The 66,244-nt window shown below is 39.3% G+C and overlaps 1 protein-coding gene and 1 long non-coding RNA gene across 2 annotated transcripts; both read right to left on the reverse strand.

The window, feature by feature from the left end:
• Positions 1-17,406: 17,406 nt before the first annotated feature.
• On the reverse strand, positions 17,407-55,380 carry CTSC (cathepsin C). Its single transcript, XM_087433565.1, has 7 exons — positions 55,121-55,380; positions 53,185-53,330; positions 33,036-33,202; positions 29,921-30,076; positions 25,598-25,713; positions 19,865-19,996; positions 17,407-18,545 (listed from the first exon to the last, which is right to left on the reverse strand). The coding sequence occupies exons 1-7, from the start codon at positions 55,290-55,292 to the stop codon at positions 18,043-18,045; spliced, it is 1,392 nt and encodes a 463-aa protein (XP_087289691.1). The 5' UTR covers positions 55,293-55,380; the 3' UTR covers positions 17,407-18,042.
• On the reverse strand, positions 42,904-47,686 carry LOC147916653 (uncharacterized). The gene is made up of 2 exons (XR_015552709.1): positions 47,504-47,686; positions 42,904-45,774 (listed from the first exon to the last, which is right to left on the reverse strand). It is a non-coding gene; the product is annotated as an uncharacterized LOC147916653 (long non-coding RNA).
• Positions 55,381-66,244: the final 10,864 nt, after the last annotated feature.

The raw sequence follows: 66,244 nt of genomic DNA on the forward strand, positions 1-66,244 counted from the left end.
TTGTTTACTCTTATCCAGCACAAAGGAAGAATTCTCTTTTTCCTTTCAACTACTTATCCAAGTATATGATATGATGGAGTGATTTTTAGAGTTTATTTCACTGGTTCTTTCCAAAACAATATCTGAATTTAAGCACAGATGAAATTAAACAATAATTTAAAGCTGTATAATTAGTAGATGGGGCTAGTAATATTATTCAACTAAAAAATGTTTTTTGAGCATCAATTGTGTGCCAGCAATTGTGTTAAGTATGGAAAATGCATCATCTGAGTTCTACATTTTCTTAGGATATAGAAAGTCAGAGGAGAATGCTGCTTCCACTCTAATCATGAAGACAAGCTGGATAATATACAAAACCATAAAATTTTTTTAGCCTATTAGAGAACTGATGACACAAGGTAACCTAATGAACTGAAATACAAAAGGTGACAAGCCTCTTTGATGAAAGAAAGGACTCACCTTTGGCAGAACAGTGAGAGGAAGAGGAAGCTGCTATAGATATGGGTAAGAAGAAAGTAGATGGAATTTCAATTAATTTGTAAATGTTGAGGCACAAAGATCTCCACATCTACCCACCAACTCTTTCCCCCAAGTCTTCGCCAAGAGCTCACAAGAAAGCTTGGGGACAGAGAAGAGGAAATAATAGACACTCTGTGGTGCAAGTGTGGACGGCTACCTAAGTCTGATGGTGAAGAAAGATAAGCCTTCTGCATCCCAGACATTGAGTTCTGGGAGATAGAATTCTATCACTGGAGGAGGGGCAGGAGTGCTGCTAAAAATCACTCCTCCCTGGAGATAGGTGCACAAGGCTACCTAAGTCTACAGGAGAACTGCAGGAAGACCTCCAGGATGCCAGCACTCACACTAATTATGAAGTGGCATCACTCCCACTGGCGAATTTGAAGACTGCAATGCACAGAATATAACTAAGGCAATAATAAGGCCTACATCATCCAAAGCAGGCAAGATAGACGGAACAGGGGGGGATTGGGCAGATGAGACAAATAGAAATTAAACACCAAGATGGTAGACTTAAATTCAACCATTTTAATAACTATATTAAGTGTAAATTGATTTAACACACTAACAAAATTCAAGGACTGTCAGGCTAGATTTAAAACGACCCAACTATATATTGTTTACAAGTAACACATAAAAACACAAACAAGTTGCATGAAAAAGATATAAAATAATATACCTTTCAAACACTAAACATAAGAAAGTCAATGTGACTTGTGATTCAAAAAGTTGCCCACTCGATAGCACCTTGCTGTAGGAATCAATCAATTTTTCCCTTTTTGGCATATCTATATCCTTGAATATAACATCTTATACCTCCATTTCTCTGCTCAGGCCATGCTTTATTTGTAGCACTTTGTATTTTTCACCGCTAAGCATCCATGTATATTTCTGATTGTTTATAATGAACCTAATGCTATTAAATTCAGCAAATTTGCCAAAGTTTACAATCTCATTAGGGAGGCATGATACAGAAACAGATAATAAGTGTTAAAATATTTGGTAAGGGTAGTCCATCCTACAGATATTTGGAAAAAGAAGTCTGACAAGGATGAAGGTGAGACAGACAATGTTTTGAAGATAGCAGCAGCCTCCTAATTGATCTCACTGTTTCTAGTCTTCCCTTCCTCACAAACTTTCCTTAACAACACTTAAAAATTTTATCAAAGTAAAGATTTGATTATACTATTTCCCTGCACAAAATCTTTCTCCCCACTGACTCCATCCTCATCGGCAGGTGGGTCTATTTAGCATTGTTAAAATCCAATATATGTTGGGGGAAACCCAGGCCCAAAGCTGCAGCCTTTCCTCCTCCCCAGAACCTTGAACACTCCCCTAGATTGTCCTCCAGTTCCCCCTCAGAGCCCCGGCCCATTTTCCTGGGTCCAGATACTATGCTTACCTGTTACTTTTGTTAGGTCCTGACACTATGCCTACCTATTTCATCCAGGCACTAACTGGGAATCTTTTCCCAAATTTTGAACCATGTTACTGCCCTCATTTGTGCCCAGGAGACTCCTGCAACCATGTTCCATCAACTGTAGATGTTCCCTTAAATATCAAAGCTGCCTAGATCACATCACCATGTTCCATTGGAATCTGTATATTAGACTGTTGCTTCACTTTATCCCACACCAACCCACCTGTGAGATCCTCAATTGCTTCACAAGCATAGGTTTGAACACTGTTTCATTTGACACTTCCCTCACCAATTTCTAATCTCCCTTCTCCAAGAAAAACAACAAAGAATTATAGGAAGCAATATGCACAGGATTGAAATAAGCCGGAATTGTTATCAAATTGAAAGACAGTAAGTTAATGCTATTGGCTTTTTTTTTTTTTTTCGGTGAGGAAGATCAGCCCTGAGCTAACATCCATGTCAATCCTCCTCTTTTTACTGAGGAAGACCAGCTCTGAGCTAACATCTATTGCCAATCCTCCTCCTTTTTTTTCCCTTTTTCTCCCCAAAGCCCCAGTAGATAGTTGTATCTCATAGTTGCACATCTTTCTAGTTGCTGTATGTGGGACGCCGCCTCAGCATGGCCGGACAAGTGGTGCGTCGGTGCACGCCTGGGATCCGAACCCGGGCCGCCCGCAGCGGAGCACGCACACCCAACCGCTAAGCCACAGGGCCATCTCCTATTGGCTTTTAATACAGAGGAGATAAGCTATGTCCTTGTCTCATAACAAAGATCCCATTTAGAGGTCTCAAAGCACTAAGTAATATGAGGCTATGGGTTAGAGGATGGTGAATTCACAGAGGCAGGGGATTCTAGTTAAAACAAATTTTCTAGGGAAAAAAAGAAGGTGGGTGATCCTAATTTATGGCACCAGAACATATTTACTTATGGGCATATTTGTAGACAGCCAAGCCCACACCTGTTTTATAACAGATCAGTCATGAGTGAAATAATTACCTTCAAAAATAGTGTAAAATTACTAATGCTGAGGAAGGCATAAATAATTCTCCAAGTCTTTACTGGCTAAGAGTGGTGTATAATTTTCTGTCAGGTATAGTTAAAGGAAGAATTACTAACTCAATGCCTACTACATTGCATTTCAGATAATAAACATTGAAAATAATGTGGTAAAATAGAACAAAAACAGGCTTAAGTATAAAGCTGTGGGTTCAAGTACTGGTTCCTCCAAATACCCTGAGTCAGGCTTTTGGTCTCACTAAACCTGTTTTTATATCTGTAAAATCAGCTGTTAAAACCAATCTATCTTATTTAGATATCTATCTCACAGGTTGTTTTTTTTTTTTTTTTTTGTGAGGAGATCAGCCCTGTGCTAACATCTGCCAATCCGCCTCTTTTTTTGCTGAGGAAGACGGCCCTGGGCTAACATCTGTGCCCATCTTCCTCCACTTTATATGGGACGCCGCCACAGCATGGCTCGCCAAGCAGTGCGTCGGTGCGTGCCCGGGATCCGAACCAGCGAACCCCGGGCCGCCGCAGCGGAGCACGCGCACTTAACCGCTTGCGCCACTGGGCCAGCCCCTTAAATTTTTTTTTTTTTTTAATTTTTTAATTTTTTTATTTTTGTGAGGAAGATCGGCCCTGAGCTAACATCTGCCAATCCTCCTCTTTTTTTGCTTGGAAGACTGGCCCTGGGCTAACATCCATGCCCATCTTCCTCTACTTTATATAGGACTCCACCACAGCATGACTTGACAAGTGGTGTGTCAGTGTGCGCCCAGGATCCGAACCGGCGAACCCCAGGCCGCCCCAGCGGAGCGTGCGCACTTAACCGCTTGCGCCACCGGGCAGCCCCTCACAGGTTGTTTTGAACAACTATAATAAACAATATACTACCATGCAAAAGGTAGTTATTTTGTCTATTATTATGGCCATTATTATGGCACAGCATCTCATATCAGGTTAATATAATGTCTCATTTTTTACATGTAAATGGATGGCCATTAAATGTTTTAAATCCTTCTTTAACACAGGAGATTTGAAGATCAGCTTTCGAGGCCAGACTTTTGGGCAGAGGCCAAGATAATTCAGCTGCCAGCTACAAAGTACTACAGCAAGGGCCAGAAACACTACTCATTTCTGAAAGGGAAAATGTCATTGCCAAACCACGTCTTAAGGGTTTTAATAGTTCTTTCCCATATGTCCCTATGAAAATGTTATTTTTCATATCTCATTTTTGAATGGGCCTGTCAGGATAACAAGTATGAACCATTTTCCAGGCCCGGGAAATTGATCCAGTTAAACTGAGTTTAAGGATGAGGAGTATTTTAGGGAATCCAGTGACTTATGTCTTGAAGGCACGGACAGCACAGACTGAAATAAGAACAGGTGTCTGGGCTCTAGTTTATGGTTGGCACCCCCAGGTCTGCTTCTGCATAGGCAGCTCCCAGACAAACATTCCAGAACTGGCATCAACACAACGTGGGAACAACAGTCAGGGAAATATTTGACAAGCAATCACGTCACAACTGATTAGGAAATGCCATTTTCACTCTTAACCATCCCCACTTCATGGTCAGATTGGAAATAGGATGGGATTTGTTAAAAACCAGACCACAACATATTTAAATTCCAAGCAGCTAGAACTGAATAGGTTTGGGGGAGGAATTAGAGCTCTGAACTGATATGTCCAGGGCCCTGCCTCTTCCAGGACCTGCACAGGAACATTTTCTTGTTCTCACATCGTCATCCTGGGCTGGCAGAGACCCTGAGAGAATGAAATGTTATAATAAAAAGGTCTGAGTTTCTTAGAACTGGTATGAAACCTTAATAAATGAAGATGCCTGGAAAGTTATATGATGCGACCAAAATATCTTCAAGAGATTCAGCCCTCCAAAAAGACAATATTTTAAAGAACAATTGATAGACGTTATTGCAAATACAACTGTTTTGAGCTTATGTCCCCCGTACTTGAAACACCACACTAAACCACTCATATCCTATTAAGAAGTTTGGATATTTTTCAAATAAAAAGCTATTCCCTTCATAATATTTGTCACTTAAGTTCCGTGTATCCCTCCCAGCCAAGAAGATTCTTCTGAGTTTATATTTCTGTAGCCTGCATTATGAAAACCACAGGTTTATTGAATGTTCATTTTCACACTACTAGTCCTTGTTCACCTTGAAGTATTCCTGAGCTATGGGAAGCTCATTAAAGATTTTAAGAAGGAGAGTGACATAGTCACCATTACTGTGGTGAGAATTGGAAGAGGGTAAGGCTGGAAGTAGGAAGGTATGCTAGGAGGCTATAGCAGTGACACAACTTACAGATCATGACAGTTTAAACAGATGTGTGTGGAGAGACAGATGTAATATGTATACAGAAATTAGAATTAGTAGGCGGTCATGACATTGAATGTTGGGGGTAAGGAAGAAGAATAAATCAATGATAATACCTAGGTTTCTGATTTTGGAAACTTGGTGAATGGTGGTGCCATTAACTAAAAGGCTGAAAATGAGCTTTCTTTGGGGATGGGAAAAAGGTGATGTATTCAGATTTGTGCACTTTGCACTGGCTAATGGGACTTGCACATCTGTGTACAAGTGGGAAGTGAAATATCTGGTTTAGAGTTATGGTAGGTGTCTTTATGATGGCCCTGATGAGCACCACCTCCTGGTACTCAGGCTTTCTGTCATACTTTCTCCTTGATAATTTGCTTCTGACCCATAGAATATGGAAACATTGAGGATATATCTCTTCCATGATTAGGATACACACACTTGAGTCCTATCTTGCTAGTATACTCTTCCTATTGCTTTCACAGCACACTTAGATGAAGCAAGCTGTCCTATTGGAGAGGTGCATATGGCAAGGCACTGAGGGTGAACTCTGGCCAACAGCCAGCAAGGGACTGAGGCCTTTAATCCAAAAACCTCCAAGGAACTGAATACTGCTTACAATTTCTCAGTAAGCTTCCCCATTTAAGTCTTCAGATGAGACAGCTGACCATGAGCTGACACGTTAGTTGGAGCTTTGTGAGAAGCCATGAAGCAAAGAATCCAGTGAAACTGTGCCCAGATTCCTAACCTGCAGCAATTGTAAGGTAATAAATATGTGTCAGTTTAAACCACTAAGTTTTGGGGTAATTTGTTATGCCACAATAGATAACTAATACATGAGCTCTGGAGATGAAGGCTAGATTTGGGATTCACCAGATAATATAGACTGACTGTGAGAAAGCTCAACAAGAGATAACATGTAGTGATGGGGAAAGGGGGATTAGTATGGAAGCTGGAGAAATAGTAAAATTGAGGGATGAACGGAAACCAGGAGCCTGAAAACAGACCTGTGAGGAAACAGAGATCCGAAAGCTGGGAATGGCATGACTAAGGAAGGCAGGACCAAATACCAAATGCAACAAAGACTGAAGGCTCTTTTAGCAACAAGGTGTTTTTTGCTTATCTTGATGTGAACAATTTCAAAGAAATGACCCGGCAGGAGGCATATTTCAATAGATTGAGGAGAAAACACAAAGTGAGAAGGTAAAAGAAACTTCTTAGAAGAAGCTTAGCTGTTGAGAGAAGGAAAGAATAATATGGTCTTTGCAATAGGATGAAAAGTTGGTGGCGTTTTTATGAGGGGAGAGACACTGGAGCATATTTATGTGATGAGGGCTTCTTGGTCATGCAAGTTTTGATTACATTTTCTGCTATTTATAACATAGCTGTTACAACAAAAACAATAAAGGAAATAACTTGTTTAGCCATTCATAATCCTCCTGCCCTTTTGAAGGTGCTTACATGTCCATTTCCATTTTGCACAACAAAACACAGCATCATTTTTCTACATATTAGAACATAAACACTTCCCAGTTTTGCTACACTGGAGGCAGAGTTATTTTTAGTATTGTATAATATACTGTCAGGCTTGCATACTACAAATGATCTATTTCCTATTTGTTGGACCTCTAGGTTGTTTCCAACTTTTTATAACTGTAAATAATGCTGTGATTAACTGCGCAAAGTTGCTCCAAAACAAAAACAGAGGGGATCCTCCTAAGACATGTTTTCTGGACGCTGGCCAAAGCCAGCACTCTTCATGCCAAAGGGCTCTTGGCTGAATTCAATAAAATTCATGCAAAAACTGCAGGGGCTCTTTCTTTTTTATTCTTTTACTATCTCAAACTTCAAAAGCCCAACAGGTGGGCAGTTCAAATATAAGAAAGAAATCACTGAGTGCCCAGATTAAGGTGAAACTTTCTGTGAACCCAATGTGTTCTGTGAACCCATTCTGGGTTGGTGTCTTTCAACCAACACCCTGAGGTACACGAAATACAGCAGAGAGGGCCTCAGTCATCTTTCTTCTTTTATTTATTTATTTTTTATACTGGAATGAATGTTGCTGTCCTTCATACCTTTCTTGCCATTGCGCTCCAAGGATAACAACCCACTCCCCCTTGGAGGGCCGAGTGCACCGCCAGAAAATAGCTTCCATTTGAGCTTATAGCGATTGTTGCAAATCTGCTAAACATTAGATTTGCCAAATGCTTCCTAAGAATCGCTATCACATTTCTGGTGAGACACTTGCTGAAAGGAAAAGCTTTTACTGCTTTTGCAGTGGTCAGCTGAAATTCAACGTGTTTAAAATAGAGTATGTCATCCCTTTCTCACAGTTCCTCTCCTGACTTAACCTCTCTCTATCTCTGAGACCACCTTTCTTTTATTCATCCTGATTTAAGATGCTGAAGGAATCTCCTTACCTCTCAGGGCTTGTGCAAGTATGATAGTTACCTACAAAAAGACAAGGAAGAACAAAAGGGACCAGGACCTGAAAAAGCAACACACCAACACCACTGGGGAAGACATGGGAAGGACATCTTCAGGGAGGAAGCATAGAGTAGTTCAGAGCTGTGGTTCTAGAACAAAGATACCTGGGTTCAAATATCATGTAAATAGATGAGCTCTGTGATCTAGGGCAAGTTACTTAACTGCTCTGATTCCTTATCTGTAAAACGGGATCTTTACAAGGAATTGAATGAAACCTTGTATATATAGGGCTAACCACACCCTCTGGCACAAAGTAAGACCTTGAGAAATGGCAGATATTATTTTTATCAATAAAAACAGAACTGTTTTTGGTGTGCACCACAACTGGGTGCAGAAATAAAATAGAGTTTGGCACTTAGAGGTATCCACTGGGTGAAGCTGCTGCAGTGGGCAGTCAAGGGAAGGAGGCAGCAGCAGGTTCAAGGGGCGAGGGAAGAAACGTTGTTGCTCCTGTGGATGGCAGGAGCACAGAGATGGGGAATCCAAGGGCTGCACAAAATGGAGAATTCCTGAAGGCAGACAGTGGGCATCAGACGAGTCTCTCCATTGGTGGAAGGACCGTAGTTACCAGGTGGGGCTTTAATGGTCAGAGACCTGCTCTAGAGACACTATCGCAGGAGTAAGACTAGGTCCTAACCCCAGAGAAACCCAGACAAGGGGCTGGGAAACGCTAGGCTCCGGGAACAAATGGGCATCTCAGTTTCCAAACCAGATCCAACAAAGGGTGCGATTACCACTCGAAGTTGAGTTGTCTACCTGGTACAGGCTCCCTGAATCCCATCTGCCAAGCCTTTGCAATGGTTCCTCCCAGGCTGTAGTTGAAAGAAAACAGTGAAAACATCTGCACTTTGGAATGGCTACTTGCTGGGAGAAAAAGCACCCGTGTAGACAAAGCATACTGTACCGAGGTTTGTGAGTCTCCAAGAGCCTGCTGAAATTTTATGCACAATTTAGGATAAGTATGTGCATTTTTCAGGAGATAGGATCCATGGTTTTTATCAATCTCAAAAGGGTCCATGCTTCATGACCTAGCAAGGGTGAAGGATCAATGCTTTAAACAAATGCTCTTTTTAACCAAAAATAGTACAATCTACCTCTTTCCTTCTTGTCTTTATCCTGATCAAATGTTTGGCGAGTTGACATGGTGTGGTGCCATTTTCTACGGCAGAATTTTCCATGGGCCTCCAATTATCATTCTATTTTCCCATTTTCTCCCCTCCTCCTTTTTTTAAATAAAGATTCATCCAATGTCTGGTCCACTAATGAGCCCCATTCTTGCTATAAATTACGGCTATGTATAAAATAAGTTTTATAATTTTTTAAAATCATATCAGTGAGTTCCTATTGGGTGGGGGCTACTGCAGCAAGGGCTCAGCTTGTCATCTTGAAACTGAAGGGAAGTGCCCTATCTTCTGTCGTTACTTCAATCTTCCCCCACTCCCTGGTCCTCATGTGTCTTCTACTACTCCTCTTGATTCTTCACAGCTCAGCTCAAGTCCCATATACAGGCATACCTCATTTTATTGTGCTTTGCTTTATTGCACTTCACAGACGTTGTGTTTTTTTACAAGTTAAAGGTTTGTGGCAATCCTGCGTCAAGCAAGTCTATTGGGGCCATTTTCCAACAGCATTTGCTCACTTTGTGTCTCTGTGTCACATTTTGGTAATACTTGCCATATTTTAAATATTTTCATTATTATCACATTTGCTATGGTGATCTGTGATCAATGATCTTTGATGTCACTATTGCAATCATTTTGGGGCACCATGAATCGTGCCCATATAAAATGGTGAACTTATTCATTAATGTTGTATGTGTTCTGACTGCTCCACTGACCAGCCAACCCCTGTCTTTCTCCCTCTCCTTGGGTCTCCCTATTCCCTGAGACTCAACAATATTTAAATTAGGTCAATTAATAACCTCTAAGTGTTCAAGCGAAAGGAAGAGTCACATGTCTCTCACTTTAAATCAAAAGCTAGAAATGACTAAGCTTACTGAGGAAGGCATGTCAAAAGCCTAGATAGGCCAAAGGCTAAGCCTCTTGCATCAAATAATTAGCCAAGTTGTGAATGCAAAGGAAAAGTTCTTGAAGGAAATTAAAAATGCTACTCCAGTGAATACACAAATGATAAGAAAAACAGGGGCCAGCCCCATGGCTTAGCGGTTAAGTGTGCGCGCTCTGCTACTGGCGGCCCGGGTTCGGATCCCGGGCACGCACTGACACACCGCTTCTCCAGCCATGCTGAGGCCGTGTCCCACATACAGCAACTAGAATGGTATGCAACTATGACATACAACTATCTACTGGGGCTTTGGGGAAATAAAAAGGAGGAGGATTGGCAATAGATGTTAGCTTGGAGCCGGTATTCCTCAGCAAAAAGAGGAGGATTAGCACGGATGTTAGCTCAGGGCTGATCTTCCTCACAAAAAAAAAAAAGAAAAAGAGCCTCATTGCTGATATGGAGAAAGTTTTAGTAGTCTGGATAGAAGATCAAACCAGCCACAACATTCCCTTAAGCCAAAACCTAATCCAGAACAAGGCCCTAACTCTTTTCAATTCTATGAAGGCTGAGAGAGGTGAGGAAGCTGCAGAAGAAAAGTTTGAAGCCAGCAGAGGTTGGTTCATGAAGTTTAAGGAAGGATGTCTGCATATCATAAAAGTGCAAGGTGAAGCAGCAGGTGCTGATGTAGAAGCTGTGGCAAGTTATCCAGGAGATCTAGCTAAGATAATTAACGAAGGTGGCTACACCAAACAACAGATTTTCAATGTAGATGAAACAGCCTTATATTGGAAGAAGATGCCAGCTAGGACTTTCATAGCTAGAGAAGAGAAGTCAACACCTAGCTTCAAAGTTTCAAAGGACAAAGCTTTGTTAGAGGCTAAGGCAGCTGGTGACTTTAAGTTGAAGCCAATGCTCATTTACCATTCTGAAAATCCTAAGGCCCTTAAGAATTACGCTAAATCTACTCTGCCTATGCTCTATAAATGGAACAACAAAGCTTGAATGACAGCACATCTGTTGACAACATGGTTTACTGACTATTTTAAGCCCACGGTTGAGACCTACTGCTCAGAAAGAAAGATTCCTTTCAAAATATTAATGCCCGTTGACAACGTACCTGGTTACCCAAGAGCTCTGATGGAGATGTACAATGAGAAGAATGTTTTCATGCCTGCTAACACAATGTTATTCTGCAGCCCATGAATTACTCAAGAACTTGTTTTGACTTTCAAGTCAGTATTTAACAAATAGATTTTGTAAGGCTATAGCTGCCATAGGCGGTGATTTCACTGATGGATCTGAGCAAAGTAAACTGGAAGCCTGCTGGAAAGGATTCACCATTCTAGATGCCATGAAAAACATTTGTGATTCATGGAAAGACATCAAAATATCGTTAACAAGAGTTTGGAAGAAGTTAATTCCAACCCTCATGGATGACTTTGAGGGGTTCAAGACTTCAGTAGAGGAAGTAATTGCAGATGTGGTGGAAATTACAAGAGAGCTAGAACTAGAAGTGGAGCCTGAAGAGGTGACTGAACTGCTGCAATCTCATGATAAGACTTCAACAAGCTAAGGAGTTGCTTCTTATGGATGAGCAAAGAAAAGTAGTTTCTTGAGATAGAATCTACTTCTGGTGAAGATGCTTTGAAGATTGTTGAAATGACAACAAAGGATTTTGAATTTACATAAACTTAGTTGATAAAGCAGCGGCAGAGTTTGCAAGGATTGACTCCAATTTTGAAAGAAGTTCTACTGTGGGTAAAATGCTATCCAACAGCATCACATATTACAGAGAAATCATTCATGAAAGGAAGAGTCAATTGATATGGCTAACTTCATTGTTGTCTTATTTAAGAAATTGTCACAGCCACCCCAGCCTTCAGCAACCACCACTCTGATCAGTCAACAGGCATCAACATCGAGGCAAGACCCTCCACTAGCAAAAGATTATGACAGGCCGAAGGCTCAGATGAGGGTTAGCATTTTTTAGCAATAAAGTATTTTTTTAATAAAGGTATGTACATTTTTTTAGACATAATTCTATCATACACTTAATAGACTATAGTGTAAACACAACTTTTATATGCACTGGGAAACCAAAAAATTCATTTGACTTGCTTTATTGCAATATTTTCTGTATTGCGGTGGTCTGGAAGTGAACCTACAATATCTCCGAGATATGCCTGTACTCTCTGGAAGCTTCTGGGATAACTTTAGCCCTCAGAATTCTCTCCTTCCTCCAAAATCTATAACATTTATTTGGTGCTAGAAAAAAAGTATAACGGAGTTAGCATGTGGCAGAGCAGGCTTTTTCAACCTTGGCACTATTGCCATTTAGGGCCGGATAATTCTTCATTGTTGAGTGCATCTCCTCTCCCCATGTGACAACCCAAATGTCTACACACATTGCCAAATGTCCCCTGAGGGACCAAATCACCTCTGGTTGACCACCACTGTTGAAGTGTGATCCCCACATATCAGGTAATGGACTAGACTCTGTACAGACTTTGCTCACAGTCATATCCTACTTTCCTCCCAATCTTCCTTTACTTCAGTTCACTCACCTATTTTTAACTTATTTTGTACTGCATCTTTACCTTTGTAAAGCACTTCAAACCTTTTTTTCACAAGGCAGCAAATCTATAAAGACTCAGTGCTTCTTTCAAACCTGCCACAACCCTTGAAAGTAGGTATTAGCATCATCTTTTAACAGGCGAACACTGAGGACTGGAGATCTGTTTGGTAACTGAACTAAGGTCCAAATAACAAACTTTGGAGGAGGAAAGACTGATCCCCAAGTCCATGCGCTTTTCAGGGCAAAACACTGTTTTGTTTACTTTCTCTCCATAGACTCATCCTTGTTATTCAACTGAATTTTAGCCTGCAGAACTGGGATTTTGTCCACACAAAACACATTGTGTCTTGGGAATATTGTGCATTTCTTATGATGGCAGAGGAATAGTTATCAAAAGGAAAAATAGGCTTTTCTTTTAGCTTTCCAGAAACCCCACAAAGGAGAGAATGGGGGTTTAAAAATCTGATACTAAAAGCATTCATTTTCTATCATTTATGTTACACTACACTGAAACTATTCAATACTTTTGAAGGTTCAGAAAATACATTACAGGAAAAACATAAATCATCTCAATGATTACTTTAATGCAAAACCTCAGCTTCATGGCATTTTCCTGATTTCCTCAGAGGAAGGCTATTTCTTGATTGCTAGGATTTCAATCTCTTTAGACCTTTTGCATTAGAGGAAGGAAGAAGTCTGCTTTTTTTCCTCAACTTGGGAAATCTGGAGTGTATCACACTCTTTCCCCATTCAACTACCTATAGAATTGAATTTCAAAAAACAAATTGCCTTTTAGGACAGAAAGTTCAAAATCAAAGTATTGCATCAGCATCATGTCCTCAAAATCAGAAAAGGAGAGGTTAAATTTCTCACTTCTGCTAACTCTTAAAAAGCATTTGAAGAAAAGGGATCTTAATAAATGGACTTCTGAAAGGAAAAAGGAAGACACCAACAAAGGCATGTGTTGCATTTTCTGTCCAAGAGCTACTTTATCTCCAGCAATTTTGGTTTGCTGTCATCATGAGGACATTGTGTAGCATGGCCAGAATTTCTGCTGAGTTTCAATTATTTTTTTTATTTTTGTGAGGAAGATCAGCCCTGAGCTAACATCCATGCCAATCCTCCTCTTTTTGCTGAAGAAGACTGGCCCTGAGCTAACATCCATGTGGATCTTCCTCCACTTTATATGGGATACCGCCACAGCATGGCCTGACGAGCAGTGCATCGGTGCGCACCCAGGATCCGAACCCAGGCCACCAGCTGTGGAGCGCGTGCACTTAACCGCTACACCACGGGGCCAGCCCCAGGTTTCAATTATTTTACAGTTCAGGCAAATTCACACTTTCAGTCAGAACTACAGTTCAATGAAGTTAATATTTACAGCTAATAAAACTAAGGCCCAATGGCTAACTTGACCCACCACGGATACGATATACAATTTCAAGTCCATGCACTTCCCTTCAGAGCAGAAGAATTTGAAAGTTTAAAGCTCTGCATCTTGGTCAGGAAGTTTCTACCTAGCTTTAGACAAAAAATAAATCTTTACTGCAGTTAAGAAATATAAACATTAACCTCATCATAGTTAGAGGAAAACTGTCAAATGAAACCTTCCAAACACACGGCTGGGAGCTTAGAGCCGAGAATAGGATTTCTGGGAGCTGGAAAGGATCTTAGAAATGACTTTACAGAACAAGGTGAGGTTATTTGTCTCCCAACATTTAGATTTCTTTCTCCATTTTTCTTAATTGGGAGGCAGCAGGTAGAGTAGAAAGTTCTGGATACACTGGGCTCTAGATTTATCTTTATTAGCTGGAACCCCGGGCATGTTACTTCACCTCACAAGCCCATTTTTATTTTAATGACAGATGTGGACTAGATGACCTTCCAGCACTATTGTTAGTTTACCTTATCCTGACAGGAAAATCCTGAGTAGGAAAATGAAATTGTTACAACATTAGACTAACCTTAGTCATTTTTGCTTCAAAGTGACAGTGACTGTACAGTCAGTGGGGGCCTGATTTTCATCTCTGCTGTAGCCATCTAAACCTGATCGCCTCTCACACTTGTTCTTCTCTCCATAAAAGCAACAGCAGAAGAAGCGGTGCAGTGGGGGATGTGAAAACCTCTACACCAAAAAATCAAAATCATATCCCAAATTCAGTTTTTGAAGGTTTTTTCTGTGGGTTTCTTTGTGCCAATGTTCCTCTACTGGCTCTTTTCTCCCTTTCTAAAAAAACCCCTCTCATAGTAGGGTGGAGCTTGCTTATTAATAGTACATGTCTTAGCTGCTTCCCCATAGCAAAAGGTTATTTTACAATTTGAATTCAGAAAAGATGATCTGAATAACTAATATGTATATGGTCCTTACTGTGTTCCAAGCACTGCTCTACATACTTTGCATATATGAAGGCATTTCCCCCTCAGAGAAGTCTGTGAAGTAAGTACACCTATTCCTTACTTTCCAAATCTCTTCAGCTCCCGAGTTCAGTGGTTAGAGGTCAGATAGAGTTCAGCGAGCAAGTTTAGATGGCCAGGGGAACTTCATTATCTGCATTTACTTTACTTCAGCCACTTGGAATGGTAAAAGGCCTGATCTTAAATAAAACAAATGTGAAACAAAAGTGCAAATCCATTTGGTTCCTTTGTTGCAATGGCAAAAGTTTAGGGAGTGAGAGTTCAGACAGTGAGTGAAAACTACCCCATTATCTCCATTCCACAGGTGAGGAAACCGAAGCCCAGGAAGGGGAAGGAAACTGCCTAAGGTTTCTTGGCTAATAAGTGGCAAAGCCAGAAACCTTATCCAGGCACTAAGGCACCAGAGTCATTATCATGTTTGTGCTAGACCGCCCAGCTAAACTTTATTTTTCTTTGTGGCCTGTGGTATCATCCATGCATATTATCGCTACAGTTTTTCTGGGAATGTCTTTGGGGAGGTTAGCCAGAATCCCCATCCCATTTTTTCCAGAGCTCCATTTGTCAACAGACTGTGATTATATGTTCTATTAGCACCAATATAAACATAAACAAGTTTTAGGTAATGAAACTTGCTGCCTTTTGTACAGCTTAACAGTTTAATCATATGGCTTGAGGAACCACGATGTTCCATTTAGTCACCATCCTTAATGAATTTCATCACTGTGCATGAAATAGTGATCTTTCTGTTGTATAGAAATAGGAAAAGCAGACTCCTCCAGCAGACAAATGCAGGCTGAAGTGCAGTGTAACTTGAGCTCTCGTTCTGGGCAACCTTTCTCGGAATCTCTGAAAACTTTGGCCCTCTTCAAATTATTGCTTGTCCTCACACTGATCATGCTTGTGAGATCTGCTTCCCATTGCCAGTTAGGTTCACACCTGTATTTAAGTCTTTCAATATTTCCTAAAGCATTTACTGAATGACAGCAGCAATGATTTTTCTTAAGAGCTCAGTCAGGGCCCCTCATGAAATTGTGCAAAAGCCTGAGTGTACTGCATCTTCATGACTTGCTCTCGTATGTGTCAGCTGACGGCTGTCCAAGTAGAAAACCAGAGGATAAGCTTATGCGTACCTGTTAAATAAAACCTTACCTGTTGGGCCGGCCCCGTGGCTTGGCGGTTAAGTGCGCGCTCCACTACTGGCGGCCTGAGTTCGGATCCCGGGCGCGCACCGCCGCCACCACTTCTCTGGCCATGCTGAGGCCCTGTCCCACATACAGCAACTAGAAGGATGTGCAACTACGACGTACAACTATCTACTGGGGGGCTTTGGGGGAAAAAAAGGAGGAGGATTAGGCAATGGATGTTAGCTCAGAGCCGGTCTTGCTCAGCAAAAAGAGGAGGATTAGCACAGATGTTAGCTCAGGGCTGATCTTCCTCACAAAAAAACAAAACAAAACAAAACAAAAAAAAACCTTACCTGTTAAGCTGACAGGCAGCATCTTTATAAATTTTAGTGAAAAATAAATTCATACTTGATTTCAAAGTCTATTTACACTTTCACATAGTGACAAGGCTAAGCATAAAGCAGGACTAAAATTACATTCAATCAGTAACAGCAACAAAGAAAATACACCTCCTTGGAGGCCTTCCAGATGATAAAGGCCCTGGCTATGCCTACTATTCAGACTGCTTACTGCTTTGTGCCGAAAAGGTGAAAAGTATGTGGCAGTGTGCCAGGAGGCCCAAGAAGCGACACTTTAAACATGGGGCAAACTTTTGGAATAATACTTCAGCTCAAGGAGAGTAAAAATGTCATGAATGTAGTCAACTGTAATACAAAAAGTATATGACGTCTAAGACAAAACTCTGAGACTTAATATCTCACAGTGGAATTTCCAAGCATGTATCTAGTACCCCTGGTTATTCTGGTGGGAAGTGCTGAGATTTGGTGTCTAAGGCTCTCAAGGAGAATTGGACTTAGAACATCTAGGTTCTAATCATGACTCTGTCACTTACCAGCTGTGTGACCTTAGACAAGTCATTTGCCCTCTAAGCCCTAGTCTCTTCTTCTGTGCAGAGGAGGTTGGATTGCCTGATCTCTGGGGTCCCTTCCAGCTCCAAAAGGATTGTGGTTCTTGTTTATATTTAGAGTTCTGACTGCTTAATTTTGCCTATCATTTCTAATAGATGCCATCTGTTTACTCAGCATAGTGGTTTCATATCACTGTGAAATATCCCTTGGGGATCCCAAAGATCTGTCCAAATCCAAAATGCTAATATTTCACTAATTAAGCTATTACTGCTCACGCAGTGAAGGGCTAACCAATACTTCCAAATGCAAGATACACCATAAAAAGTTTAACCGATATCCAGATTTTTATCGAAACCTCCTATTTCTTTTCCTCATGGCCTCTGGCTCATCAAATATCCAGGAGATGACTTAAGGGTTCACTAGTCATTATTTGAGCATACCCCCTATTGTAAAGGTTCACAGTTTTGCTGTTTTTAATTGAAATACCCTAAAAGGCTCTTCCTTCTTGAAGTATTTACATAAGTGACACAAGTGAATCTAACTGGAGATAGTAGTAAAAATTCTCTTAAGCACACACACATAAATTCTTTAACACATATCACCTGAACATTTACAACAAAGTTTTTAAAAATTTAATAATCATTTCCATATTTTCTTGTGATTTATACAATTTAAAAATAAGCCTGTGCTTTCACATAGATTTTTTAAAATATAGCATGTTTGAATTATAAATGATTAGCAAAATCCATTACTTCATGGCTCACCATCATACGTAAAAACTTCAGTTAATTGAGTACTTGGAAAAAAGTAGGCCAGTGGTTGATGGGAAGGTATATTAAAATCAAGGATGGTTTTCCTTTTTTTTTGGTGAGGAAGATTAGCCCTGAGCTAACATCTGTTGCCAATCCTCCTCTTTCTGCTGAGGAAGATTGGCTGCGGGCTAATAATATCTGTGCCCATCTTCCTCTACTTTATATGTGGGACGCCTGCCACAGCATGGCTTCATAAGCGGTGTGTAGGTCCACGCCCGGGATCCGAACCTGCAAACCCCGGGCCACTGAAGCAGAGCGCGGGCACTTAACCACTATGCCACCAGGCCAGCCCCAAGGGCGGTTTTCATTTTAAAGGCAAAAATCTTCAAAGGAATCTATTTGTAATCTTCTGAAATGGCTGCTGTCAAAGTCTCCAGTCTGAATAAATCCGTCCCCTCTCATGACTGACGGGGGTCAGTAAGAAATGCTGGGAGGTATACTCTACAATTTAGGAATCGGCGTGGCTGCCACAGCTATGCTTTCGATTGCACACTCATCAGTTCCTCTGCGGATCCGGAAGTAACCATCCTCACCCCAGCTGGTGCCCCAGCTGTTTTTAACAATCCAGTAATCTAGCCCAGAGGCCGAGTCAGTGCCATAGCCCACCAGCAGAACAGCATGATTAGTCAGCTCAAAGGGGTTGAAAGGGTCTCTCAGACCAGTGTGGTGGTAGATCCCCTTGTGGTAGTGGAGGAAGTCATTATAGACTTCAAAAGCAACTGCCATGGGCCCATGATGGACCAGCTCAAGCTTCATGAGGGCTTCATTGCAGCCCCCATAGAAACCTCCCACATAGTGGTACCCGGAGGAGTAGTAACGAAAGCAGTCCTTCTTCAGTTTGCATGGTGAATCGGTGCCTGTGTAGGGGAAGCATGCCTCTTCCACCACCCCAAAATCTTGGGCATACTTTCCTGCGATGAGGTAGGGGAAGCCACCGTCACAGCCTGAGGATGAATAACACACAGAGTTACTATTCCCCTACTAGAAAGGGGCACAGGAGAAGCTGTGCCATTTCCTATTTTGTGTTTTCTACTCCATTAATTCTTTACGTAACCCCAGGAAGTTGTTCTTAATTTAAGTATCACTTCATCCGTCCACCCATTAGCCATCAACTCTCATCCCCATCTATTTAACAGACATGTATTTGGCAGCTGATGTGGAAGGTAGCTACAGCATAGTGGATAACTGGGAGGCTCTGAAGCCTGACTATGTTGGTTCAAGTCTGAAACTATGTGAGGAATTTAACTTCTCTGTACTTCTGTTTACTTATCTGTAAACTATAGATAGCAATAGTGACTTCCTTGTAGGATCAGTTACTTCATGTAAAAGCAATGTAAGTTTGCTGTTACTGTCATTATTAAACAGCCAGACACTATATGGTGGCTGTTCCTCAGGAAGTCTTCTCTGACCACCTCCTGCAGAAAAGTCTAAATCAGGTCCTCATCTCCCTCCTCCAGTCCTGGCCCTATTATACACATCTGTAATCCGGCTCTTTTTCTTCATTTTTCTTATAATTATTTAATTTCTATTTCCCTCACTTAACTATAAGCTTCATGAGGGTAGGGACTCTCTTGATACACCACAGTCCACAGGGCCAAGAAGTCACAATGTTGGTGTTCAATAAGTATTTCAGAAAGAATGAAAAGCTCACTGACAAATATCATTTATCAGCAGTTTCACTGGTGAACTGAGAAACTCTCTAGTGGCCAAATCTGGGGCTGACAGCAGAAAACTTTAAAATGGAAACATTTCTCCCTCAATGGGTGGCAGCTGGGCTTGTTACATATATTACATCGCCCTGTTCTGAAAGCCCACGTGTAGAACTTTAAAATTCTCCTAGAGAGAAACCAGTGTTAGTATGGTTTTAATAAGAATCAGGTTTTGGAGTGAGACCTTATTTGGAACTGAAACTCTAATGCTTAGAAGCTGCATGGCCTTCAAAATATTAAAGAACAACATATCTGTTCCCTCTCTATAAACAGGGATAATATCTACTCTTTCAGGGTTTTGAGCTTTGTTGGGTAATGTATGTAAAAGGCTCCTAAGAGCCAGTGCTCATCCAGTATACAGTAACTATTGACATTTTGTTGGCTGGGGCAGTGAATCCCATGAGAAACCACTCATTTATAAGTGATAGGGCCAGAACTCGCACCCAGGTTTTCTGATTACAGACATTGAGCACTCTCCACCACACCATCCTTTTGCCTTTGCCGACAATGGCCAACTCCACACAGGTAAATTGTGCCTGAAATACAACACTTACCCTGGGCATACTGGCTGCAAGACACGACCTCCTGAGGACTCAAGATTGGGGTCTGAGTGTTGTTGGTTAATATACGGATTCTTGCTTCCAGCATACCCATAGAAGCAAATGAGTAGCAGCTTCCACAAGATTCTGGTGATGGAAAAGAAAGATATATAACCCAAGAGACCTCTGAAGCACTCACAAAGAAATATAAAAAAACCTGAGTGGATGAGATACATTAATATATTTATATTGAGTGTTGCTGTTGTTCATAAAGATCAGCACGATAAAGAAGATTCAATCAACAAACACTATTGACCTTACAGGCAAACATTAAGATTTCAGCTTAAAATTTTTATCAAAAGGCCAACGTTACTATATGGGGCTTTCCTTGAGAATATTTTAGGAGAAAAAAACTCCTAACTTCTGCAAAGCATTTGACAGTATTCTTGATAATGAAGAAATGATTTATGTCTGCAACATTCTGAGCCATCAGGTTGAGACAAAACTACAGAGAGATACATGTGAGTTGAACTTTTAAATATCTCCAGAGCAGCAATTTCTAAAGCAACTTGTTGGGTGGAATTGACCCTATGAATGGCTTAGGTATGGGTGTATTGTAGAGAGTTGGATTTAACCAGAGTCAAGGAGGCAAAATACAACAAAGCCAAAGAAAGGTAAGAGGGTAACTATAATGACGGATATGGTATTTAAGGCAGCCAATGAGGAAGCAACGACATAACACAGATGGAGGGAGTGAAATGGAAAATGGACTGGTTCTAAGGGGAAAAGGGTAACAGCATGTTCCCTGAAGTGTCACCAAGAGGAGAGAAGAACATAACAGTAGCTGGATGGAGGTGGGGAGAAGGGAAAAGAAAACAGTTTTATTTTTAGTACCTGGATGCTCTGGCAAAGACAAAACACATTTACTTAAGAAGCAAATGCGAGGAATATAGTTGCTATTTCAAGAGAAGGAAAAATGTTATACTATGTGGTAATTTATATGAACAATATTATTTTTCTATATGTTTCTTCAATATGTGTGGGAAAAAGAAATAAATATATATAAGAAAATATAGCATGTATATAACAAAACTGGGACTTGTTATAATTCTAGAAAGAAATGAATATAATTTTAATCTATTATTATACAGCATCTTTCACCTCTGCCACTGATATAAATTCTACACAGAGACATGCTTGTACCAAATCCAAGACATTAGTATTAATGCAGTTATACACAATTGATATGTTATTCAATTTACTAATATATTATTATTAGTTACCAAATTATTTGAATGGTGAGCACTCCCTTATGCATGTAAAATAAGATTAATGGACAGACAATATTACAATTCAAAAAACTCATTCTATGTAAAGAGAATGCTGCTTTTATTGTCTTTATTAAATCTGAATTTAGTAATTTAGTAACTGCCTTCCTTAGAGAGAAAAGTATTCAAAAGAATACTATGTATTCAAAATATTATCAGGGACACTGTTTTTCCCTTCTCCAGGTAACTGTTGCTTCATGGCCCTCCCTGAGTGCAAAGGAAAGCCAGGATATTCTATGCTCAGCCTCGAACATCCTCAACTCTACTTAAAATTACTTATATTGTTTTCCTCAAACTAAACTGTGAACTTCCTTGGGTGTTGACAAGAAATGTGTTTTCTTCATCTTGGTGCCCCATGCAATGAAGGAACTCAATGCATGTTTGCAGAAAGAAGAGTCAAGTTATCAACAAGTGGATACATATTTACATCCATGAAAGAAAGTGACTTCAGTGAAAACAGTCAACCTTTACTTGTTTCTAAGCTCCAAGGGAGGCAGAACCCTAGATCCTAATGTGAGCCTTCTCTAAGTAGCTCAACAATACCACAGATCCCAGACTTAGAGTCTATTAGAGCCTTACTACACTTTGCTACCATTTCTGATGTTCTCCAAAATTCTCTCCACAAACATGTCTGATTTATCTATATCATATACTGTTTTTGCAGCTGAGGGATCACCTAAATTCTGAAAATTAGAAGAGAAACACTTGGAAGGGGCCTTGCAATTCATCTAGTGTACAACCTACTCACTTGATAATGTGTACACTGAGAATCAGAAAGAAGCAATGATCTCTCCAAAGTCACAAAGAGATGGCAGGTGCTAGTACCTAAGTAACTCCTAATGCAGGACTAGTGTCCTTTTGGTTTATAGGTCTGTATCTACTTTTAAAAAGTTTTTTTTTTTTTTGTGAGGAGATCAGCCCTGTGCTAACATCTGCCAATCCTCCTCTTTTTTTTTTTTTTTTTTTGCTGAGGAAGACTGGCCCTGGGCTAACATCCGTGCCCATCTTCCTCCACTTTATATGGGACGCCGCCGCAGCACGGCCTGACAAGCGGTGCGTTGGTGCATGCCTGGGATCCGAACCGGCGAACCCTGGGCCGCTGCAGTGGAGTGTGCACACTTAACCGCTTGCGCCACCGGGCCGGCCCCTAAAAAGTTTTAAATTGTCTTTCCCTATCATCTTGTTACTAGATAAACCAAAATCAACTTGTATATTTTGTTTTCAAAACCATCCAAATAATACTATCCTTAGGATCCCTCTTTCAAATGATAGAATATCAAAGAACTAGAAGAGTGACAGTAAATAGCCAAAGCCAGTGGTCCTTTCTTGTGACATCAGGGTCTTATAATAAATAACATCCCAAGATAGCCTGGAATGGCCCATTTTGGCCACTAAGCATTCTTGGCCCACGGCAGCCACGGAAGTAATCTCTCTTGGTATTAACCATTAAACTCCCATCATCTGACCAGCCAGCACTGTGGGAGGACAGGCCACAGGTACATTCAAGGGCTCAGAATATGCTCTGTTAACAGAGAAATTACGGGAATGAGGAAAGAAATTAACCTTCCTCAAACCCCTGATGTTCCCAGGAGAACGTGTCAGCTGCCAAGGTAATTAAGGCCTCTTCAAAAGTCCAGGCCAGAGTCTAGATTCTAAAAGGACCATTACCCCTTAAGAAGACTACCATGCAATAAAGAATAAGAAAGGGATCTGGCCTAGCAGAGCTCTGCAGTAATCAAATTTCCACAATCTCACAGAGATAATGTGATTGTCACATTCTTTAACTATGTTCAGACACCTTCTAACAGCAGAGAACATACTAAACTAGGAGTAAGAAGTCAGGATTCTTTCCTTCCCAACCCCCCCCCCCCCCCCCCGCCTTGTCACTCAGCTGTGTGACTCTGGGCAAGTCACTTAACCTTTTTTGGCATTTCTTTTTATCTTGTGTGTAAAATGAATGGGGTGAAGTAAACTGTTCAGAATCTCTGCCTTCCAGCTCTAAAGTATAAACAGTATGTAGAATAAGAATTAAATGAACTAGATTTTAAACATTAGGAAAACACTCTGCATGTCCTAATTAATGTGACCTGAGAGACACTCCCTTCTGTCTTGAAGACACAATAATAAATAAAGACAGCACAGCTGGGAGAAGAACAAAGAAAGTCCATCTCTTCCAATTTCCTAGCCTCTCTTCCTTCTCACACTTCAAAGTAAATCCAGCTCTAAGGCTGGTGCTTAAAGCTATTTTCAAGTGTAAAGGTAAAACCTCATTTGTCCTCCCAAAATTTCTTTTTTCATTTATCTTGATTTGTGCTCTGAATAGAAAAAAGTTGTGAATTCCTTTAACTGTGGGTAATTTTGAATTCTGGGTTTTGTGGAACACTGGTATTCTTAAAGTTAGTGGAAATTTCCAAGCAGCCCAGTTAGCAGGAAAAGAAAATAATTTTTTCCCAACTTATAAAGTACAGAAAACCAAAAGGAAGTCAAAAGAGGAACTTCTAAGTACATTATTTTCTCAAGTATCTGAAAAGATACTACAGATAAGGAATCAACTCAAAAGCAATTAATCTATCAAAGCCCTTTGTTTTTAAATTGTCCATGTCTGTACAAATCCTATTTATAACACTCAAAAAATATGCAACATTGGAGACAATAATAGATTTACCAGGTTACAAGAAAACTAGTGTCAAAGAATTTGGCTTTAGAAAGTCTAATTTCCTTCCTTTGAATTACTGTCTCATCACTCAATCATATCTTTTGGGAAGTGAGTGGAACTAAACTTTTCTTTCAAACTTCTCCTATGCTCCCAGTGAATTTTAAAAATAGTTTATCAAAGCAGTTATCATACTGTATTCTAATGTTTTGCTTGCAGGTCTTGCTAAACTGTAAGTCTCTACGACAAGGATCATGTCATATTAGTCTTTATATCCTGAGTCATGAAAAAAAATTTCCTAACACATCTGACCCTCTATAAATACTCTGTAATATAGCAGAAGCAACTATGTGCCAGGCCCTCAATAATCAACACCTGACATGCAGTACTTACACTTAATCCTCTCAAATAAGTATAGGTAATCTGTTTGAAGACAAATTTTAATCCGCTCTTAACATCACCCCTTTTATTTCCCTTTCCATTCATTTCTCAATTACCTTCAGATTTCTCTCATTTCCAATCCCTCCTTTCCAAAGAAGTCCTTCCCAGGAAAGAAAAGGTAGGGAAGGATTTCAGGATCCACACTTTCTCTAGAGCTGAAGAGTCTCAGAAAAACTGGTACAGAGGAAAGAGATGAGATGAGATCTCTGGTGTCAGATGAAGGACAGGAAGCTTGCTGACTGGCTGCTGCCAGACCCGCTCAAAGCTCTGCACACTCAGAACACTTGGCAAGAATTCAGTGAGGATGGAATTGAAGGGTCAGTGGTAAATGCTGAGAAGTGGGAGAGGCTTATTATCACTGAATTTTTAAGAAAGGGGAAGAACAATTTATCTTTCGGTGTTATTAATTTATAACGCTCTCAGGAGATGCTAATCAGAACGTTTCCAGACAGCAAATACTACACCTATTTTATAGTAACAAATCAGTCATGTTTACTATAACTATCTTCCAAATGAGCTTAGAAGTAATAAACCTGAGTATTGTATAAATGATTCTCCAAGGCATTGTTGGCTAAAATTTAGGATATCTTTTAGGATAACAAGATAATTTGCTATCAAGTGCTACTAGAGGAAAAGTTATTAAATCTACTCATACCGTATCCAATTTCTGAAAATAACTGGTAAAACGCAATTAAAGTGATACTTTTGGTAAACCTGGGCTCTGCCCCCAGGCCACCATTCTGGAAGCTGGCTTAATACTTATCATCATATGTCACATTCTGACATAAAGTGAATTGAAAGGTCTTTACAAAGCTCAAAAAAATCTACTTTACCGAAAAAAAATGTTAGAATCCATCTTCTGGGCTTCTACAGTAATTAAAAACTAAATAATGGTCGACAGGGGAGTAGGGAGAAAGTGGGAAGACAGATAGCAAAGAAGGATTCCAGCAAACCACTTGCAGAAGGAAGACAATTTTAGCTGTATGCAGTTCTGTTTCTACATGAGTCTCTCCTACTAGGAGGGCAAATGAGTTTGGCTTACATATCACTCTGATTAATTTCATTAGCTACCTGGAACGTAAATTGAGAAGGATACTGAAGAAATGCTGAGCTCAGTTGGAGAGATTATTTATTACCAAAGCCTGTCATGGATACAAAAGGAAGACGTGAGTATTCATTGGCCATATATTTTCCATTTCTTTACTAAAGCGGATCATGCCCATTTCATCTCTGTATCCCTAGAATCTACCCCAGAGTCTAGCACGCAGTAAATGTTCAATAAATATTTCAGGATGAATTAATGAAAAATCAGACTTTTTTTTTTACCTTGGTTTCGAACAGGGGTAACAAAATTGACACCACGAACATTTCTCCAGTCCCAAGATGCTGGCAAATGTAAAACCTTTTCAAGTATTTCAGCAGCCAGTGGTGCAGGTTTAGGCCTAGGATGGAAATACACATTTGACATCAATATATAGTCTTTCCTTTGAGGATGATTTCCTAACCCCTAATTCTATGATTTCAACCACCTGGCTATCTAGGATCTAGAGTCAGACCCAAACAGCATTTGTCCCATCAGTGTTCCAATGTGTCTATTACACAATCATGCGTCTACTATACAACATGTCGATTACACCACTAAATTGTTTAAATGGTTTTTATTATCCATTTCTTTTTCAGGATCTAGTAATTTTCTCCTATGAAATGACACTGGTTTCGTAAATCAGTGTGATGCTATTTTTAGTATGCCTAAAGAGTTGCATTCTCTTACTTTCAACAGATTTTGACTAAGAGAGATGGGAAGTTGAAAATGGCCTACAAAGGATACAGAGAAAATACAGGAATTACTGATGGTTGACTCAGCAGATGGTGGTGGTGACAGTAACGTGGTTGTAAAAGAAGTGAAGTAGGCACAGAAATAAAAGGTCTAAGTAGAAAGTAGGCAGATTAACTCCATAAACAACAGACAAAACTGCTTCCTCATCATAGAACTACATCTCATATGATATGGTTGGAAAATAAGACACAAAAAGGAGAGTTGCCCAGAACGATGAATAATGGATAGACATTTTCTGGAAATGAGAAAATTGTTCTACAAGCTTCTCAGTATTAAAGATTTAAAACAAACAAACAGGACTCTAGCTCTTGACACACTAGACTTCTTGGAGTTCCCCCAAGTCTGTCAAATGCTCTCAGTGTTCCATGTCTTTGTCCTGTTGCTCCTTTTATCTAAAAGGCCTGTTGCGCACCGCTTAGAAGAAATCCCCTTAGAGTTTTTCCCTAACTTCTAATTTTAAGGACTGCTCATAGAGCAGCCCTCACCCACCAGCCCCCAACAAAAACTCACTTCTCTCTATGCTCCATCAACTCTTTTGTTAGGCCACACCCGTTACACTGTGGTAACATTTATTTTTCTGTTACTGTAAACTACTTGAATTTCTTACTACATTTGGCATTGTCATACCACACTGTTCTAACTTTTCAGTGGTTACACAGTTGGTTTTTCACCAGGTTCCCATTTAGTCACTGGCAAAGATTCTTTCAGGACTTCTTCACATCCTTTGCAACTATTCTCAAGTGGTTCCCTTTCTCACACACTTCTCTTAGAGATGATATAAGTTAATGCTAAGATAAAATGGAAGTAAAATGAAATAGAGAAAAAATCACTCATGACCAGCAATCATAACCTTGAGAACTATATATAATAGAGAGCATATTACATACAGAAATGTCGATTAATTTTTCACTAAAATATTAACCAAGCCAGAGACATTGCTAGAAGCTCTACATGATACAGAGATGAACATGAGGTGGTCTTTGACCATAGGAAAGACAGCATTAAGAGACATGAGACATAAAGAAATTACTAAAACAAATACAAAGAAGTTATAGCAATGTTATAAAACATATAACTTGGATAATGCCCATGGAATAACCAAGGTACATAAAAGCTATGCACTGTGGAAAATTTTAGATAGAGGGTGGGGAAAAAACAAACCAAAAAACAAACCTTAGATGTTTCTTCGTGATTTATGAATAAAAACTAGGGTGTAAACAAATTCTGGAAGGAAACAGTTTCTGTGATTTCACATTGAGAGACCAAGAGATTCAGTCAATCAATAGACATTAACTAAGTGTCCTGTATGTACCTAAGAATACACTAAGTAATATGAAAGATAAAAAAGGAAGTGAAGTTTGGCAGCACAATGTAATTTCAGGGAAGGTATCTCAGAGTCACACTGACCTCCTACAAATGGCTTTACCACTTACTAGCTGTGTGACATTCGTCAAACAACTTATCACAAAACTATGATTGGCTCCTATTAAAATGGGTATATAATCACACCTACCTCAAACGATGGTTACGAAAATTCAATGTAATGATTAACAAGTGTTTAGAACAGTGCCTGTCTCTAAGTCCTTAATAAATTATTAAGCTATGATGATGATAACTACCATCATCACCATCCATGTTATTAAGAGGACTAAATATGATACTGATACATTTAACTTACTATCTGGCACAAAACAGGCATTTAAATGTTAACTTCCTCTTCCTACCATCCTATAAGGCAAAGTGTTTGCCCATCATTGCACACACACACAAAACAATGTGACAAATGAAGCTCAATGGTGTGAAAATGAAGACAGTGTAAGAGGAATTTAGGAGATGGAGAAGTGAGAATTACAAACATTATAAGTACAGTATACATTATTGGCTCTTAATCATTTGTGTCCAGATTCTTTAAGAATCTGCTGAAAGCTCTGGACTGAGAGAGATCTCCATGCACAATAAATGTTTCTATAATTTCAGCAGTTTCACAGACTCCCTAAACCTCAAGTTAAGAATCTCTGAGAGCTTCCATTATGTCATTGGACTCTTATAACAGAACTAATTTATATACAAAAATGCTACTGAAAACCAGCAGCTAGACCACAATGTCTGCTTCAGTATTTCCCACTTCACTCAATTCCATCTCCTCATCTTAAACCTTCTATGGAGCCTCAGCCTTAAAAGCAGCCCTTCATAAAGCTAGCCCTTCTCTAAAACAAAGGTGGTTGGGTGGAGGGAGAAAGACTCCAACACAAGAGTTCCTCAGAAACGTGGCACACAACATGTGGCAAAGCAGTCATGTCTGAGGCTCAAATCTTTCAGGCTCAAATGCTGACAACACCGCCTGTGATGCTCCTCTGGAGTTTCTGACAACACCGCCTGTGATGCTCCTCTGGAGTTTTACAGAACAGGTCTCAACATCCTGCCTCACACACAGTATGACTCTTTCACTTTAGTGAATTTGAGAAGGGATATGATATGCTCCCTTTCCCAATTTCGATTAACCAGAGCATCTCATGGACTAGTGAGTCCTTAGAACACACTGAGAAATATCGTATAAGATTCTTTTGAGAAAGGGGCAGAATTATGAGAATGCTATCAGTTGGATAGGATAAAAACTCCATTCACTCTCACAGTTGAAAAATACCGGAGCATTAGGATTATTAGTCTGCAGATGAAAAAGTTAGCAATGTATTTTAGTTAACAATTAATTGACCTACTGATTAATTAATTGAACACTGCCTGTTCAAACAATATAATTTGAACTAATGACTCTACAGATATTAAGGAAATAATCATTATATTCTCTGAATACTGGAAAATGTTTCAATATACTAAGAGAAAATAACCTACCTACACAATTTATTGACTCCCATTAGCTTCCCATTGGTTTCCACTTCTCCAACCTTCAGTTATATCAATTTCTCCTTGAATCAAGGTATGATATATCACAGAAATATCCTTGACCATTTAATAAATGTTAAGGGACCACATACCCTGCTAAATTCAGCTATAGTTTTGAGGGAATAAAAGAAATCTACCAAATTCCTGAGTATACAAATTCAAAGAATGACATAATTTTCCCAAAGAAATATACCACGGGGTATGCAAGCTAAAGATGGGAAATGTTACTTCTGGCTGAGGGTAGTAGAGGTATATTGATAAATATGGAATATTTTTTGCTGGACTTTAAAACAGAGAAAGGACTTTGAGATTTTTACAGGTGGCAAATGTGACAGTTTTGATAGAAAGTTGAGGGGTACTTGAGGCAAAAGAAGTGGTATGAACGGAGAAAAACGAAAGGAACGTTTTGCAGTAGTTGTGTGTCATATTGTTTGAAAGCAGGTCAAGGTGGTAAATATAGTTACAGCCAAATTTAGATGGCTTTGGTGACCTGGCTAAATTTATTCATTGGACTGTAGGTAGTAACTCAATCATTGCTGGGTATAGGAAGATGAAACTGGCAGTATTTCATAGAATAGCTAAGAATGGCGACAAGGAGGAGAAGAGAACAAAGAGACAGGAGGCAGGAGGCTGATCCACGATGCAGGAGAGAGAGGACAAAGCCCTGAGCCAGAGTGTAGAAAACGGAAAGAGAGTAATGGAAGGGGCAGACACCATAAACAGCACTCGGAAAGCATTAGAGTATGAATGAATAGGAGAGGGGGATGGTCAGAAACAAGATAACACGAAAAGTTTAAATTGGGATGACCAATAAAATGGTGGGCAACCCAAGGAAAGCTGGTTGGAAGGGAGGATGTCTTTCAACACAAATATCTTTACTAGTGATGAAGAGATGTGCTTTGCTGTATTACCTTGGGATTCTCCGGCTGTGGCCACCACCTCTCCTAATCATCTCTTTCAGGGTAAGAGTCTCATATTCCATGTATGTGGTTGCAGTCCAAGACTTCTGAACAGCATTGATAGCTTTCACAAAGTTGTGGTTATATTTGTAGAGCCTATTAGAATGCCTGCCAACAAAAGCAAGACAGCTTCAGATATAATCTTTACTGATGTAAACAGACCCCATTAAAATAAGCATTCTTATACTCTGGACCTAAGTGGAAAGTGGTATAAACTTTCAGGAAGGAATTGGATATATTAATCTATATATGTATATCTGTATATATATCAATAGCCTAGAATTGGAATGTCTCCTATGAAAATAAAAGTTCAAGTTAACTAAAATAAATGTATAAGGATGTTCGATGAAACACTTTTATACTAGTGATAGATTGTAAACAACCTAAATAAATGCTCTAAAATAAGGGCCTGATTAAATCAATAATGGTACTTCACCTACTATATAGTTTATTCAGTAAAAATGTTCAGAAGATTATTTGTGATATGGAAGAGTGTTTACACTATATTAAATTTAAAAAGCAGGATATTGAAGAAGTTTATACAGAATTAATCAATTTTTGTGAAAGTATATATATTTATACTATAAGTACATTAAAAAAAAGCCAACCATGGGTATTTCTGAGTGGTGACATAGGATCACCATCTTCCCCCGCCCCCCGCTACAATTTCTACAATGTACCTTTGTAACTTTGTAATAATAAACAAGGGGGAGGGCAGTAGGAACTGTATATAATGTATATAGAGCATGGCAAGCATTACAACCACATGATGCCAGAAAAAAAATTTTATTCCAAATGGACATTTGGTTTATATCCTTGTTACTCAAATTTCATTCTTCAACCAGTAGCAGCAGCAGCACCTGGAATCTTGTTAGAAATGCCGACTCTAAGTATCCAGCCCAGACCATCTGAATCAGAATCCGCATATCTTAAGATCCCCAGGTGATTCATAATAACATTAAAATTTGAGAAGCACTGGTTTATCTGATATCAAATGCTTGGATACAGATATAAATAAATCTAACATACAAAGAGCATGTTTACAAAGCAAAAAAATTGGAGGAGTTGATTATTCATTTAATTTAAACATGTACCACACCTATGTGCCAGGTGCTAGGAATTACAGAATTCACCGTATTATTTCTATTAAAAAGATTCTGTGGCTTAAGTGTGACTCACTATCCAAGACTTCCATTAACATTCAATTATGCAAAGCAAGATACACTTAACCTGAGTAACATCTTAGGCATACTGTGAACTTTGCTTTCTCTTTTAAATTAGATGTTCATAGAGTATTTTGATAGCCAAGGAACCTGGTAGCACTGAAAATAATAAGAAAAATGTGCAATCACATTGATAATGTTTTTATCAAAGTTCTTTCCCACTTGTTGCAAAGTGTGACACCAGAGAGGTACCTTTATTAAGTAGATTATAGAACTGCCTGTAACATACTTCTGACAATACTAATGCACAACAAAAACAAGTTACAGTCGTTTGTTTCTTTAGACACAAGAGTAAATTTTAAAGTATAAATGTGTATCTTGAAATATTTTCCACTGATGAGAGTCACTATTTCACTGACTACAAGTATCTGAGAAGCAGTAACTATCCCTACTTCCCTTTATCATAACTTTATATGCCATGTGCATTACAGTAATGACAAAGTAGGTCTTAAACACTACTATTTTTAGTGTTTAAGATCCAAGGAAACTAAAAATAATGTAACTTACTATGGAATAACAGATCACTAAGAGCCGAAAGAGTCCTTGATGGTAATTTAGTCCCAATGGTCATTTTACAGGTGAGGCAACGCAGGTTCTGAACACTCCAGTTAGCAGCCTCTTCACTAAATGAGGCAATGTTTGAAATATCAAATAAGTACAATAGTCCACAGTATATCCTAAACCATCAGGTGGAAAGTAAGCAGCTTAATAGGAAATGTGTTGCTCCAGGATCAAACCAAAGCAATTTAAAAGCTAAATTCAAAATGGAGGGGAGGAATTAGTCTAGATCTTGGTCAGCACTCTTCCAGACAAGTACAATCCTCTTTGAACTCACGTCCCCACCTCTCTGCCGCAGAGTCATTTGTTGCCAGTGTGGCCTGGCTTTGGATGATATGCTCATGTACACTTTCAATAGATTCCACAAGGAAAAAAAACAGAAAAAGTTGCTACCAATATTCATCTATTCCTTCCAAAACTAAGAAAGTCTGAAATCTCTTATTTGTGTGGTTCAGTTAAAGTGGACCTAACTTAACAAAAACATTAACTGTATGTTATAGGCTGAATTGTGTCCTCCCAAAATTCATATGTTGAAGCGCTAACTTCCAGTACCTCAGAATGTGGTATTTGGAGATAGGGCCTTTAAAGAAGAAATTAAGGTAAAATGAGGTCATATAGGTGGGCTCTACTCCAATATGACTGGTGTTCTTATAAAAAGAGAAGATTAGGACACAGACAGAGGGATAACCACATGAGGACACAGCAAGAAGGTGGCCATCTACAAGCCCAGGAGAGAGGCCTCAGAAGAAACCAAACCTGCCAACACCTTGATCTTGGACTTCTAGCCTCTAGAACTATGAGAAAATAAATTTTTGCTATTTAAGCCATTCAGGCTATAGTACTTTGTGACGGCAGCCCTAGCAAACTAATACACTACATAAATATGAAGAATTTCAGTTACTTATTGCCTTGTTTAAAATTCATGTTCAATTAGTATCACCTATATTTTTTGCAACATAAACATGTTGCAAGTATTACGCAACATGTTTTTACATGGCTATAATGATTTTTATTAGTCACTACATTTCTGTAGTCCTTTATATAAATTTTCTTTAAAGCCATCATCGGTCCATTACTTTTGGAGTGCTTTGAAAAAACATACTTTCTTCTCTCAATTACATCAGTCAAAATATTTTTCCAGTAAGGTTTTATGTAACATGCCTTATGTTTCTAAGCCAAATAAATTTTACATAATCAAAATAAAATTTTCAAAGAATTAACATACACACATATTTATACATACCATAAAACAAAACTAAATGTATCTTTCATTGGTGACAACTCACTTTTCCAGGAGACTCTGAGGGTGTGCTGTGTTCACGTTCATGTTCTCAGAGGTAGTCCCCACCTTGCTTCCAGTGAAACAAGCCCAGTTCCGGCCCAGCACATCATGCACCCACCCAGGCATCGTCTCATTGCAGTAACTGGTTACTTTGGTGCCCTCTTCTTCATACTGTGACCAAATAAAGGAAGGAAAGGCCAAGTGAGTCTGTGTTCAACTCTCAGGTCCATTTCCCTGGTTGCCATTCACAATAAAGACATCCTTTTTTCAGTTCACCTTAGGGACCAGCCTCTGCCAGCAAAAGCAAAAACTTCACCTGACAGGCTGCATCCTGAGAATAACTCTAGAAAAGGAAGAGAAATAAACTTTTCTGTGATTAGCATTGTTGGCCACCAACCAAAATTTACATAACAAAATGCTTTTGGGAATGAAAGGCAGGGAAAAAAACTAACATTTTTAGAGCATCTGCAGATTCCAGGCATTTTACAAAAGTTATCTCATTTACTCCTCACAGTAAGCCTATGAGGAGGCAGGCACCTATGACATCTTACCAGAGAGAAAGTAGACGCTCAGCTCAGAAAGGATGTGTAGCTTCTACCTAAGGTAACAGAGCTGTTAAGTGGCAGAAACAAAACTCTGCTCAGTCTGTCAGACTATACTTTTCCACTCAGATAATCACTCCAACAAAATACAAGAACAAATGATGAAAATTTTCCATAGAACTAAACAAAACCCTTTCTTCTGTCAATCTCCCAATTTACTAGGAGGTTCTGATTATGAGGGAACTAAAGAAACCTGATTATTAAATATTCTCTCCTCTTTATTTCACTAATGGGGCTCTGTCTTATTTCAATGTTAATACTGAAAAACAACTATCAGTGATAGATGTAGGATTTGAACTCAGATGCTTTGACTCCAGAGCCTAAAAACCCTCATGTTATAACATCTCCCTGGGCTGTCCCGGTGGCTTAGCGGTTAAGTGCACACACTCCACTACCAGGTTCGGATCCTGCGCACGCACCGACGCACTGCTTCTCCGGCCATGCTGAGGCCAAGTCCCACACACAACAACTAGAAGGATGTGCAACTATCACACACAACTATCTACTGGGGCTTTGGGGAAGAAAAAAAGGAGGAGGATTCACAATAGATGTTAGCTCAGAGCCGGTCTTCCTCAGCAAAAAGAGGAGGATTAGCACAGATGTTAGCTCAGGGCTGATCTCCCTCACACACACACACAAAAATAACATCTCCTCATGGAGGAGGGACACATAACCTAGAAGGAGAGTGTAGTGTGGGAGGAAGAAAGGAAAAAATGCATGCTAAATTTCTATGATGAGGGACTTGAGCACAAACAATTTCAGGCATTGACTTCATGGAACAAAAGCACAAAAGCAGTCAAAGACAACACATAAATGAATCCGCACAGCAGTCAGCTGTGTTTCAATACTGTCCTTTACAACAGTACACAGGAGGTTGGTTCTGGTCCACAGGCGATAGTCTGCAGATTCCTAATCTAATATAATGAATATCACTTGACCTGTGTGCAGGGGTTGGCAAACTTCTTTTTTAAGGGCCAGATAGTAAATATTTTAAGGTTTGCAAGCTATAAGGCCTCTGTCACAACTACTGAACTCTGCCATTGCAATGTAAAAGGTGCATAGGGAACACATAAATGAATGAACTAGACTTGTGTTCCAATAAAACTTTATTTACAAAAACAGCCCTGTAGTTTGCAAACCCCAAGTTTAGAGGAATGTGTGGGCTTAACTACACTTAAAGGTTAAGTTGCCTTATTGCATCTGACTCTCTCCGAATTCAAATCATATTTAGAGGTAGAGTTAAAAACCTATGGCTTTAGAATGCACAAGAGCTGGATTTGAATCCTGGGATTCACCACCCACTAAGCTACATGGCACAGGAGAGGTTACTACAGCTACCGTTCATGACATTGTGAAGCCCGTCTATCTACCTCAGGCTAAGGATATCTTCACTAGCATGAGTTCAGTTCACCACTCATGCCCCTGTTAAAGCCCCAACTCAGAGCAAGGAACACTTAAATAAAGGCCTAGGACATGATCAAGCTGCCACGTTAGAGGGTGTGCTGTGTGCAAAGGTTAATAAAATATATATTTATTATGCTGAACTACATGAAACCGCTATTTTTATAGATCAAAAGCAGTCTAATATTGGAAACCTCATATGACGCAGCCTAAATCTCTGAGAGTTCTATTCAGTGTTTCTCTTTGACACAGGCTCATGATCATGCTCCCTCCTCCCCTGCCGCCTGCCAGTCAGACAGGCCAGCTGGGGCTAAGCCAACGCCCCTCCCCCCACCTCTCTGTTTTAGAAAGCAGTGTGACAAGGCTTTAAGAGTTCTTGAGATCTACCATACAGAAATTGTCAAATACGCACGAATGGAAAAAAATGCTCAACACAGGAAGACGTTCGTTGCAGTATAACGCAAAAGTTAAAAACAAAAACAAGAACAAAATAATATCCTAAATGTTCAAATACTAAATTAAGTAGATTAATAACTCAAAAGAACATCATATAATATTTTACATGATAAATACGAGTTCCACAGAAGAGAAGTGAACGAACTAAGGCTGAGGAAGGCTGCCTGATTTATTTTTTTTTATTTTTTTATTTTTTTAGCTTCTTTGTTTATTGCAGTAACATTGGTTTATAACATTGCAAAAATTTCAGGTGTACATCATTGTACTTCTATTTCTGCATGGACTACATCATGTTCACCACCAAAATACTAATTACAACCCATCACCACACACATGTACCGAATTATCCCTTTCACCCTCCACCCTCCCCCCTTCCCCTCTGGTAACCACCAATCCAATCTCTGTCCCTATGTGTTTGTTTATGGTTGTTATTATCTACTACTTAATGAAGGAAATCATACGGTATTTGGCCTTCTCCCTCTGACTTATTTCACTTTGCATTATACCCTCAATGTCCATCCATGTTGTCACAAATGAAGGCTGCCTGATTTACAAATTTAGTTGAAGAGACCACAGCCAGGCCCACTTGTTTACACATTGTCTGCCGCTGCTTCTGTGCTATGATGGCAGAACTGCGCAGCTGCCAGGGACCACAAGGCCCACAAAACCCAAAACATTTACTATCTGCCTCAAAAGAAAAAGTCTGCTGACTCCTCTATAGAGAAGTAAAAAGAGAAAACCTATGATACATTAAGAGAAAAAAGGACAAGACAGCACTTCAGTTGAATGCAAATATGTAAAATTTTTATGAAATATGGTTTTTAAAAAATGGAAATGAAAGGTGAAATGGGTCTCTGCTTGGGATTTTCTTGGTTATTTACAAAGTAGAGACTGCTATATAAATTTTGTGAAACTAATCACTTTTAAAAATACTCTTATTTCCTAAGAATGAAACTCACAGCCTACAACGTCCTAGAAGACGATATCTATGAGGGATGGTCTAGGTGTTTTTCCAGAGGCTGCTAACTTAGACCTGTCCCAGATTATGATTACACTGCCTGAAAAAAATCATTATATAACCGGGGCCGGCCCCATGGCTTAGCAGTTAAGTGCGTGCACTCTGCTACTGGCAGCCCGGGTTCGGATCCCGGGTGCACACTGATGTACCACTTGTCCGGCCATGGTGAGGTGGCGTCCCACATACAGCAACTAGAAGGATGTGCAACTATGACATACAACTATCTACTGGAGCTTTGGGGAGAAAAAGGGAAAAAAAAAAAGGAGGAGGATTGGCAATAGATGTTAGCTCAGGGCCCGTCTTCCTCGGCAAAAAGAAGAGGATTGGCAGGGATGTTAGCTCAGGGCTGATCTTCCTCACAAAATAAAAAAATCATTACATAACCTATTTCATAGTTTGCTAAGCTCTTTCATTTTTTTTATCAAATACTTATTGGTGACATAATATTTCCCAGGCATCGTGCAAGGTGCTAGGCATGCACACACTTATGTATTGATGTGGCCCCAGCCCTTAGGGAAGTTCAGAATTCAATGAAATAAATAAACATGGAAATAATTCATTACAGTACCATGTGGTTCAGCAAGCTAACCATGCTTGGAGAAGCCCAGAAACTTCCCCATCTAAGCATACATTTAGATTCAGATGAAATGACTTTCACAATGTACCAAAATAGTTAGGGGCACTCGAGTTAGAAGAAATGGGCCCCATGTTTCTCATCAGTGTGGTTTTGCTCACCTAGCTGGCACAGCTGAGTTATAGCTACAAGCATGATGGCTAGCACCAAATGAACTTCCCCTGGGAGGGGAAGGCTGAGTTGTTATTTTGAGAGGGGGGGAACAATCATTGGAGCATGACTGATTTTGCTGCAGTCTCTTATTGTTCATATTTGTTCAAAGACTCTATACTCTTCCTCGTCAATATTACAGAACTATAGGACCTTAACATTTACTTCTCACTTCATACTTCATAAACATTTTACAGATTACTCGTAAATCTTAGAGGCTTAAGAAAACATAGAGATAATATAGTCTCAGAGGACAAAACGAGAGACCTACAGGAGGTGGTTGAACTAGAATTTATAACCAAGGACTCCTAGAACCAAGCATTCTTCCCAACAGCATGCACCACTTCTTCACACACTTTGTCTCCTCACACAGAGCTGGAGAAGTAAACATATAGGTTAACTGCCAAAAACACTGAGAGGAGACTCCTAGAAACCACACAGCAAAGGCATAAAACTCAATTTGCCAAGAGTTTCCATCTACATCATTTGACCCTCACAATGATTCCTTGGGATAATAGGCATTACTCTTCTCATGAAAAAAAAAAATGGCTTTGCAAAGTCAAATGGAGAAGAGAGAATTCAAATATGGTTCACAGGTTACAAAGATCATTGCTTTACCCATTGTTTCCTTAAAAAAAACAAAAAACAAAAAACAGTTGGAGAAGACTGACTGACTCTCAAGAGTCAGGTCCAAATTGTTGCCCAAGGCCTGTTAAGGGCCACCTAAATTCTGTAGCAGTCCTAATGGTCACTGCCCGCTGTTCAGGGACCTATGTTGCCTTGGCTAGTTCAGTCTTTTTACCATTTTTCCAAGGGTTTTTGATGCAGGGCAGAGGTAAAGGGCATGCTCTCCAGACTTGACTGCCTAGATTGGCTCCAGCTCTGCCCCTTACTGGCTGTGTGATCCTGAGCAAGTTACTTATCCTCTCTGTACTTGCAGTGTCCTCATCTATGAATCAGGATAATGATAACTGACTTCCCCTCATAGGCTGTGTCTTCTATATACTAACCCATTTAATTTTCACAGCAGCCTATAAGGCTGTTCCTTCCACAAAAACATAAGCACTGTGAGAACAGGATTTTTTGTTCATTCAGTTAACTGGGAAACTGTTTGGTACTAGGAAGCAATTAGTTACTGAATGAGTGAATAAATGAACGAATAATAGAAGAGAAAGAACAACAAATGCTAAGTCCTATTTCAACAATAATACGAGAAATTCAGAAAAGATATGAAATTTATAATTAATAGAAGGATGATGCTTCCAAGACATCACAGAGACCCAAATTCTGACTCACCATATTACTTTAGAAGTGTCAATTTTCCTCTCCAAACCTCAGTTTCCCTATCTATGAATTTAAGTTGACCCAGAAGTTCCAAAATATCCCTTCAAGCTTCCTAATGGCAGTCCTTACAAATGTGGATTTCTCATTTAATATTCATAAAGCCAGGTATAAATATACTCATTTATATAAATACTCTAAGTAATCCTAAATAATCCTTAAAAACTACAACTATTTTTGTTGTTATCACTCAAACAAATGTACTAAGGAAGCTATCCATTTGTGTACCATTTCTGACACGTAAAATTGATGGAATTATTTTCCATTTTAAAATCTTATTTTATATTACTCTGTAGTTTTCCCAAACTAAAATAATTTGGTCTTTTTTGGAACCTGAATTACCTTATAAGAAAAGGTAGGACAGGGCCATAATACCCCTGTGCAAGACAGCTACAACTTAGTAGAAAAGAGGCATTCACCACTCCAGAAGCCAAGTACTCGGTACCTTAACTTAAGGGCCACACATTGCGCCCCCGTCATTTTGTTTTTTTTGTGTGTGAGGAAGATCAGCCCTGAGCTAACATCCATGCTAATCCTCCTCTTTTTGCTGAGGAAGACCGGATCTGAGCTAACATCTATTGCCAATCTTCCTCCTTTTTTTTCTCCAAAGCCCCAGTAGACAGTTGTATGTCATAGCTGCACATCCCTCTAGTTGCTGTATATGGGACGCGGCCTCAGCATGGCCGGAGTAGTGGTGCGTCGGTGTGCGCACGGGATCCGAACCTGGGCCGCCAGTAGCGGAGCACATGCACTTAACCTCTAAGCCATGGGGCCGGCCCCCTGGTCATTTTCTTGATTTGAATGTTCTCATGCTTTCATTTTACCTGCTATTGCACAATACTTCTTATGTGAGTTTTGACATTACCACCAATTAAAAAGTTAAAGTTTTGGCCAAACTATACAGTTTGAAATGTAGCCAAAATTTTTTCTAAAGGTTTTCATTTATATAAACACCAGTCTCTGAAGACCGCCTTCCACAGATGGGATAATTTAAGTTTTCATTCATTTATGCCAATTTCTACTGCAACAAATAGGTAATTTTCATAAAATCTGAAGAACTTCCAAACCCTCGCACTTAAGTCTAGAAAACTACTAGGATTCAATAACTATCCATTTGTTTCTTCAACATTACCATTGGGTTGCCAAACATTCTCAAAACCCCTCTTCTTCAATTTCCCTCTCGTTTAATCAACTATCCAATTATATCTACCTGGTAATACTAACCAATTGAAAAAGAACAGGTTAGGATATTTTAGAAATTCTGTTATTTATCCTGGATCTCTTTCTCAACTGCTTTTTGACACTGAGGGGGGAAAATCACTTACACCTTGTTCCACTGTTTCCCTGATTAGTAATATACTGAGCAAATACTTCAACGCTTACTTTATGTAATGGCTACGAGACAAATGCAGTTTAGTAAAAAGGACTTTGCCCTTTAAATCCCAGTTCTGCCACTTATCATTCACGTAGCATGTAGTTGCTACATGAGCAGTAGCTGTAGTTGTAACATGCAGCAAGTTACAACTAGGGAGCCTCGATTTCTTCATCAGACGATGGGAATGATACCCACTACACTGGATTCCTGTGAAGGATAAAGGTAACAGTGAAGTTTTAAGAGTTTAAAAAGTTATAAAACACTAAACAAGTAAAATATAAACACACCATCTGTTACCATGGGGGATACAAAGCTGTTGAAGGTTTTATCCATGCCATCAAAGAACTTATACTACAGTCCCAACAGTCAACTGAGCAGTTGATATGGGTCCTATCCTGTCAACCAGTGGTTTCCAAAATAAGATGAAAAGATGAACTACCCAAATAATGGAAAGAAAATATTATAATTTCCATTTCTATTTATAATAGAGAAGAAAATTAAAAACCAACTTCCACTATTATTTAATATACAAAGCAACACTGATACCACCACTCAGTTCCAATATCAGATGTTCACCTGTGGTGTACACTGTGCTACCTATAAGACGTTAGGACACAGCATACTCCCTTTACGTGTGCCTGCTTAAACTGACTTAAGCACGTATACGATTTAATTACGCTAACTCTCACAAAATAAACAACTGGCTTGACATATTACAGAGAAACCAGGACTTTCAAATACTAATGATGCAAACATAAGAAAAATGACAAAGCTTACATTTGCCCTATTCCTAGTGTGAGCTCTGTCAGCCATGTTAAAAGTTTTTTTTTTTTTTTTGTGAGGAAGTTTAGCCCTGTGCTAACATCTGCCAATCCTCCTCTTTTTTTGCTGAGGAAGACTGGCCCTGGGCTAACATCCGTGCCCATCTTCCTCTACTTTATATTTTTTTAATAATTTTATTTATTTTTTCCCCCAAAGCCCCAGTAGATAGTTGTATGTCATAGTTGCACATGCTTCTAGTTGCTGTATGTGGGACGCGGCCTCAGCATGGCTGGAGAAGCAGTGTGTTGGTGCGCGCCCGGGATCTGAACCCGGGCCGCCAGCAGCAGAGTGCACGCACTTAACCGCTAAGCCACCGGGCCGGCCCAACCTTCCTCTACTTTATATGGGATGCCACCACAGCACGCTTGCCAAGTGGTGCATCAGTGCGCGCCTGGGATCTGAACCGGCGAACCCCGGGCCACCACAGCAGAGCACATGCACTTAACCGCTTGTGCCACCTGGCCGGCCCCAAAATAAGAAGTTTTTGAAAACATATATTTTGAAATTGTTCCATCACTACAGTATTCACTTTTTAATCCTATTTACCAAGAAAGCAAATGTTTCAGTAAAACTTTTCTATTAAATTATCATCATCCCTAATACGAAACAATAATTCTTCTAAAGCTGTGTGGGTCAAAAGTACTGAAATCATTAAAAGATTTTAAAACACATTAGAAAATTCTGTTTCCAAATGTCCAAAATTTGCAGTAATGAAAATTATTTATCGGTAACAGACACTCTTACATTGCTTTTGGTAAAAAAATCATGATAATGAAGCATTTTATATTGTTTCAAAGGATGTCATCAGGAAACACTTGGCAGCACACATTTTTGTGACAATAAATGAATCAAATGTTATTTAATCATCTAATATTATTTTACACATTTTTACATATTTTACACTAATATGTAGCAAACATATTAGTATAGTAGTGAATGTATATAATTTTTGAAATGTAGCCATATATACTATGGAATACAGACATCTAGGTCTAATCCATCAAGATCATTCACCATTTCAGAAAAGAACACCTTGCGTGAAAGTTGAATGAAGTAATGATAAACCACGTATGTGGAGATATTACATTCCAGCAATACGGAAGAACAAAGAGTGTGTATTCAATTCTTTGCCCTTTGTTTACTGTATGTATCTATATAAGTGCAGACAGCCACTTCCACTTGCTGTCAGGTCTGGCGTGTGAGCAAAGTCAGTAGAGGCAACAAAAGAGAACAAGGCACTTTTTACTAAATTGATATTTTCCCAAACCCAGCCAAGAGTACCACATCTTTCCTCAGAAAGAAACAAACATCCCTAGGTCAGTTTTAAGGATTGGCTCTGGTTTTCTGTCTACTAACTAAACTTAACCATTTATTTAAAAAGTTGAATTTTGATGAATTCTGAAATGCCAGGAAATTGTTACAGTGGTTGCAACCAAATAACTTCTAGCATTTTACTGAAGGAATTGGCAGCTGGATTTACATGTGAAAATGGAGGGTCACAAATTTATTTATTTCCAGTGCTGAAAAGACATTCAGTTTAAACCAAACTGTATGTTCCAGAACTAGTTAAGAAAACAGCAATTTACCACTCAGGAAAGTAGTCCAAGTCCCTTGGCTCGTTCCTCACTTACTCACTCATAGACTCAAACTGTGAGGTTGGAAGAAATCGTCGAGTTCATCTAATCTAACCTTTAGCTGGTGCTTCTCACTGTACTGAATATAGGTGGGGCATGACCTGCAGCATTCCAGGCTGGTCCCAGTCGTTCACTCCCCAGGCTTTGGGGACCACTGCAGTCATAAAGCTCACTATTTCCCCTGACAGCTAATTTAGTTTTCAGTAATTTTGAAAGTTAGAACTTCACTGTTCTTAACTTTGAGCCCTCTCTTGGCCTTGATAGTCTCACACAAAAAATTAAAACATAAATAAACAGAATGAAATTTAAAAGTCTCATCTCTCTTATATGAAGTCATTGAACAAATATGGCCTAAGGGTCCACCACAGCCTCTAAGGACACAAAGGTAACAATACTTCCAAGAATGTGTCAAATAAAACAACAAGAAAACACAAGGATATATCATTCATTCTTTTTTTTACAAATATTTATTGAAGGCCTATTATTTATCATGTATTGTGCTCTACATAAGGAATAAAATGGTCAGTAATACAGAGTCAGTCCCTGCCTACGGAGTTTAAAGACCAGTGGAGAGGACAGACAGGCAATTACAACAGGAAATGCTAAGCATTATTATGTTACGGGGCCTTCTCACACACATATCTGCAATTTTTACCCATCAAGGCTTCTCTTCTATAATTGAAACAAACATTTAGACGCAAAATTACTCAGAGAAACAGAAAAAAAAAAGAAAACCAACAAACGTTAGTAAAGGTGATTTTAAATTCCATATTAAATATATACTTATATATATCGGTTGCTTTGTGAGTATTTACATCCTGAAAATCAGTTTGAAATTACACAACTCTTTTAGAACTCTGCAGGCAGGTAACCTGATATTTTTTAGAGCAGAGAACCAAAAATATAAACATAGTACCATTCTTGATTTGTGCTTCTAGAACCCTACAGAATGAATTATTTGTAAACTGCTATTACTTGTGAAAAGTCTTTGAAAAGAAAACACAAGTATGGTTAATTTCCAAGCGCCCATAAAGTTCTATGTGCATTAGGTGCTGAGGATATACAAGGAGATATACAGATTTTCAGTCTGAAAGAAGATGAAGACATACTATCAATCACTCCATTACAACCGAGTTAGCACTGCGCAGCAGAGGTATATGCAAAGTACAATGAAAACCAAAATAATGGCCTTTCTCCCACTAATGGTGAGCTGGGGAGGATTTCACAGAGGTGGCATCAAGGTCCTGAGTGATGAAGAATTATGAGGTCCAGAGGTAGGATGGAAGTATCCACGTAGAAGTAGTTGGCTGTACTGTTACTTCATCTTTATAAGACATAACCTTCCCAGAATAGTAGACCAGTGCCTCTCAGATGGTATAAAAAGTTGTCTGAACCAAAAAAATAATGATGGTAACCTGCTATCTAGAGAAAGATTCCTCAAGCAGGGATGCAGGAGAACAGTTGTAGCCCCGTATTTTTGGTTTACCAAGGCTGATATTAATCAGCTGTAACCAAACAACTGAGGAGGAAAGTAGTCCACTGTTTAGCAGGAAAGAACTAAAAGATAGCAATCAGTGTGAACAATAGTGTAATTAAGAGAAGTCAACTTGGCAAGGGTATTTAATTTGTATTTACTTTTAAGTTCATAAAGCTCTCCCTCCAATTTTGAGGACTAAAAAGGAAGAAGGAAAACTTTTGTCCTGAAATGAAAGGACCCTAGCTTAAGAAAGTGAGTAGTAGCTTCTTTTGGTACGGAAACCTAAGCTTCAAGCCAATTCTTCTCCAAATATGTCAACAGGAGCCAACACAGTATGTAATCTATTCCATTAAACTAACATTGTAATGTTTATAGACTGGGAATCACCAGAAAATCTATCCAAATGTGACTTCAAGTACCATTACTTCTTTGTGAAATGGCTTTCTTTCATTCTTTAGCCCCAGGGAAGTCCTTAAGCTTGAAAGACTAGCCTTTATCATTTTACGATTAGAGGTTGTGTGAGCTTAAACACTGTATGAGACTTATTTTCCCTACCTGCAATTCGATGCTAGCAATATCTACTTTACAGGATTTTTCTAAGGTAAAGTATGTCAAGTTCTTAGCACAAGGCTAGCATCTAATCAAAAAAACAAACAAAAAAATGTATTAATCATATTATCTTTCTGGCCTATGATCTACAAAAAGACACCCTTCAGCAGTTTGGCTTATCTCAGAAAGCCTCTTTTTCTCCCTCCCTTTAAATATGTCCTCCATAGGACTGCGAGAGATCAGAATTGGCCACCTCAAAATATGTCTTTTTACCTTGGTTATTTTATCGATAGACTAGGAGGGTCCTTGCCAAGAGCAAACATTTACATTTATAAGAGAAATCTCCATTTGTAAAGGTATCTCCCTCTCTGTACCAGGAAGAAGGGGAGATGACCTTATCTCTAGAAACTCTTATCAGTGCGGAAGGCAAGGACTTAAATCTGCATTCTCTTGTGCTTTCTGGTATTCTCCCATAGCTGACTCCTCCACCCCCAACATCCTCCTTTGTCTACCTGAATATGCTATTTAAAGTGAAAACCTCCACCATTTGTTGACAAACTCAGTTGCCCTGGTTTCTCCCATGTATACATGTTATAAAGCTTCGTTGGACTTTCTCCTGCTATTCAGTCTCATGTCAATTTAACTTGTAGCCCAGCCAGAAAGGACCCAGAGTGAGTAGAGGACAATCTTTCTCCCCTTCAGGACCATCTTCCCAACAATAACATACTCTGCATCCCAAGACATCTTGAAGCCTATTTTCTTCTTATAATAGGTGCTGTGGCTCCTCCAGATAATTAAAGACAGAGAAGGCACTCAGGAATATAATTTAACTGTGAATAAAATTTGCACTGTGAACCAATAAAACACAAAATTCAAATCCTAACCAGTATGGAAAAATCACTTCAATATAAGAGTATTCAAAAGAGAAAAAAAGCTTGTGTTGCATATTGTTTCTTCTATTCAAAGACTGAATGGTGAAGCCACCTAAGACTTCCAATTTTGTTTTTCTTTTTCCTGCGCAGTCTTTGGCTGTTCACATTCCAAAATGGCGGTTGCTGCTTTCCAAGGAAATGTTCGAGAGGGCAGCTGCCTCGGAGGTAGGTCACCAGGACTCCTCTGCATTTTACATGCACAGAAAGACTCCAGAAGGGACTGTAGCTGCCAGAAGCCTCTGCTAGCTGTTAGAGGTAGGTCCACTGCTGCATGCTGCTCTGCCTCTTAGCCCCAAAGTCTGTTTTGGCTGTGGTTTTAAGCGAGCCCCTCAATGGATGCTCTATTTAATAACTAAAAGACAATAAAAACTAGAGTTACAAGCCAACAAGGATCATACCGCCTCTTAAAAATCTTTAATTATATTAATTTCTTTTAAGTAAAAAAATACCAGTACTAGTATTTGAGATGCTGGTATTTTTTTTAACGCTGTTTAAAACATTCACAAAAAGCTGCCATTCTCAAAAGCCAAATGCTTAAGCAACACACATTGCACATGCAGCCAACATGCTCAAGAAGCACATGCAGATGCATCTGAAATTAACTGCCACTGTATTAAACCTAACATAATTTTGAAACGTACTTAAGAAATAGGCTAATCTCACAACCTAGATACATTAACATGTACACCTTACAGACTGTAAATGTAGGCTCAATGCTGCTTTGATCCATATTTCCAGGTACGAGGCTATTTATCCCATTTACAGAGCAAATACTAGGGTTTGTTTTACTAGTACAGGTGTCTCCCTAACTAGGAGGAAGAGTGAGAATTTTAAGACACAATGTTGTAAACTGCATTCTGGGAATACCTTATTTTTTGTGAGGAAAACATGGTGAACTTATTTTGGGAAAGTTTCTTATTATATTTTCCTCCTGAGCTACCACTATTCAATATATTAAAGATTCTGAGGAAAGGAAACTATTTAAAACAATCTCCACTTATTCAACTACCAGAAAAGAATTCAGAAGAAACAGCTTAATTAGTTTCAGCTAATTTTCACTTTGACCTGTTATTAGTGGCTGCCCAAACAACCTCTAAAGCTTAACAAAATGAAGTTACACAACTGATGAGCAATTCCTGCCTGGGAGGTGTGTGGGCCACTGCTGGTCCATTAAACAGTCTGGAAAACGCTGATATAGAATAAGGCTACGGCACTCTCAACACTTGTCCTAGTTCCCTTTTTCATATCTCACTTCTTTACTTAACAGCTAAGTAAAAGAGGAAGGGAAAGGGGAAAAATGTTACATTAAAATGCAAGGGAGGGTAAGTCCCTATCAAGTCTTCTCTCTAACCACTCAATTTTTCCAGCAACATTTTAGACATTTAAATTTATGGATCCAGTGAGAGTAATGATTTAAACATCTATTTTGAAAGTGTGAGGAGAAGGTAAAGAGTGAAAGAGATCCTCTTCTTCCCACTCAATAATCTATGTTCTGAGAAGGAGCCAGTTTAAAAAAGATGGGTGATGTCTCATAGGGATGAGTGACAGGTCTATCAATTTCTCTGGAAGAGCCACCTTCTCTACTAGAAGACAGACTTAAAATGCCATGGTCTCACCTGGTTTCCTCTTAAGTCTTCCTGCTTTTTTTTTGGTGAGGATGATTGGCCCTGACCTAACATCTGTTGCCAATCTCCCTCTATTTGCTGAGGAAGATTGGCCGTGAGCTAACATCTGGACTCATCTTCCTCTATTTTGTATGTGGGACACCACCACAACATGGCTTGACGAGCAGTGCATAGGCGTGCACCCCGGATCCGAACCCTGGGCTGCCGAAGCAGAGCACACGAACTTAACCACTATGCCACCGGGCCGTCCTCAACTCTCCTTAAGTCTTTTTAGGAAAAGAATGAGCAACCTGAGGCAGCATAGCTACTTCAAGGATGTGAACTGAACTTTAGCCAACTTTTTCTTAACTGGGTCTTTACCTTTTAGGTTCATGTCTACTTATGTTATGAGCATCATACTTGGGAGAGCTAATTTGAAGTATGCAAACAAAGGTACTAAAGTGAAAAATCACTCACATAAAATAGTGCAGGCTGGTAAGAAGTAGCAAATAAGCAGGCTCAAGCAAGAAATCTATACAAAAACCATAATCTCTCCAGTCTCCATCTCCCTCTCTCCCCGATGAACAATCATTAATTTGCATAAGCCACTAGGGAGAAGAGAAGCTTGCTTTTAATAAGAAAATTAAAAGTATTTCAATGGCGCTCACCCAGTTTGTTCCTCAGATGTGGCAAATCATATATCCCCACAGTTCCCAGTTGCATGAACAACTGACTGATAAAATCAGTGACATCCTATGAAGAGTTTACAATGGTAAACTGAGTCATTATGTTGCGATTAAGCATCATCATGAAAGAAAATAAAATAATTAGACATGCATAAACTTCTGATTCTTTCCCCAAATTGAAACACTTTTAAAAGTAAACCCCAAGTTGTTTAAAAAAAAAGACAAAATCCTGATCTTGGTGCATTGAATCTATATTAAAACAAGTAAATGTATCCCAATAACAAGTATTCTAGAAGCTAATTGTTATATCTTAGAAATGAACCCAGATGGCACAGTGGAAAAATGATACAAGATTCCCACATCCTTTATTGTAGAAACACATGATTGTCATTTCTGGCTGTTGTTATAAGCTTGAAATTTATAAGTCACACAAAATGGGCAAATAAATCCTCTGATATGAATTTCCCAACATATTGTTCTTGTTTTGAATAGCAACCTGCTTTAGAAACACCCATAGCAGTATTTTTTAGTTTACAGTTCTACTAAGCCTGGTGGCCCCAAACGAAAACTCAATTAGAAATCAATGAAGATTGACTATCACCCATTAAAATTTTCTACCATGAGTCTATTTTCCCTTCTATGAATCTTCTTCAGTCCTTGTTTGGCTTAAATCTTCAAAATAAAATCTGAGTTCCTTCTCTACTGCTCCCGTTTACGGCCTCAGAGAAAGTGAAATGACAAACAGTGAAAGGTTAGAAAGCCTATTCAACTGGAGGGCATTCTTTGCAGCTTAGTTTGTTTCATGCGACTTCCTTCCTCTGGGCAATTTGACAGAGAGGATGGAGTACAGAGGAGCTTTATCCACGCTCATCGTAAAAAATGAACAAAGCACATAAAAGCATAAAGAAGAAGAAATAATCACTTACAACCCATCACATAAAGTCAGCCATAATTAAACATCCTTTGTTTTGTTCCATTGTTTTCATATAAGCAGTTTGATGTTTTTAATCCGCAGGTACTTAGAAGGGGGTGCAAATTTGTTGGAGTGTGCCCATTATAACCAAATGGTAAATGCTATTAAAATCTGATAGTCTTAGAAACTGGCCTGCAGATACTACTGCAGATTTTATTTTGTCCACCACATTGTTTTAAAAGAAAATTGAATTTGAATGCCTCTACTAAAGTTTCCATTTTGCCATAGGTCTAATTACTCCTTATTGTTTTACATAAGGTTTGTGTCAAATGCTTAAGAGTATCTGCCTGGGTGGGCCCTAAATGCATTTGAGTTTGAAACCCCCATAAAGTGTTCAGATAACTGAATGCCTATAGGAACTTGAGTAGAAAAAACTATCTTTTAAGAATATATACCTTTTGCTTCCCACTCAACTCAAACTACGCAAAAACTTTCAGTGTTAAATCAAGATTTAATTCCTACCAAGCTTTTATCTAGCTTGAAATCACAAGCAAAAAAAGATAGATTATCCCCACTCCACTCCCAATTTCTCAAGCAGTTAAAACCAAGGGGAAAAAAGGCTTAGGATCCTCAAATCATGTAAAATGCTCATCTTCCAGGTGAGGCCTGAATAAGGAGAATTTAAGAAAGCAAGTGTTCCTAGCAATAGGAGTGGTATCACAATTCCTTCAAAGTTGGAATGCAGGGAGAATGATGTGGAAGCTGTCTGCTCTGTTGAGCTGCAGGAGGCTCTGGGGGAGTAGAAGGTGGAACAGGAACCTAACAGAATACTCTGCACGTATCACCTACTCAACAAACACTAGGAGGAATAACAATAAGAAACAATCTGATCAAAGTGTATCTGAAGAGGGCAAAAGGAAATAAGTGGTAGGGTCTGGTATGAGTCAATGGAGAGATCTGGAAATCCAACAGATTTGTAGAATAACAACGTATAGAATAACCATGGCAGGTATACAGGGCAAAATATTTCTGTAATGGTGGTAGGTTGAGTGGACTACATTGTAGTTTACCTAAGACACTAAACTTGAATAGCAAATGCTGCTTAAGTTTTGAGAATTCTTCATTTTCTAAAGTAAATTAATTTTCATTTAAAAGATACTATCTAAGTCTGTAGGAAAAACTCTTATGTGCTTTACTCATTAAATAGGTTTGCGTTTTTCTTGAGTTACACACCCAGCATGGTTTCCCCAGCACCAAGGTAGAAAATACCCTGATGCTTGTGGTAAAATCCAGCAAGCTTTTTGTGTTAACAAGCATCACCAAAAGCACTTGACTTTCCTATTACCTAAAGTCAACTCCACTCTATCATTTTTCTTAAATTTTTTAAAACTCTGCTCCCCATTACTCTTTCATTTGGATTTGCTAAAAGAACATGATGTTATCTGGAACTATTTGATTATATTAAGAGAAATTTTAAAACCAAGTATCTTATGTATATCTACTCTGCTTATTGAAATTATGATCCTTATCACAAGGCCTAACTATTAGCCAGTTAGAGTGGCTGATTTTTCAGCAGGAAAAGAAAAATGGCTCTGATAATGGTTCTGGTCAAACGGGTACTTTAAAAAAATACAGTGAAATCAGGAGCAGAACAACACTCTTCCTATTTTTATTCCTAATGACAGAATGCCATCCAGAAACATACAATTAGGTAGGGTTCTGCCCTATAACAGCATATATATTGACTCTTCCCACTTATGGTTGAGAACACTTAGAACCTTATTAGGTGTTAAAAGTGGTTTTCTATTGAGCTGCAACTAATGTTCCGAAGCTATGGAAAAATACCAAATCTGCTTACACTGTAATTGAAAAACAAAGTGTTCCAATTCCTCCTTCAGCCACGAGCTCTGTCCCCACTAGCTCCAGACTCCTATTCAAGCTGAGAGCGAAGTGACAAAAAAATATTAATGGAGAGAAATTGCCCTTGTCTACATCTGATTATGGCTCAGGTAATTAAATGGTGACTTGAGAAGTTTCCCTACCAGTTTCTCCAACTCTACAGAAGTGAAGAATGAGAAGTTTTCTAAGCCAAATGGGTAAAACTACTCACTCATCTATTTTTATACGGCTCCTCATCTTGCACTTAATTTATTCAACCTATTCCTCAACTGAATTCCAGTTCCTTGATTCATTTTCACTTTTTAAAACAAATATCGACTAAGTGTCTATTATATGTCAAGCAAGAAAGGGGAAGGGGAAGGAGGAGGAGGGGAAGGTAAAGGGGAGGGAAGAGAAAGAGGGAGGCTGGAGAAGACAGGAGGAGGGGGAGGAGGGTACATAGTAACAATAGTCTTGAGTATCTCTTTCCTTGTGCATCAGTTCCATAAATAATTGATTCTCAACCTGAAGGCAAATACGCTTGAAAGGCTTTCACAGAGTACCTTATAAGAGGTCTACAAAGCCCTAGGCTCATAAATATGCAGACCAAGAACTATATTCAGATTGAATTATGTTTACCACATATGCACTTCAATTTTCAAAATTCATATAGATAGTGTTATGATTTTTTTAAAAAAATACATAGTATCCAGGGGTGATACTAAAAATGTTTAATAACTGGTCAAGCATGGGCTTCAATTAATAAAATGGACTGCTCGCCCTCAAAAACCAGCATGAACAGACCAGTTCCCACCAGCTGAACATCAGACCAGCCCATCCAGGTGACGGGAAACAACTTTTTCCTCTCTGTCTCTCTTTTCTTTTTTCACATTAAAGAAGGGTCCTGATAGTAAAAAAAAAAAAAAAAAAGTTATTGGGACTTACTATTCTAAGAAATATGGTTGGCTCAGATGTAACACCGGATCCCGGTGATTAAATCACAACCCATGTGAGAAATCACAATAATTTAGAAGTTAGTCTTTTGTTAGTGCTTTGTCTTTCATCATCCTAAACAGAATCATTCCCCACTTTCCCACGAGTCCCTGTAATTGGTCAATTCTTACCAGATGTTCCAAGGCTGTAAACCCTACCACATGAAGAAATCTGTCTTTCTTTATACGCTATTTATAATAAGAAACAGCTAGTCTCAGGCTTGTGGATTCAATTTACTTAAACCATTTAATACTCTGCTAACAGGAAAAATTCCAACTTCAGAAGGATATCTGGCATGGACTGCAATCTGTGCTAAACTATTTTACCCCAGAGTGTGTCTGCAATTGGAAACAATACATTAGAATACAGTAGTCCCCCCTTATCGGCAGTTTCATTTTCCGCGGTTTCAGTTACCCACAGTCACCTTTGGTCCAAAAATATTAAATGGAAAATTCCAGAAACAATTCATAAGTTTTAAATTGGCTGCAGTAGCACGATGAAATTTTGTGCCATCCCGGTCCATCTTGCCTGGGTTGTGAATGTTATGTTCACATGTGAATGTTATGATGTTCCCTTTGTCCAGCATATCCACGCTGTATACGCTACTCACTCCTCAGTCACTTAGTAGCTGTCTCGGTTATCAGATCTACTGCTGCGGTATCGCAGTGCTTGTGTTCATGTTAACTCTTATTTTACTTCATAATGACCCCCAAGTGCAAGAGTAGTGATATTGGCAATTCCGATACACCAAAGAGAAGCTGTAAAGTGCTTCCTTTAAGTGAAAAGGTGAAAGTTCGTGACTCGATAAGGAAAGAAAAAAACCTGCATGCTGAAGTTGCTAAGATCTATGGTTACTTTTATTACAGTATATTGTTATAAGTGGTCTAGTTCATTATGAGTTATTGTTGTTAACCTCTTACTGTGCCTAATTTATAAATTAAACTTTATCATAGGTATGTATGTATGTATAGGAAGAAACATAGTATATATAGGGCTCGGTACTACTCTGGTTTCAGGCATCCACTGGGGGTCTTGGAATGCATCCCCTGCAGATAAGGGGGGACTAGTGTATAAGAATGGGCAACAGTTCTTCCCTAGTGAGAGAAGAAAACAGGCTGGGCTGGCTGGGCTACCTTTTACTTTAATTAGCCCAAGGAGTAACTCGGATGCTTTCTACCTTTTCGTCTTAGTTTAGTCAAATAGGTTATTCACATTAAGTTATTTAGTACATTAGAAATCGTCAATGAGTCATTTAGGTCAATTTCCCAGAGCCAACAAGCAATGACTTGGATAGCATAATGACTCCAAGAAAAAGACATTTATAATATCTCTCTTTCCTATAGATTGAGTACAAAGCCAAGGGACTACGGCAACATTGAGAAATAAAGGTGTGGTAATAAGGGAAATAAATTAAGCATTTAGTCATACTTAACAAAATGTAAATTTAAATACAGATGGATTGTACATATTCAAATATAGATTAGGTTGTTTTTTTGTTTTTTTTAAATCTACTGAAATCATTTCAAATAAAGTGACAAAATTATACCATCTAACTTCTCTTGGAAAAAGTGGTATCAGTTCTGGTTATCTTCTTAATCAAAAACTAAAATACCAAAGGTCTCCTGATAAGAAGATGTTTCAGATAGCAAATCATTGAAAATACGAATGCATTTTCCAACAAAACTAACCTTAAAAAACGCAAACCACTTGTAGTCATTCAACACAATCTCAAAGCCTTGGTTGTAAATGATGGTGAAATGGCCGGAATTGCCAAAGTCATCATATGCTGTATCCAACTTCTCAAGGTGCACGACTACTTTTTTTTCTGGTGGTCCTAAAGAAAAGAAAATGCACAACAAAGGAAAATTATTTGGACTTCAATGGGAGGAAAAATCTCCTCCATAATTTCCATCCTTTGTAAGCTGCTTTCCTTTCATGCTACCCAATTTGGGTCTCTCGGGCTTGTGAAGATACCAGTCTCCATTTTGTCACCTCCCTCGTAGAGTCCCAGAGGGGTCTCAGGCAAGCCTGTGAAGCGAGGGCTCAAAAGACAGATATGTCAAGTAGCCCAGCAGGCAGAGAGACCCCAAAAAGTACAGCCCCTACCTCCTCTGAGCATCCAAACACTGAAAAAATTTTTCCACTGAAGAAAACAAGAAACAGGGAATGTCGAAATTGACAGGCAGAAATGGGGAGAAGACAAAATGGTAGTCATAAAGTGGAAATATAAAAATATAAAGACCTGCTATCAGATCATAAGGACAAAGGAAATGATCTCTTCAGAGAAGAAATGGGGTATCTTCCTCCTCAATGGCTCTACAGTTCAGAACCTCAGAATCTAAATCCTTCCAAGGTATTCAGCAAACTTGAGGTTTATATCTTATAAAGCTAATTTGTGCTGAGAGGACTAAGCTTTCAACCTTCAGAAGATGGGGGCTCAAATCTGCAGGTGTCTTTAATTATTAGATTAAGGTCAAAGGTATGGTTTATAGGCAGAGGCTCCCTGAAAAGGGTTCTGCTGTGTCCATCTGGAGGTTTCCATACTTTAGACAGTTTTTCCATGTTTCAGATTAACGCTCTGAAATAGGAGATTGCATGTGACAGAACAGTGCAAATCCTAATCTCCCTTCTGCTTCGGACCTCCACATTCAACTTGTAAAAGAGAAAATGGTTACAACACCCAGGAGTCCCAGATGCCACACAATCATCTGGAGTTAGAGAGTTGAATAGGTCTGTTTAGTAACAGATGACCTGGCAATCTTCGTTCTGCTGACAAGGAAACTGCAGCTGAGAGCTTCACCCGTTCTGTACAAGCCACAAGGTGGTAAGGGTTTGGGCAGAACAAGAGCGCCTCTTCCGACCCGAGATTCTGTGGTTTTTATTCTCCCTTCACTAAATTCTTGGCCCTTGGTATAGACATGTTATCTGGGGGCATATGGAATATCCCAGTGTGTTCAAACATTAGATATTTATTGAGAGCCTTCCACGAGCCAGGCATCCCAGGCATCGTGCTTGGCTCTGGGCATTTCCAAATGCAATTACTGGCTAAACAGTTATTAAAAAACCAAAAATCTTTTATATGCCTCCCTGTGATAACATCAAACAGTGCAAAGTGATACCAGAAGTTTTCTCGGACTAGCAGCATCAACACACGTCCAGATCAAAACCGCTGCGCATATGGCCTTTTTCCCACAACCTGACAAAAGAAGAAAACTTTTCCTTCTATGTTCTCGAGTCTTTGAGCTCATTTTTCACCGGCACAATAAAAACTGCAGACGGGAGAGAAGGCACGATCTCAACTCTCTTCCAAAGCAAACAAAACACAAAAACAAAAATTAAAGGGAAAAAAAAGTTCTTGAAAAAAGTGCTGAGGCCCCGAGAATAACCAAGAAAATGTGAAGTCAGAAGTTCTCAGCAGCTGAACTTGGACTTCGCCAGCCTGGCGCGAGAGAGGACACCCCAAGGGGCCCGAAGTCCAGCCAAGCCGGCCGGACCTCCCACTGGCGTTGACCTCCGGCGGAGGCGCTCGGGGTGGCCGCTGCGGGGAGAAGGGCTCGGGGACAGAAAGGACGGCGTCCCCGGCTGGCGCGGGAAAGGAGCGGGTCCGGGGGCCCCGCGACTTACCCATAACCGAGCAGTTGACGTCGCGCTGGGAACCGCTGCGCCCCACCTGGAAGACCCAAGTGCCCAGCAGGTCAGGGTAGGTGCAGTTGGCAGGTGTGTCGCAGAGCGCGGGGCCGACGCCGCAGAGGAGCAGCAGGAGGGCGGCGAGCAGCCAGCGGGGCCAGGGACCCATGGCGGCGGGGCCCCGGAGGAGAGGCGCGGGACGAAACACAAGCCGGAGGGCGGCCGGCGGGGAGTGAGGCGACCCGACCCGCGTGCGCCCTGAAGTAGCCACAGGGGCCGGAAACTCGCGGCCGGGGGGCGTGGTCTAGGGGCGGGGGCGGCTGGGCGTCGGGGCGCGGCCCCGCCCTCCAGGCGGGGGCTCGGGAGCGCGCGCCGCCCCTCACCTGCTCTAGCCTGACCTTGACCCCGGGGAGAGCCCAGGGCCGGGTTCTGTTGCCAAGGGACGTCTCAAAATAGGATTCAAGAGCCACAGTCGGTCCGCGCGCGACCCAGACTTCGCTTCTGGAGAAGTAACGAAGAGAGAGTGAGAGAGCGACAGAGAGACAGGGAGAGAAAGAAAATGGGGGGGGGGGGGGTAGGACCAAAGGTCAGAGAGAGACAGAGACAGAGAGAAGCATGTGGTGGTGGTGAGAGACAGAAGGTGAGAGACAAGGCCCAGGGAGGGAGAGATCTAAGTGGATTTTCTTTTACTTGCTTTTCTTCCCCACTTAGTCCTCACCAAGTCAGTTTTTTTTCCTCAAAACATTTTACTTGCTAGCCCCAGCCACCCCAACTGTTGGAGAACAGCTCTTCCTTCCCTTTTCCAAAACTTTCACTACCTTTTTTTTGCTTGGTTTTGTCTGATTTCCTGTTACTTTGTTTGCCTATTATCCACAGAAGAGTTCGCTTGTAGTACAAACTTGCCGTTTTTGTGTGCTAGCTGTTTATTTTTCCCTGCAAACTTTATAGGATTTAGTTAACACACACACATGCACAAAAGCTCTTGGAGATTATGTTGCTCAAAACCCTCTCCTTTTACAGCTGAAAAACAGGAGGCCCAGAGAGAGGAAGTAACTTGCCCAGGGAGCTGGTGGGAGAAAGCTGGTATAGTGAGCAGGTTCCAGTGTGCCAGTCTGATCGCCAGTAATTATTAGGTGACACTATTTCCAGATGCCTCCTTGCTCAGTTCAATATCACCCTTTTCTGTGAGAGCTCCTCTGACTTCCTGGTGTTGCTGGAAGTTGGGGCTCCTTTCCTGCAGAGCCTATTAGGTGTCAGGCCCTGTGTCAGCATCAGGGACAAGTGTTGAAGACAGACTTCTGTGTGTCCCTGCCCTCTAAGGCACATGCATTTTGCCCTCATCACACTGGTTACAAATAAATATTTGTATGTCCACCTTTTCTACCAGATTATAGGCATTCAGAGGGAGCAAGTCCACATTATTCTCCTTTCGTTTCCCTAAATTCTGGCTTGATAACACTTAGAAAGTGTCCTGGGGTGTTAAAATAAATGCACTTAATAACCTTTTGGTTTCTAGGCCTGAAAGCCAATTTCAATTTGGCAAAAGGAGTTGCCCTTGAAAGCTCAGAAGTGAAAATGCTCTCTAATGTAAGCACAAACTAGAAAGGCAAGGGTGGGGCCAACACCCTACTTCTAGGTTTTACAGCCCTTTATTTAAGATTAACAGCTGACTTCATATAATTAAGCTAATATACTTACTGTTTAGAGACAGACTGACAGAGTAATGTTGCCTTCCTAAGTTTCTGGGAAAGCCTCTCATTGGTTGTTAAAACATTAAAACTTTTACTAGGTCATCAGTGTTAAAGAGTTGAGCAGTCAAGTTGGAAATTTCTTTAATGGGTGTAATCAAAGTAGCACATTTAACTGTGAAGAAAGTTTAAAACAGTCTTGATTCAATGAATAAGTAGAAAGGGATCTTGGAGACCTCTTAGTCTAATGGATTCATTTCAATATTGGGAAATGGAGACCCAGAGAGGATAATAACTTGGTGAATGTCACATTACCAGTTACTAAGATTCAGGAATAAACCTTAGGCAACTGATTTTCAATTTAGTTTATTTCCATTAATCCAATAATTCCCAAACTGTTCTCTCTCAAAATAAAACACTAGCCCTCCATTAGCAGGAGGAAAAATTGATTAGTGATTATCAAACTGATCAGACCCAGTTTTATTTTTATAACGAGTATTTTATAGAGACCTTTTACGATTCTGAACTGAAATTCATGTATAATATAAGCTACTTACGCACTTAATAGAAAAGAAAAAGAAAATACCAAATGTAATATAAAGAACCAAAAAAAGATGTTTTAAATAAATTCCTAATAAAAAGACCTATATTCTGTCATCTAAAATGCTGATGTATGAATATACCGGAAAACAGATTGAGACATTCAGATACTTGCTCTCTACATGTCTATGTAAAATTGTAGAATCAAAATTGATAAATAAATGAAAAGCAATAAGATATATTGGAGTATATGAGGAAGCCATTTGGCTTAAAACTAATTTGCCCTGACCTTGTTTTTCCAAAAGGGCCTGATCTGGCCTGTTGAGCATGCATTGTACATCTGCTTTAAACATTTACAATGCCCTAAAGACAAGAATGATGCCCTTAAAGATAGGGATGTGACTTCCTCCCATATCGGCATTTCTTTAAGGATAAGCATCTCCTCCTGGAAACTAAGGATTAATTACTGACCTGCTGTGCTCACCTTGTGACCACTGATCTGCTGTGCTAGCAAAGCAATCTCGTGAATATTGTAAAAGGGACATTCCTATATATGTGATGTGTGCTCTTTGTTCCAAGACGGTATATAACCACTCTGTACACCCCACTTCTTTGGTGCCCTTGCTTCCTTCCTTGGGGAAGGAAGGCCCCAGGCTGTAGTCGTCAGACCTGGCTCATAAAAAATCACCCCAATTTTGATTTATAGATCATAGATTATTTGCATTGACACAATAAAAGTGACAGGTACCTTTTTTTGAGAATAAAAATTATTTAAGTGAGTTATAACTCTAATACCTTATCAGATGGTCATTCAACCACCATACCTTGGTTGTTGACGCTAGACAGCTCTTGGTCAAGTTCCCAGCAGAACAAAGTACAATCCTCTGTTGATTTATCTGAAAGTTGCATTCCTGAAAATTTGGTATATAGGTTTTCCCTACTATCCAAAAGTGTCAATGTGACAAGAAAACAGAGTTTAGCTTCTTGGTAGTAATTTCCCTACTAGTATATCACTGATGTCTGAAATTTTGTTTTTATTCCACTTGTATAATTAATTCCAAGCCCTCCCTATTATCCCAACTGTATTTAATCATTCCTTCTTCTGCACAACTGTACAACTTTATAATCTACCTGCTTCCACCCCCATACTAAATGAACAGGGTTCACTTACTTCCTTTATTTGTCTATGTCTCTGAGCATGCTCCTAGGGGTGGGCATGGGCTGGGGAGGTGCCGTAACTATCACTATATAGGCTTGGAATAGGCTTCAATAAATGGTTGTTGAACTGAATTGCCCCTGGTTAAAATGCAGCACCTCTGAGAACTACAACAAAATATGCCTAAATCATGACCTTTCCACCAATAAAATTTAAAAATCCCTTCTAACTTCACAGTTGGCTAACATTGCTTTTCCCATACAACCCCTGAGCGATACTAGAAAAAGAGATTCAGATTTGGATAAAGCCAAAAGGGAATGTGATAGCAGGAGGGGCCTCAAGTGTGGGAGGCTTCCTGAGAGCTAGAGAGGAGAAAAGGGGAAATGAAACAGTATAAACATGGGCCTTCTTCACATTTTTTCCAAGAATCTGCCCTCCCTGCCTTTAAGAAACTCATGTTCTTTTGAGAAGAGTGACATGCAAAAAAAAAAAAAAAAAAAAACAGAAAAAAAATGAAGAACTATATATCCAGAGTTTCCAAATACAGACCTTATGAAGTTGTTTTATGGGGTACAGGGTGCAAAATGCATCAAAATACATGTAAATAGGTAATATGTCTCATATTCATATGCATGGCTCTCTTTCATATGTTTGTATTAATAGGTCCTGTTGTGATTAGTAAGATGCAAATTTACATAAGGAAATTTATAGAAATATTTAGTCAAAATGTATATTCTTTTGCAACTAAATCTAAAGTAGTGCTAATAAGATAGAAATGAAATGAAGGTTGTCGATGACATTTAAAAAATTATGTAAAGTGGTTATTTTATATTAGAAAAGGTGGATAGGACTACTACATATCGTCTTTGAGAAGCAGCTTTTGCTGTTCTCTGCCAAGAAATCAGGAAAACCGGATTTCAGGGCAGACTGAACTACTATCTAGCTGGTTGATGATCTTGGGCAAGTAACTCTGCCTCACTGGGTCTGCCTTGACTTAATTGTTCTGTGTTAATCAAATGTGGCTTAGAATAATCAGGAAAGAATATTTTGTAATCATGAAAGTCTCTGAATTAGATTTAGGAATAATAATTCCACTGTATAAAGACTTACTAACATTCCAACCATTTGAAATTTGTTTATTTGAATTTCAGCACAGAGAGGAGAGCACCTACTATTTGCACTAATTTTTAAAAGATACAGTCCTCATAAAGACCCGAGTTAAGTATACCAATGTGCATGTTACCACCCTGCAGACAGTCCACAGCTTGTAAGTAGTGGTGTCAGCATTCAGACTAGGTCAATGTCCAATCCCCATGCTCTTTCACTATATGCCACAAGCCTTATGCACCCAATTTTTTATTGTATGAAACTAAAGGAAAGTTTCCTATTCTTCAAGACCTGACAAATCTAACATTATTGTGAGCTTCTACTTCCCTCTGCAAATTATCCTTTGAGAAATTGTAACAGCTCAAGAAGCATTTACATTATTTAACAAATGTCTCTTTCATTAGAGAAAGTTTCAAAGTCAAGAAGCTAAACAGTTTGGCAGAGCTCACAAAACCACAAGACAAGATCTCTCACCTTTTGGTGAGTAGAGTCATTTTTAACTTCCTTTGCTTTGAAGTAAGAGCAACTGCCACCCAAATAGATCCCATAGCTCCTAGGGGTGTATGTGGATGTGAGAGGGGCTGAGCAGCTCTGGAAGGTGGGGTGATGATCCAGGGGAACAGTAAACTGACACTGAGGTGGCCCTACCAAAAGAGGAAATGGTTTCTGCAGCTGCTGCTAAAATGCTCACATGCTTTGTCAGAATACATGTGCCACCCAACCCAGTACTAATTTCCCTGGTACTTATCTTTTTCTTTTGCTTCATCTTTTCGTGTTCAAATGAAAGTTGGAAAGAAAGGAGTAGAATATTTTTACAAGGGAAAGCGTTTTAAATCTTTTGCGTCTTGCTTTCTTCTCTCTAAAAGTGGATAATTGGAATAAGTTTATTCTTTTAGTTTCGATTTGCTGAAATCACAGTTTTAAATTTAGAAATTTATTTTAGTTGGGGATTTATAAAACATTTAAAAACATTTCATATTTTTAGGGATAGACAGAAATAGGCTTATTTCTTCAAACATGGAAAGCACCAAGCATCTATTGGTTTTTCTGACAAGTTACTACAGCTAAACAGATGAATACTGTTATAAAAATTGTCTACTCCTTGAATGCAAACATCAGCATCTCTGGAATGGGATGGAGAGAACAAGGGAGGTTTAACCCAAAGAAAACTTAACCAGATAAGAGAAAAACAATGCAGGAACTGTTTTTTATTAACTTGGCTAAATAATTAATAATAAAATATTAACCAGGTAAAACACTAATAATTTAGGAACTGTTTTACTATTGTTAGGTTTGCTACATAATAACCCAAACATGTTCAACAGCCCTGCAGCTTGTCTCTCTCCATTCTGACAACAGTTTCCCAAAATTTATCAGTCTGTATATTCATCCCTGTCCACTCTGCCCCTCAGTCATCCACCTGCCCTTATCCTCCAACCTCCACTGAGGAAAAGGAAGAAAGAGAGGAAGAATTTGAATTGTATTTCCCCCAGCCTCACTATAAGCTCAGGAAGTGCAGTGACCGCTTCTGTTTTATCCCGCTGTAGCCCCATTAACCAGCAATCATCTGTTGAAAGGATGAACTGACATCTCTGCAACCTGTAGCATCTGAAGCTTTGGTAGACGCTTCCTTCCCCAGTGGAAAACTGAGAGCCCTGTCTAATCCTCATCATTCTGCTCTTTGGCTAAGACACCCGTTTTCATGAACAGAGGGTTTTCTCTGCGTATGGGGAAGGGATAAGGGCAAAGCTAGCTCTCGCTATAATTGTCAAGTCTGAATTCTCACCATTTTTGCTCCCCTCGGGGCTTTTCTTCTCTGCCCAGCTGTAAATGATTGCTTTCTCCTGGGGAAAAGACTTAAATTTAACAGGGCTCTTTAGTGATTGCATTTCAATCTTCCTTTTGAACACATATACATTCCTCATTAATAATTAAAGAAAATCCAATAGAAAAATGAACCAGGGATATGAATTATCAGTTTAAGTAAAAGAAAAATAGTTTAATTCTGACCAATTAATTCAAAATGCATATTAAAATGAGATATTAATTTTTGCCTATAAGATTGATAAAAATGTAATAGACTGACCATATCCACTTTGGGTGAAGATATGGGGAAATAGGTACTTTGCTGTATTATTGATGGGCACAACAGTGGAAATAGCCTTTCTTAAGAGCAATTTGACAATATCGATAAAAATTTTAAGTACATGTAGTGCTTTGACTCTGCAAGTCCATGGGTTATGGGTTCATCGTAGCATTGATCATAATAATGAAATGGTGAGTACTAAGGAGAATGGTTAAGTAAATTAAGGAAAATCCATACTATGGAATATTTTTGGAGCTGTTCAAAAAAGAATAAAATAGCGCTTCAAATACAGACATGGAAAGATGGCCATAGTGCATGATATGAAAACAAATTACCTGGTAGAAAAATATGTGTCATAGTGCATGATATGAAAACAAGTTACCTGGTAGAATAATATGTGTAATTTTATGTTTGTATATACAAAGAAAACGCTTAACAATGGTTGCTTTGAGGTGGAGGGGTAGAGGAAGCTGAGATGTAGGCACTGTGATGTACTGAACGAGGACTATCTCTAATATTTTAGGAGGCTATGATCTTTATCACCTACATTTTTGTATTGTAAACTCAATAGGGAAATTGTTTAAAGCAAAATTTCAACCTTAATTCAAGACAACTGTTTTTATTTTTCTATGTTCCTTTTTTCCCCCTGCATATATTATTTGAGTACTTTATCGGTGCCATGTGTTTTGCCGGACAACTACAGTGAACTTGAAAGTACACACTTGCACACACACGCTCACACACACACACACACTCATGTCGTTGCTCTCATAGAGTTAACAGACTGTGTGCATACATGTTTTTCTTCACTGTAGCATAGAACTCATACCTGCTATTATTTTGATTACCATTTTTTATTACCTAATTTAATATTATTTTGATTATTCCATCAAAGAGAAGTTTCAAAATATACATAATTATTCCCTATAGTTGGGCATTTAGAATATATATATCCTGTCTCAGCTGATGGATCTGCAATGGAGCTTTCTCAGTTCATGGTCTAACACAGGCAGACCCTAGAAGGGAAACAGTGACATTGACACCTCTCCATTCTTGTGTGCCTCCTATGAGCCAAATACTTTGCATACACACCTCTTTTAATTCTCATAATAACACTACAGGATTAGTCTCCTTATTTTACCAATGAGAAAAATGAGTTCAGAGAGATTTTGCAAGGATGGTATGATTCACCACCACTTAAAAAAATAAATTCTTCCTTCTAAGTTGCCTCTTTTGATTCAGGAACTTGATTAATGATTACATAATCATCACATTTAATCCTCCAAAAACTCCAGCTAGATGTGTATCTTTATTTCAAATTTACGTTTGAGGAAATTCTGAGAAAATGAAGTGTTAGGTTCACGCCAGGGACTGAGCCAGCCCTGATGGCCTAGTGGTTCAAGTTCGGCACACTCCACTTCAGCGGCCCAGGTTGAGTTCCTGGGCCCAGAACCATACCACCTGTCTGTCAGTTGCCGTGCTGTGGCAGTGGCTCAAATAGAACTAGAACGACTTACTACTAGCATACACAAACATATACTCGGGCTTTGGGGAGGAAAAAAGACAAGAGGAAGATTGGTAACAGATGTTAGCTCAGGGTGAATCTTTCAAAAAAAAAAGCAGGACCTGAACTTACAGACTGTTAGCGAGAATGCAAGCAACACTAGCAAGAGATGCCATCTCACGATGAGAGTAGACCCCCAGACCCCTATCCCCATCCCAAACACAGGGGGGAGCTCTCTGTTGCAAGTTTTCCCTGATGGTTGTTACCACAACACTGGATGTCCTTGGTTCTCCTTTGGTAGGATCAATTATTCTTCCTCCTTCATATATCCCCAAGTTTCTCCTTCCATTTTGGTGGAAACCAAAGGGTGAAAAGAACACAGGACCAGGCACTGCTGAGGTATTTGAGGTGAGAGGAGCAAAGGCAAAGAAGTGGCAAGGTGAGTTTAATGGAGAGGCTGAGAATAATCTCAACCTTGACATTGCATGGTGATAAGATCACCCCTATATAGAAGCTTCTATTCCTTACACAAAGTGCCACATATTCTGCCTCTGAAAAAGTCCCTAAATGAGAAACAGGGTTTCTTCCCCCCAGAAGCCACAGCCTAGAATGTGTGGTCTTTGTCCTTCTCTTCTGCAGAATGCGTTTTTTTTTCAGTTCACCAAAGAAAGTTCAAAATTGCTTCCCTACTGTGTCTGGAATCGTGGAGTTCAATCTGCATATTCACTTATTAAAGGACAGTCTTGTCACTCATTTCAGCTGTGCCTAAAGATATAGACAGATCCTCAGGCTACTTTACTCCCCCAGAGGCAGGAAAATAGTGGTTATGAGTAAAGAACTACAAGTTAAAAGATTTTAATTAGAATCACCGGTCTGCTCCTAATTAGATTTTGGCAATTTATTACACCTCTCTGAGCTAGTTTTTGTAAAATGACAAAGCTAATATTACATTTTTCATAAAATTATCGTGAAGACTAAGTGTGGCTACCTAGCATAGGTTAGTATCATCAGCATCGTTATCATCATCATCATCATCATCACCACCACTCTCATTATTCTTTTACAGGTCTGAAAACCTTTATAGCTTCCACGTTGGGCTATACTGTCCATTCTTTCTCATCTCTAGGTTTGGACTTTTTGCTCAAACTTTGACCCATTGCTCATCTCCCCTGACTTCTCTGACTGTGCGCCAGTTCTTCTGGTGTTTTTCTGGCTTTCAGACCACACTGGTTTCTCAGTTGCCCCTTGACATCCTGGGTGACAATGCCTCTGTTGGGGACCATCAGGACCAATCAGAATAAGCCTCTGTTTCTTGCACATTGGCCAGGAGAAGATTTCAAGAAAGGATCTTCTATATTCTGTAACCTAACCTTTGAACCTTCTAACTCTACACTTTCAGGCTTTTCCCAAACTTTAATTGTTGTCTTGAGTTAATTCTGGCTCAACAGTGGTTTAAGTGAAAATTCTTTAGAGATTATAAAATACTATAGAAATGTTGAAATTGTTATTGTTGCTATCTTCCAGGCAGCTGTTAGTAATTCTTCCCAAAATTCGAATCATTACAACTAAAGCATTAAAAACTTCATTCAGAGTTTGATTTCTTCTACGCTTTTACATCTACACCAGACAGAGCTACACTTTTACTTACATTTTGGGGGAGAGAGTTTTACAACATCATCTTTATTGTAGGGTCCTTTTCCAGACATTTGAGGACTTATGTGATCTCTTTGTGTTTCAATTCAATAAAGTCTCCTTAGTTATGGAAAACTGATAATAAACTTGGGCTTGTTTAAGATGAACCAGATGTATTTAATTCTTTATCAAGAAAAGCAGTCTAATTAGTTTCTATTCATAATCACAAGTTTGTAATCAACTCTTGGCAATCTAGGATCTTTAGAAAATTATTTTGAAGCATAGATATATAATATAATTTACTATAAAGTAAAACCCTGGGGGCTGGCCTGGTGGGGTAGTGGTTAAGTGTGCCCACTCCGCTGCGGCAGCCTGGGGTTTGGATCCTGGGTGTGCACCGACGCACCACTTGTCAAGCCATGCTGTGGCGGCATCCCATATAAAGTAGAGGAAGATGGGCATGGATGTTAGCCCAGGGCCAGTCTTCCTCAGCAAAAAGAGGAAGATTGGCAACAGATGTTAGCTCAGGTCTGGTCTTCCTCACAGAAAAACAAAAATAAAAAATAAAATGAAGTAAAATCCTTTTTATGGGTCAAATAATGTCACCATAATGTTATTTAAATTATTTTTCTCTGGCGGCTCATAGATATATTGAGTCATTCAATAACTATCTTACATATTAATAATAAGTCAAATAATTCTATAGAAAAACAGAGCAAGACTATGAACAGCCATTTATTAAAAGAAAGATAATTAATAACACTTGAAAAATGCTTAGAATTTGAATAAAAACATAAAATTAAAGTGAGACCATATTAAATTTATCATATTGCCCAAAATATAAAAGATCTATAACATCCAGTGTTGGCTGTATTTTGAGATGGCACTGTCCAATAAAACCTTCTGTGATGATGGAAATATTCTATATCTGTGGTGTCTGATATGGTAGCCACTAACTATATGTGGTTATTGGTTATTTAAAATATGTCTGAGAATTGAATTTTTAATTCTATTTAATTTAAATTTAAACAACTACATGTGGCTAGTGGCTCTTGTGTCGGACAGCACAGGTTTGGGAACATGGGTAATCCATTAAACCTTCTGTGCTAGCGTAAATTCATATGCCTTTTTTGGAGAATAATTTGGAAAAATCAAAATTTAAAAGGCAGACACATTTTGACTCAGCAATGCTGAAGTAGTGATTATGAGCACTCGAATGAATACTTGAAAACATGCAAAAAGGGGCCAGCCCAGTGGCATAGTGGTTAAGTTCGCATGCCCCACTTCGGTGGCCCAGGGTTCGCAGGTTTGGATCCTGGGCGTGGACCTACACACCACTCATTAAGCCGTGCCATGGCAGGCGTCCCACATATAAAGTAGAGGAAGATTGGCATAGACGTTAGCCCAG

Source organism: Ceratotherium simum, chromosome 7 (assembly GCF_057802395.1).
Source record: "Ceratotherium simum simum isolate JZ-2026a chromosome 7, ASM5780239v1, whole genome shotgun sequence".
NCBI lineage: Eukaryota > Metazoa > Chordata > Mammalia > Perissodactyla > Rhinocerotidae > Ceratotherium > Ceratotherium simum.

What these genes read in the sequence shown, in the direction of transcription:
- CTSC (XM_087433565.1), bottom strand. Translation starts at nt 55,292, where the DNA reads ATGGGTCCCTGGCCCCGCTGGCTGCTCGCCGCCCTCCTGCTGCTCCTC. An exon ending in TACCCCTGTTCGAAACCAAG is followed by an intron (nt 19,997 to 25,597) that starts GTAAAAAAAAAA and finishes TTCCATCACCAG; the next exon opens with AATCTTGTGGAAGCTGCTAC. An exon ending in TTGCAGCCAGTATGCCCAGG is followed by an intron (nt 18,546 to 19,864) that starts GTAAGTGTTGTA and finishes ATTCATCCTCAG; the next exon opens with GCTGTGACGGTGGCTTCCCC.